The following is a 72,089-nucleotide window of genomic DNA, read 5'->3' as shown; positions in this document are numbered from 1 at the left end:
TCTTTGTTCCAAGTGCTGTTTGAATGTATTCTTCTTCCCCTCCCTGCTTTTCCCTGCTTTGATTTCTTTCCCATTTTTATTCCATCTCTCCATTCTTTTTTGGTCACTTCATTTTCCCTCCTCTTCTCTGTCCCCTGCTTTTGACTGCTTGGAGTTCTCTCTTCTTGTATGTTTCTGGACATGCATCCCATCCCTCTTACATTGTTTTCATTTCACTATTCTGACTTATTTTCACAGGTCTCATTTCTTTTTCCACCTTCTCTTGTTTTCGTAGCATCATAGAATCACAGAATGATTCGGGTTAGAAGGGACCATAAATATCATCTAGTTCCAGCCCTCTGCCATGGGCAGTGCACCTTCCACTAGACCAGATTGCTCAAAGTCTTGCCTGCAACACCTCCAGGGATCCACAGTCTCTCTGGGCAACCTCACCACTTTCACAGTAAAGAACTTGTTTTACCTTCTTATTCCTGCTTTGACATCCTCTCCCATCTTTTCCCTCTTTTGACTTGTTTTCACTACTTTTGTGGTCTTTGGCCTGTTTCCTGCTTTTAAAGTCTCTTCCTTGCTTGGAATTGATTTCTCTCTTCCTCAGTTCTCCCTTCTTACCTTTACCCTTCCTTTCCCCTTTTTTCCTGTTTTTCAGGGATTTTAATCTTTGCCCCTCCTGCCCCATTTCATTTCCTTTCACTGTTTTGATACTCTTTTCATGGCTTTTTCCTTGTTTGGTTCTGCCCCCTCTCACCCACTCACCCCCTGACCTCATCTCCTTGCTTTTCAGAAACTTTCCCTGCTTTTCATTACCTTGACTTTTTCCCTCTGCTTTTCCTTCCTTGTCTTCTCCTTGCTTGTCCATCCTCATATTTTTCTTCCTTTTTATGCTCTTATTGCCATCTCCTCCCTGCTTTTGAGTACTTACAGCCTTTTCAGGTCTCTTCCCTTCTTTTTCTGCTTGTCACTGCTTTGGCATGGTTTTGCTGCTTGTCAGGTTTTTTTGTCACAGCTTTTTAGTGCTTTTCTTGTGACTGCTTTTCAGGTCTTCTGTTTCCCACCCTGCCACCCCCAGGATTTTGCCTTCCTCTTCCCTGCTGTTTACTGCTTTGACTTTTTGCAACGACTTGTCTGATCATTTCCTTTCTTTTCATTATTTTTTACTGCTTTGACTTCTTTCCATTGCTTTTTGGGCTGTGGAGAAAACAGCCTTCTTTTATTCTGTGACATACACTGCTCCCCCACCTTGACCTTTTGGCTGTTTTTTAGATCTTTTTTTTCTTTTCCCTCCTTTTTTTTTACTTCCCTTTCCAGCTTGCACCTTCCCTGTTTTTTACTGCTTTTATCTGCTTTTGGCTGCCTTTGACTTCTTTTTCTTCCTTTCCCTTTACTTTCCCTTGCACTCCTTTTTTGCTACTTTTCAGGTGGTTTTTTTGGTTTTGTTTTGGGGTTTTTCCCCCCCTCTTGTTACACCCCCCTCCCTCTCCCTCTTTTTAGTGTCTTGTGGGGGTTTTCTCTCTCATCTCACTCCTCTGTTTTTCCTTACTTGCTCTGCCTTTTCTCCCCATATGCTTTACAGTATCTTCAATGATTTTGGCGGCTTTTTTTCAGGTCTTCCCCCCTACCTCCTTTTCCTACCATTATTTTGCCTTCCCTTGCTTTTTTCCCCCGACTCCCCTTTGGTTTCTTATCACTGCTTTTCAGGCCTTTTACACACACTCCCTTCTTTTCCTCTTCCCTGTTTTTCTCCTGTTCCCCTTCTTCTCCATCACCCTCTTCCTCCTCCTTCCGCTTCCTCTTTCCCTTCCTCCTTTCTACTGCTTTGACTTCATGCTGCTAATTCTTATATGTTGTCTTTTCCCCATTGTTTACCTGCTTCTTCCTGCTCTCCCGTGCTTTTCATGGCTTTGGCTTATTTTCCCTGCTCGACTTCTTTCATCTCTTCCTTCCTGCATTTCCATCTTGCTCCCCATTTCTTCCAGCCTTTTTTGCCGTTTTCCTCAGCTTTTCAACACTTTTCTGAGATGCACAATGCTTTGATTTTTTTTTTCCTTGTCTTTGAAGTCTCTTGTTTTTCCCCTTTCCACTACTTTTTAATTATCTTCCCTTCTTTTTGCTTCTTTCCTCTTTTTTTCCTTCTTTTTTTCCTCCTCCCTCCCTTTCTTCCTCCCCACCTCCCCTCTCCTCCTTTTCCCATCTCTCCACATCAGCATTCTAGTCAACCTCTCCAATTGACTTCAGTACATGGAAAGGGAAAAAAGAAACCCACATAGAAGTATATGTGCAAAAAGAAAGTGCTGATAATCGTGAAAACATCTACTTTGTCACTTTGATACCTCAAACGTATGGCCACGTTTTTCTCTTAAGTTAAATCCATCCCAATCCTTTGACTGTAGTAAGGAGTTGATCCTGTCAAGAGTCAGGATGCATACTATGGTTTGCTGATAAAATATAATATTAGTGTTTGTACTTACAAGTGGAGACACAGGAGAAAAGATCTGATAGAACTGAGCTGTTTCATCCTCTAAAATAGCATTCAGCCAAGATTTGAGAGATGTGGGATTCTAACCTTGCCTGGCCGTAGGGATTCAAAGAGATACTGTCATACCACCTCAGGGGTATCACTTCTTTCGTGTGGTTTCAAAATAGAGGTGAAAGAAAAGGAATAAGAGCCACTGTGCATCTCACCTCTTAAAATTACCTTATTGAGCTAAGAGTTTGAGATAAATATGAACAGAAAGAGAATCTAAAAGGAGAAAGATGTAACCTTGCGGTTTTGAAGCATTTCCTGGACAAGGAGAGGGATTAGGATTAAGACCAATTGTACAAAAGAATTATGTGAGTGTAAAGTATGTTCTCTTAAACTGAAAACAACTGAAGACTCACACAAGGGTAGGGAAGGCACAGAGATAAAAATGCAAGTGAGGAGTTAAAGCAGGGGTCTATGTCATTGTGAAGGAAGGGAAAATGTCCGGATGTTTTCTCTATAGTAGCACTTCTTGCTTTTGTGTGTCTAGGTTGCAGGCAAATTGTGCAAATGACTGGAGACAACTCTACAGAGTTGATGTTCATCCTGCAGATTCATCTCTCTGGGGACCATGGACACCTACTATTTTGTCAGTGTGGGTTCCTTTCAGATAGACTTTCCAGCAACTTTCCATTCCACTGCTTTTTTCTGTCACTGCATTAGGCATGGAGAAAAATTAATCTCATGCTCTTTGTCATCACAAGATCATCATGAACTGTATATTACTGCTGTATTTTTCTAGGGTCCGTGTTATTACAGTATTTGAGTGTACACAATATTTATAATACTCCTAATAACATGTTCTCAGATTTATATCAACCAGAATCAGTGTATTTTAAAAACATTTTGAGACATGCTGCAGATCAGATAGACAATGGTTACTCCTCCAAGTAAATACCAGGCAGAAACTGAGCATCTTTCCTGTCCTCTGAGGCCTTGGGAATTGAGTGCTTCCTTAAGACTTTTACCTCCCTCCTCTTGGATAGACAATGACCTCAGAATGTTTCTGTAAAGTCTACATTTATCTTGCTTGATTCTTGAATCCACCACCAAGCCCCTCTGTCCTTTGTTTTTTCTTGCCTGCTCTGAGATTTCCCAGAAGCAGATCTATATGTATGTGTGTATCTGTGTAGTGTATAGATAGATGATGAGGTGTGTAGCAGTGTTACAACATCTTTTATCTGCTCCTTTGACTTTCAAGTATATTAAATCATTTTATATGAGCTGGGGCTCTTTAGCTTGGAGAAGAGGAGACTGAGGGGTGACCTCATTATATGTTTACAAATACATAAAGGGCAGGTGTCAGGAGGATGGAGCCAGGCTGTTCTCAGTGTTGTCCAATGATAGGACAATAAGTACAAGCCGGAACATAGGAAGTTCTAAAGAAATACAAGGAAGAATTTCTTCACTGTGAGGGTGAGTGAGCACTGCCACAGGCTGCCCAGGTGGGTTGTGGAGTCTTCTCACATTCAAAACCCATCTGAACAAGTTCCTGTGTGACCTACTCTAGGTGGTCCTGCTTTGGCAGGGGTTTGGACTAGATGATTTTTCAAGGCCTCTTCCAGCCCTTAACATTCTGTGGTTCTGTGATTTTTAAAAATTATTAGGAATCAGAGTATCAATAGGAGCATGATCTAGGCCTTTAATGACATTACAGTTTGAAAGCAAACACTTCAAAATAAACCAAATAGTTAAAGGAAGATGAATGAGAGAGATGGAATAAAGAAAACTAAATGTAGCACAAAGACATAAAGAAGCAACATGAAATGAATAAAAAGTATATATCTATATATTTTTAAATAGAAAACTATTGAGGAAGCAATAAATCACATACAGCAGCACAACAAAATGAGAATTTGAGACAGGATGCAGCAGAAAAGGCAAAGACTTTCAGAGGAGAGAATTACACATAAAGGAACATTTATGGTAAAGTACGTAGGAGAATGAGAGAGTCTGTTTCCATACAAATTCCTGAAGCTTCTTGATTTTTTTAAAAATTTCTTTATAAATCCAGTCTTTTAAAAAAGAGGCAAACCATAAAAGGAAAAGGGCAGAGTTATATGAGTTTATTCCACCTTCTTCCATTATTTGTCTTCTTTTTTTTGTCACCTAAAGCAAGGCAAAAGGAGTGAAAGAGGCTTGTCAGTTGGGCTGATGCGTTTGTTTAAAATAGGTTTTCAACCTGTGGATGCTTGGAAGTTGAACTGCTGATAAGTTTGTAAAATTAGCCATGGCAAGCAAATCTACTGTCAGTATGTTGAAATTTTCTTTTTCTACGCTTCGGAAAGTACCAGAAACTAGAGCAAAGTGTGAAGTGTGATAGGAGATGGTGATTTTTAGAACGTGAGATGGAAGCAGGAGATGATTTTGAGAACTGCAACTCTAGTTCTTGCAATAAAATAATTTGTTGATTAAATTCCACCATATTTGGTTTAATTGAAAGTGAACACTACCAAATGTTTGAATTATTACACTAACTTTTTACCATTGAAGTCCAGATTTATGATCTGAATTAGCAGTAAAGTAACTCTGGAGGCCCCTATTGCATTTCCAATCAACATTTATCAATATTACAACTTTATCCTGCTTTATTTTTTTTTTCATGTAGAATATCTCCCAATGGACTCAGAGAAGACTCAGAAAAAACCTATTATTTAGGTAGATTCGTAAGATTATTTTAAAGGTAGTTTTCATGTACACATTTTGATTTGACAGTGCAGGACAGTATTTCCTTGTGCTTTATGGTGTACGTCTGATTAATGCTCTCTCTGCCTTCCAGCATCCTCCCTTGCTACTAGTCTTTCAGTGACAAATGCAACTTCTAGTAAAACATGTAAAGGAGATACAGAGATCATGTAGAATTTTATGGCCTATAACCATTATAAAGAAGTCACCACAACTTATTTAACTTTGAAGACCTGAGGCAACCTATGAATTAATGATATTTAATATAGTGCCAGTCCTCTCTCTGCCCGTGTGTTTCTTCTCTCCGTGATGCAGCACAGAACTTCAGTCTTTTTCTGCTTGAAGTGCTTGAATGTGTTTACAATATACTTCTCAACACTTGAATAGATTTTTATTTAAACAAGATTGCTGTTCTTTTGAAAATTCTAATATTCTCATATGTGCCATGTAGAGGTTGCTTTACTGGAGTAGTCTAGAATATCTTCATAAGGCAATTCCTACCTTCTTTGAGCTGTACAATGAAAAACATGTTTGAAAACCAAACGTTTTGCTTTAACTATGATGCACAATGTATGCCTTTGTGTAGCTGTTTATAGTCACTTATGCTTTTCATGCATTGAGAATTGTGACAAAGAGAAAATGTAATCAACTGTATCGTGATCATTCTCAGAAAATTTTTGCTCTACTTGTATCATATTTCTGCACTTACAACTTCTTCTTCGTATTATAACATTAGAAGTCTTCCTGCACTGCCTGCCCACTGCTTTGTTCCCTTTTAGCAAATGATTGCTCTTTTTCTTAAGATTTTCTAGTTCTGGCAGAAGACAAGAAGTGGGTAGACACAATGACTCTACTTACTAGAGGGCTCCACTTCTGTTTTTGAGGAGAAGCCATCACAGAACCCAAATTCTGAGGAGCTAAGTGGAAAGCAGGAGCAGAGATAAAGGAGAAAGAAACCAAGCAGTTATTCAGTAATTATGTTCTATCCATCTACCTCCCCATGGTGCTACTACATTTGTCACACCGTCTGTGTTCCAAGATTATCAGCTCGTCTTAGAAATTGTGAAGAAACTGATGCACCTGCAGCTGATTATTATAGAAGGGAAAAAAGTTGGTCAGGTAGATATTAGTGTTCCTTAGGGTATTTTAGGGAGCCCTTCAACCCAGCGAATGCCTGTCACCATCTCTTCAATCCTCTGGACTCAATCTGTTGAATCATAGAATGGTAGGGGTTGGAAGGGACCTTTAGAGATCATCTAGTCCAACCCCCCTGCAGAAGCAGGTTCACCTAGATCAGGTTGCATAGGAACATGTCCAGGCAGGTCTTGAAGACCTCCAAGGAAGGAGACTCCACAGCCTCCCTGGGCAGCCTGTGCCAGGGCTCCCTCACCTGAACAGTAAAATAGGTTTTTCTTATATTTAAGTGGAACATTTTGTGTTCCAGCTTCATCCCATTACCCCTTGTCCTGTTGGTAGCTACAATAGAAAAAAGGGACGTCCCAACCTCCTGACACCAACCATTTAGATATTTGTAAATGTTAATAAGATCACCCCTCAGTCTCCTCCAGACTAAACAGCCCCAGCTCCCACAGCCTTTCCTCATATGAAAGATGATCAGGGGAGTGGAACATCTTGGTGGCCCTGTGCTGGACTCTCTCCAGAAGTCCTCTGTAACTCTTGAGCTGAGGAGCCCAGAACAGGACACAGAACTCCAGATGAGGCCTCACCAGGGCAGAGTAGAGGGGGAGAAGAACCTCCCATGACCTGCTGGCCACACTCTTCTTGATGCATCCCAGGATGCCATTGGCCTTCTTGGCTATGAGGGCACATTGCTGGCTTATGGTTAGTTTATTATCAACCAGGACTCCCAAGTAAACTGCCTTTTGTTTCCACTGTGAAGTGGGACTTCAGGAAAGTTGCACTTTCCTGTCTGGCAGGGTATTATTTGAAAGCAGATGGTAAAGATGTCATACTTAGAGAAGAACCTAATTCTACTAATGGATGATTGGGAGTGCTGAGACTCCAGTCCTCCATATGTTGTCAATTTTGCTAATGCAGGCACATTTCAGATCCATTTCTGAGCACTAATGCTCAGATACTTCATTAATACTTTTTCATTCTGTCAAATATTTCTCCATTTTCTGTTTGTTTTGTCTGTGTAGCATTTTGTTTTACAGGTATGAAAAAAGTTGACAGAACTTTGTTCCCTGAGAACTTCTCTGAGCAAAAGGCCAGTGTTGCCTAGGGAAAAACTTGGAATAATCTATTGTGGTCCAAAGTAGAGCTATCTGTAATTGTCTAACCTAGGAAGTGCTGAAGTCCAGACTTTTCCCACTTCCTTCTATGACCCTTCTCAGTTGAAATATATGTATGTTCAAGACAAAAAGAATACGATATGTCCTTAGCACTGATCTTGCAGTTAGTAACTTGAAACCAACATATTTCCATTGTGAGCTGACCAATTTTCATCTGTGATGTAAGTAGATTTTCAGCCTCTCCCTCAAAAACATTCTCTGTTCCTGCCTTCAGGTAATAAGCGGTGCCTTCTCTCTGATATGATACAAATTCTTGTTGAAGATTAAGCTAAGCCCATTTAAACTCATTTCATACATGGTTCAATCAGCATGTACCACGGAAAAGGAGGGGAAGATTAATGCTGTAAGTAATTTTACCAGATGTTTGCTTTACTGCTGTGTAAACCCAGACCAGAAACCATGAGCCCTTGTTTATTTGGATCAGATTGCTTCAAGAGCTATCAAAAGCTTGACATGTCCTCTTGACTTCCTTAGTAAAAGTGCAGTTGGTTGGGGAAAGAAGGCAGAGTGTGATACAAGTTAAAAAGAAACCCAGCAAACCAAACCACATAAAGTGGTTGTGGGGAGTTAAATGGCAAAGTACATAATAGATCAAATAATAATAAAAGTGCTAACTACATACTAGAACAAATAATAATAAAAGTGCTTTTCTCCAACTAGTAGAAAGTTGAGTCATACTCACCATCTTTTTTATTTAAATAAACAACAAGCAAGCATTCTTTTGAAAGCAGCATAGGTCCTTTATTGTACTCCACTGTCTGGATATGGTTTTATGACTCTATAAAAGCAAAGGGAACAGGATGATTCCTGCCATGTCTGTGTAGTTCTGGCTGTATACAGAAGGCTCAAAACCACCTGCATAAATGGTTTCTTCTCTTGAAGAGACACTCTATGGGAGCCTGGGGGCAGGGAGGGACAGCAGGACTTTGGTTTAGAAGGTAGAAGTTACCACAGTGCAAATGAAAGCAGTAGCAATATTTGAAGTGACAAACAAAAGGTCCTGGATTAGGACCTGTATCCTTACTAGACATTTGGAAAGAGAGTTAGGAACACAATGGCAAATCCTGTAAATGACACGGAGTACTAAACTTGGGCAAAGTTCATTAAAGCTGTGAGAAACTTGAGAAGCACCTCACCAAGCTGAGGAATTCACTGAACAGCACGCTGCCTGCAGTTGGATATCTGCAGCTCAGTGAAAAGGTCTGGGGGAAGGACTTGTAGATGAGCAAGAGGAAAGGATGAAAGGAATGGAAAAGCTCCCATGGAGGGAGAGTGCACAGTCAGACTGCTTATTTAGTGAGAAGAGACAAAAATATATGTAGAAGAATTAAAAAATATACTCCAGTATAGTATAATGAAGCCTTCTACTCCCCTTCTTATTTGTTGAGTGAAATATTGTGAAATTATTTTGCTTGAAATTGAATTGACAAAGTCAAAGCTTTTCTATGCTTTGCTCTGCTAATCCATTGTAACTCAGTCCTGTAACTCTTATTAGAACCAAGGACTGAAAATAAAACATTAGAGAGCGTATGGATAATGCTTAATTAAAATGACTAAGAGATACTGATGAGAGCAAGCGCCCTCAGTCTTAGGGGCATTAGTAAATTCCAATTATTGAAGTTTGGGAGAAAACTACCTTGCTAGTTCTTGGTACTAAAGCTGCAGTGCCACTTTCTACTGTTGCTTTCTACTGTAGTTACTCTCTTTGAAACTGGAGTACTTGACTGTATTTGAGGAGAAGATACTGAAGATCTTTTCTATGACCATGTAAGGGCTTTATCAAAGCCTGCCTGTCCTGCAGCCTTCTCCTTCATCACCAAATCCACATTCAGCTTCGGTTGTATTACATAAAAAGCTTCTTGTCCCTTTTTGTTGAATGTTGGCCAAACTCACACAGCTGTGAGTTCAAGAAGGCATGTTTTAAAATCCAAACAAGAGAGACACGGATTTAGGAGAGGTAATAGGAGAACCAGGAAAAAGTAGATCTAAGCACGCACATTTCTACTGACTTGTGTTTCCTCTAGTTTGGAAACAAAACTCTGACAAGGCAACTCTTCATCATTATCTGAAATAGATTTCAGTCCAACTCTGTAGAAGGGTGTACTTGAAAAACCTTAAACAACTTTGAACTACAGTGGGTTCTTAACACATCTGACATGGTTTCTTCATGTCTAATTATAGCTACTGCTCTGCGCGTGTTTGATTTTTGCAGCACGGCTGGAGTAGCTGTTTCACTTGGCAACGTATGCGCTGGCCTGCCACCCCTCTCTTCATTCACTGAATTCTCTCACTATGTTTAGAAGCACCAACCATCCAAATTATAATGGGCCTCATATTTTACATTTAGACTGTGGAAGTTAAAGGCAATTAAAACAAGTGCCTCAGCATTTGATTATTTATTTTTTTTAAACTTAGTTTTAAGATGTTCTTAAGGGAAATTTTGAATGAAATTTAGTTTGGTATGGTATGCTGAAGATGGATTTATTAAATGAGCCCATTAAAAAATATTTAGTACACTTTTCCCCTAAGTATTAATTTAGAAGACTACTATTTCTTAAATGTGAGCTTGAAAACAAGGAAAAGAAGTGTCTTCAAACACACACTGTCTTCATTTTCTCAATAACAGTGTCTAGAGAAGTACCTGCCTCCCTCCAGGCATGAGAGAGGAAAGTAAATTCATGTGTGTGCAATCCCCTTTCCCATCCACGCTGAAGTAATTTTTACCCCTGGTTATTCTTTGTGTCTGTGTGGGATAAGAGTGTTAAAGCACTAAGCTGATTCTTGGAAATAAAGCTCTGTGATGGGTTTTCAACGTGGCTTTAGACAAACTACTTCTGTCTCTGAGTTACATACTCTGCAAAAATCTGTAATAATGGAGCTTTTTATAAAAGGTTTTGTCAGTCTTGCATCTTTTTGGTTACGATTTCTTCATGAATTTTGAATAATTTATCTTATGGGCACAAATGGACACAGCCAATAAGGTAAAGTACTGAGCTTCTCCTGAATGGATATCTCGCTTTATTCACTCTAGAAAGGGAGGAAAAGCATTGTGTAGTTTGTGATTAGCATCAAGTAAAGAGAAAAAATGGAAGCTTAAAATACTTTCCTGAAGAAATGAGAAAACCAGTGAAAGTGCCTTTAAGTCCATCGGTTCTTGACTTTGTTTAGGTATGCTGTAAGCAAAAAAACCTCATGAGATTGAGGTTCCTCAGCTTGGGAAAACGAAAAGGATATATTGACATGCATTAAGGAATTTAAAAAGCCATTTGCTACAAAGTAGTGAAAGTGGAATTTACACTGTGCTTCTGTGGCAGAATGACAAAAGTGCTAACTCAGTCTATAACACTTTAGGAGAACAAAATTCAAGAAAGGGGAGACATACACGGAAGATTAGATAAAGTGCAGAGGCTGCAACTGTCAACACAGAAATAACTGAAAGTGAATTTGAGGTAAGAGATATGAAGGATGAGCAGCTATTAATAATAATGAGGCATTGAAAAAATCCCACAGCCGTTGATGGAAGAAATCTGAGAACGCATTGCTATTAGAAGGATTTATAAAAATAGTAAGATATGTTTGCAGAGGATGTTTCTCAGTCATGTCAGTGGAGTAATGGAATATAAAATGCAAATTTCTAGAGCTGTTGCATCGGACATCCATATAAGCAAGTTAGATTTCTGGAGCTGCCCAAAATCCAAGCCACAGGAAAAACCTTACAGAAATAGCTGAGCTGCTATATCGAATGACTGCAGCGAGACTACATTTGATATAGCATGCAAAGCAGAAACACTTGTACACATCACTCAAGAGTGGAATGTGACAGCAAGAAAGCAGAATAGATAAAGCCTAAAGAAAGTGAAGAATTGGAGTAGCCCCCCACCCCCCCCCCAAAAAAAAAGGAAAACCATCCACTCTTCCAGTGCAATTATAATTTTCAATGGGCAGGAACCATTTTTTTTTTCCAATCACTGAGTCTGGACAAGTATATGGAGGGGGGAAAAAGAAAATAGTGTAGGCTCAGTGGGAAAGGTACAGTGCCGGCTGGCTTGAGTGATAACAGGGTTTATTTCCACGAAGTACAACTGACGAAAGAGCTGTCTGGCTGATAGCTCCCTCTTTTCTTCATAGTGAAAGTTAAAGGAATCTGTTTGCATGCATTTGAGCAACTCTGACCTGATTTGTAGTTTATGGGAGAAATATAGGAAAAAAAAAATCCTCTCCTTTTCAATACTAATATAAAAATGCAGAATGTTGTTATGGGAAATGGTTAACCAGCAACAGCGTGACCGTTGAGCACAGAGTACCAAATTGTACAGAGGCCTTCAATGTTGCTTGGACCTTTGGCTTCCAAGTAACCTGAGTCTTAAGAGATGTAAAGAAAAGCTTCAGTTTCATGGATCATGACAAGAGCAAGGCAAAATTAAAAAAATCCACCAATAAAATGGATTTTTTTCACAAAATACTCCTTGTATTTGCTTCTGATCGCTGAGAACCAGGAGAGCCTTACCGAACCAGGAAGATATTTTATTTTTCAGTTGCAAATGAAGCCAACTGGCCTAGAAAACTTTCAGCTATTCTGATGGCTACTGGTCCTTGTTTATGAGCATCCCTGCATTGGAGGTAATTGTCTCCCCTTGTTGATCTCTTGGGTAGCAAACAGCTACACATGGGCAGATGGTTGAGCATGTCTCTGGAATTGTTCAGTCAGGAGTAGATACAACAACTTTGCAGACCACTGTGTTAAATGGAATTCAGTGATGTGTCATTTACAAAAACACATGGTTTTAAGATGATCCTACAATATGCTTAGTAGCTCTTACAACGTTCATAAGACTCTAAATTGGGAAAGGCATTTGTGCACACCCATGACCTTAAGTGTATAGCTTCATTCTTGTGCTTAAAGACAAAATTTCCTAAATTGGTATCACAATACCTTCCATTCCCATAGAAGAAATTACAGAACTAAAACAAGAATGTTGATGAAAATGTTGCTGTTTTGCTGTCTTCTCAGCACATTTTAGCAAAACACAAATGTTATTGCTGCGTGTTGCATTAATGATGGATGAGCAGCTATTAATAATAATGAGACATTGAAAAAAATCCCACAGTCGTTGATGGAAGAAATCTGAGAAGATAATGGTATTGGAAGGATTCATTTGGAGGGTGTAGGCTCATGATTAGTTTGTATAACAGCAAATATTTTCTTGGGTTTGTGCAACATAATTTTCTCTGAAGTGTTAACTAGTTTTTTTTTTTGCCATCCTTGGTCCTTTTACAGAAGTTATCTAACATGAGGTGAAATTTGGGATGAAGAGAGTAACAATCTATCAACATCTTATAAAACTGTATCTGAGTATACTCAATTCTTTAATATCAGCATGGGACTGAATGTAGTTAACTTTGTTCCTCCCTTTCCTTGTTTCCATAACAAAATGAAACAATAGAAACTGATTTTCAGTTATTTGCCAACTTCAGAAAGAAATTTGCATTATAAGTTGGGTGTGGGAGTTGGTATGCATTATAATGATTCATATTCCCAGGATTGTTGGGGATTTTTGGTTTGTGTATTGATTTTTGTTTTTCTTCTCTGTCCATTTGGGCACATTGAATTTGCTTAAATTCTTACCTAATTTTCATGATTTTTATTAGAAAATAGTTTGAATTCAATCAGAATATTCAGTTTACAGCACATATGATGCTAGCAAGTCCATTTTATAAATGTAGGCATACATACCAAGAGTCTTCTCATCTTCCTTGTGTTTGCATTTGAGAGTAACTGTCCATAGATAATAACACAATAGTTTTACATATAGCTTTAGTTTTGCTCGTTGTAGCTTCTATTTTTTTCTGGTGACAGTAAAAAATAAAAACCTGAATACTGGTTAGTCCACACGTTCACTGATACTAAAACTTTGCCCAACTTAATAATGCCGCATCGCTTCATTTTCTCTTCATACTTATCTCTAACTTTATAGCTGAGACTTGTCTACTTATAAAGTTAATCTAAATTACCTAATGGTATCATTTGAAGTAGATTAGGTTGATTGCACAGAATCAGTTTACAGCACCTACTAAAAGTGTAAATCGCTTTAATTTGATTTAGTTTGTTCCAGTCTCCAAATAATGATCAAATAAGATTGAGGTAGAGTTAACTCTTAAGGGCTTTTCAGAAGAAGCTCATTCCAAAGAGCCTGAGCAATGAGAAGCAGAAGCATTGTGCCTTGGGATGTGGCACAATGTGCGGTCAGGATTTAGTTTAGCAAGATGACTGATGAGACAAGGGCCAGGGTACAGAATAGAAAGCTGCATCATCATTGATTCATATAATCATAGAATCAGAGAGTGGTAGGCGTTGGAAGGGACCTTTAGAGATCATCTAGTCCAACCCTCCTGCAGAAGCAAGGTCACTTAGATCAGGTTGCATAGGAACACGTCCAGGCAGGTCTTGAAGACCTCCAAGGAAGGAGACTCCACAACCCCTCTGGGCAGCCTGTGCCAGGGCTCCCTCACCTGAACAGTGAAATAGTTTTTTCTCATGTTTAAGTGGAACTTTTTGTGTTCCAGCTTCATCCCATTATTCCTTGTCCTATTGCTGGCTACTATAGAAAAAAGAGATGTCCCAACCTCCTGACATCCACCCTTTAGATATTTATAAATGTTAATAAGATCTCCCCTCAATCTCCTGTTCTCCAGACTAAACAGCCCCAGTTCCCGCAGCTTTTCCTCATATGAAAGATGTTCCATTCCCCGATCATCTTGGTGGTCCTGCGCTGGACTCTCTCCAGCACTTCCCTGTCCCTCTTGAGCTGAGGAGCCCAGAACTGGACACAGGACTCCAGATGAGGCCTCACCAGGGCAGAGTAGAGGGAGAGCAGAACCTCCCATGACCTGCTGGCCTCACTCTTCTTGATGCATCCCAGGATGCCATTGGCTTTCTTGGCCATGAGGGCACATTGCTGGCTCCTACTTAGCTTGTTATCAATCAGGACTCACAGGTCTCTCTCTGCAGAGCTGCTCTTCAGCAGTTCGACCCCCAGCCTGTACTAGTGCACGGGGTTGTTCCTCCCCAGATGCAGGCCTCTGCGCTTGTCCTTGTTGAACCTCATGAGGTTCCTCTCTGCCCAACTCTCAAGCTGGTCGAGATCCCGCTGAATGGCAGCACAGCCTTCTGGGGAATCAGCCAGTCCTCCCAGTTTGGTATCACCAGCCAACTTGCTCAGGGTACACTCTGTCCCCTCATCCAGGTTGTTGATGAAGATGTGGAACAAGACTGGCCCCAGAACCCATCCCTGTGGAACTCCACTGACCACAGGCCTCCAACTGTGCCATTGATCACCACCCTCTGGACTCTGTCATTCAGCCAGCTCTTGATTGAGAAAACTGAGTTCTGGTAAATTAAAATTTACTTAATTATAAAGCACATTTAAAAAATTATCTGTTCATTTGAAACCTAGTTATAGTATGTTACATAATAATCTAGTGTTGTTACATTTAGGGAAAGTGTAAAGGAAAATCTACTTTGATGCAATATGAGAAAGTGCTACCAGAAACTTCAAAAGCAGTTTTGAAACACCTCAGAGACTGTGATCGTTACCCACCAAAATTCAACATTTAAAATTTGTATTCATGGTTTATTAGTTGTTTTCCTCATATAAATCAAAACAGAACTCCACAGACACATGGGTTGTAAAAAACACCTTCGCCCTATTAGTCTGTAACCTAGTGAAGCATTTTTAAGTTTCAAGTATCCTGGTAGCAATAATGAAGCTCTTACTAGGGCAGTGCATGGAGGCTGAGCTTTCATAGTCATCTTACCACTTTAGGAGCACAAGACCCATTGAAAAGTATCTTACTGTTTAAAATATTATGCTTGCTAAGATAATCTTGTAACTTTTTACCTTTTTAAACACTGGAATTTGTGGAGTTGGACAATTGAAAAGGCACCAATCAAAAGAGATTGTATTTCATCTACTAGAAGGTTATGTGAGTGTTAGAGGGAGAGTGACACAGTGATTGATGTAAGCCTACACGTGTTTACCAGCTTTGAACTGTCAAATCTCAGCAAAGTACCTGTGGGAAAAGACCCTTGGAGACCTCTGGGAGCCATGAAGCCTATGTCTAAGCCATGCATGCCACCAGCATTTGAGGGCCACGTGAAAGTGAGTTTTCAGGAAAAGCCAGCACATTAACTCAGGTAGTGTTTTGCTAATTTTCTGATAAAACAATTACCAAATCAGCCAAGAGCAGAACATGATGTACCGATGAGGAATGTAGCTTGCCTTTGGCTGAGGTGGGTAGAATGTGTCTAAGAAAAGTGTCCAGACGTAGCTCGTCTCCAGACCTAAGGCTGTAATGAGTTCCTTGTTCACCCTCACCTGCTACAACACCCATTGTTTCTCAGAATTCTCCACCTGTAGCTAAATGCAGGAAAACCAAAGATGCAAAAATGGACCCTGAACTCTAGGCTATGAACTAAGGGATACAGATCTTCATTTTTGGCTCCTGCCTATAGCTCTCTCTTCTGTTAATTGCACACTGATATTTCAGTGAATTAAAGAGAAGCAAATTAAATCAAGACAGTGTCAGAAAATATTATTGTTCTGGAAGAATGAATTTATTTATTTATTAGTATCTCTTTTTTAAACTGAGTAAAAAATTTTCCTAGAATGGTAGTTTCGTATAAGTTTTATTAAAAAATTATGTTATTTTCTTGTGCTTTCTTGATAAATATACTTTCTTCATTACCCAGTCACAGGTGTATCAAAATTGTTTCTAGGGAAAGACAAAAGCATGGATGAGTAGGTTAATAGCCAAACAATCACTTTTGTGTACCTACCTCATATCATCTCTTAACTGATAGAATAGTGATATAGACACTGCTGTGACAGCAAGTAGGTAACTGCATCTTCCACAGAAGTATGTTTTTCTGATTTCTGCTCATTTACTAAGATGATATGTACATGTGCAATATTATTAATTTATTCATAAACTGCTATATAAGTGTTTTAGGGTAGATACAATTTCTTAAAACTGCTAAACTAATCGTGTTAACAATCAATTTCTAAGATTTATGCAGAAATACAGACAAAATGTATTTGATATTAAATTATTACTACTTACTCTGCTGTAAACAATATAGCAGACCTTAAGCCTTGAAAAAATTTGGCATTTGTGACTACTGGTAAAGTAGTTTCTAAATGAAAGTAAAAATCTTCACTTGTGTTCACCTAAGATAATTGCTTTAGCTTCTGTATTGTCCATTTACTGGATTAAATGTAAGAACAGATGGTAGTAATTGCCTTTCAGGCTCTGACTCTAGCTATTAGTGATATTAAAATGTCATGTTACTTACAGGAAACTCTAAAGTACTGACCCAGACTTTTAAAATACTGTCATTTGGTGATCTGTTTAGTAGTTAAATTATTTGTCATTTTGATATTTAAAATTAACCATCATAGTTAATTTTTGTAAAATGTTCATTCTAAACAACTGAAAAATGATGGTAGGTGGAGGGATTTTTTTTGTCTCAATGGATATTGTTGATCTATACCATTAAGCTTTTGGGACATATTCTTTTGAAGATGTTTGCCTTTGTCCCTACTGTACCCATGTTAGGTTCATTCTGTGGCACACAGAAAACATTGAGAGGAAGGCAGTGTTGAGGACGGCTTGTTACCAACTGCAGCGCAAATTACCAAAGAGCCATCAGATTGAAAGGAAAATGTTCCACATTTTGAAGGCTCTACCCAGGACTTCTAAGAAAAGTACTGGTTATTTGCTGCCACTACTTCCTTGAATTGTCAAGAAAAAAACCCTTGATAACAAGTTTTAATGTATTGCTGCTGAAGGTATTCTAAGGTCATCGCGTTCACTATCAAACAGGTACTTTAGGAACAAACGGACTTTGCTTCTTACAATGTTTATAAAGAGCAACATGAAGAACACACTTATCTGGCTGTGGTGATAAAAAAAAATTCCAAACCAACAAAAAAACCTCATACAAACAATAAACCAACACCAAACTACATGTTAGTGAGATATTCAGAAGTGGGAGCAAGCACTTATTTAACTTTTTTTCCTCCCCTCTCCCCCCCTTTTATATTTTTTCTCCTTTCCCTCTTTTCCCTCCTTTTTCTCTCTCCCCCTCCCTTTTATTTTTCTCCTTATTTTCCTCCCCCCTTTTATTGTCCTGCAATGGAGTTTTTTCATCATGACACAGCCACAATGCAGAAAAAAAGACCAGTCAGTGCTTCCTCAGTGTTTCGGATGTGATTTGGAGGGGCCCTTGCTGGAACATGACAGCCTTAACATCCTGTGCTTCAGTAACCCTTCCCCTTTGCCCTGCTGCTTGCAAGCTGTCCACTATGATCAATTTTTGATCATTAATTTCTTAGATGGCTATTCACTTGTTTCAGGCTTTTAAGCTTTTAGAGGCACAGTTCAGTGTCAAGCAGTAACTTGAGGAAGTCTTTGTATCTCATTGTGAATTTTCTGATAGATCCACTCAGATTTTTTCTATTTAGACAATTTTTTTTCTGTTTTCCCCTCCCCCCAGGTAGCTCTTCAGAGATTACTATGAATTGACTGGCCTGAATTTGTAACCTGATGGGTAGAAATTGACAGAGGAGGAAGGAGATCTGTCTTGAGCTTCTGCAACTCCATGTTTAAGACAATCTAAGGTTAAAAATTTCCATCTGAGTCAATTACAGCAGGAGGTTGAGCCTACACTTCCAAAATCCCAGGTGAGTCCTTGACATTTTTGTCCAAACCCTTCACAAGTCCATTTTTTTTTTTTTTTTAATGTACAGAATGTCATGTTGGGAATAGTTTAATTTTAGCTGTAAACAGAGTCATGGCAATGACTGACTCATTTTGTAAGGGTGAGCATGGTGGTAGATTTTTTCACTGCTAGATGTCTCCAGCAGTGAATTTTATTAAAAAATAAATTAATACCTATTCATTTTTACAGTAGATTAACTGACATTAATTTGATAGTGTGAATTTGGTTGTTATCTGCAAAGATGAGAAAAAATGGATATTTCAACTTCTTTCAAGAAAGTCTCCAGATGAGCGAAACATTTTGTTCTAATGCCAAAATGCTTCATTACATTATTTTGAAAATGTGAAGAGAAAAAACATCATAGGAACAGTCCCTTCTGATTTGTAAAGCGATGTATTTTAATTTTTATGTGTTTGTTCTCTGAAGCAGTTCACTATATTGATCTTGTTTTATTTATCGGTACTGCTTGACAGATTACTCAACAATTAATAAAGACCTCAAATAAATTATATCTTTACATGACTATGATTACTTTTGAAAAGTCATATTTTTATGGCCATCCAGGTTTTTAGCAAATGAGAACATTAACACAAGGAGAGAATAAACAATGTCACTAAAAAAGGAAAAGGAAATTATTAACATTTTTGAAATAAAGCCACTTTCAATAAAATTTCTGTGTAGTTTTTCTGTCTCTGTTCTGCTGTTTCTTCTCTGGGAAATGAGGCTAAGCAGAAGCCTAACTTATTTCGTATTATTTACTAATATTTTGTATTAGTTTTGTATTAGTTGATCTTTCTGTGATTTCTTTTCAAGTTTATTTTGAATTTGAGTCTCTCAAGGAGTAAAAGATTTTTTACAATCAGTGCTGTAGGTACTAAATGGAATACACCTAATATCTTTCTTGTCATGTAGATGGTGGCAAAAGACCCTAATGATGAGGTCTTGAAGAAATACAGCAAGGTTCTTTAGCATTGAACACTTTCCCCCTTTCTTTTGAATACATTGAGTTTAAAAACAATACTGCCTCTAATTGATATTACTTTAATGCATTTCATAGAGTGAAAAAAAATAGTGCTGAATGGTCTTTAAGTGCTGAATTCTTTCCCTTTTCTCACTGTACAGATTTTGTGTTGATGATTTGGCTAGACAACTTTTTTGAGCAATAGTGTTGGTCGTACTTCACTGTATTTATTAATAGTGATTTTGTGCATCTCAAAAAAATTATATTCGTGTTTAAAAAGTAAAAAGTGGACAGTAGCACTGCTTAGGTCTGAACTCTTGATTCCAATGGCCTTGCCATTTGGCCAAGACTCTTGCTATGATTCATCTGTAGACTTTGCACTTGTTTGTATTATCTTTCCCTTTCTGGTGATCTTTTGTATTTGCTATGAACCATTTTACCTTTTTATTAGGAAGTACATGATCTTGTTTTCCTATGTTTTAAGTACTGAGCTTATTAGAAATGAGGATCCCTGTTTTCTCTTTAAGTGATGGCATCTATTTTTTCCTACAGAAGCTAGAGCACAAGTACAAGCTGTGCAGCCTCCTCTTCTTGCCCTACTGATGTACCTTAACCTGATTTCAATAAAATTCCATTAAGAGAGTCAAATAATTTTTCAGTCTTGTTTGGTAGCATCTTTAACACATTTGGCAGTGCCTTTAGTGATCCCTAGGGTGCCTAAAAACAAGCGCCTAAACCTGACTGCAACATGCGTGGGTTTTTCAGGACTTTGGCATGTATTTGAAGAGGATGGCATTTCAGTGAGGTGGAGACCTCTCCTGACTCTCTCATCTCCCAGGGAGCGTAAAAGCAGGAGCAAAAGGCATCACAAAGTTCTTCCACAGTCATCTGAGCAGATGGTCTCTCTTTGCAGAAATGCGTCCTAATTCCTACCAATCTTGGTAAGAGCTGATAAATGTTCAGCATTTCTGAAAACTACAAGCAGAGATTTAGGAGGTTAGCTCTAGCATTCCATCCATCTCAACAGAAATGTTGCCATGAAAAGCAAGTGACTTTTATCACCATCTGAATGACATGCATTATAACAACTTCAAAGTGTAACAGTTTGGCATTCTCATCCCCAATCCTACTGATATTTTCAGATAAGAGATTTCTCATTAAGACATCATAATCTTTTTTAGTAAAGATTCTTTTTGCTTTCAGTTTAATTAGATTAGAGTTACACTCTTGGGAAGATTTCTTAGGCATGGTGGTGTGATGCTCCAGCTCTGTTTCCCCAGCTCAGCAGAAGGCTGTGTATGATGTACTGTGCATGTGAAGTGCATTGAACACTACGTCACATTGTCATCCTTTCTGGACTGAAAAGGTGCCATCTCAAGCACCACATCACACATCCTTTAGTACAGATATTTCAGTGAGGAATTTGGGTCTTCCTGGTCACAGTGATGGGGAATGATTTGTGTTTGCATGCCAGGAGCTCTGCTTTCCTTAACTGGAAGAAGTCCTGAGGACTGCAGGCTGTGAAAAGCATGTGGTGGAAAGTGTAGTGGGGTAACAGTTCTCTACTAGTTCTCCCAGTTTAAACCTTACAGAAAAGTTAGTGTCACTGTATATAATCATTTGAGAGAAATTTGAAGAGTGCTGATATAGACTTCAAAGCAAGCTGGTAGCAGGACGGTGTCCATAGCTTCCAGAAGACTGCCCATGAGCTGCAGCTCTGAGTTTAGACCTGTGGCATTTGATTTGGAAAGAAAAAAAAACAGAAAAGAAAAAAGTGGAGAGGAGTCTCCCCAGTCCTGCCCTCTGAGAAAAAAAAGGCTCAAAGCAGTTAGTATTATTTGAAACTCATAAGATTTTATTCTGTGTGGATGACACACAAGTTAAGGAGGATGAGGGAAGAACTGTGGTTGATACTTGTGAATTTGCCTAGAATAGAAAACAGATTTTCACACTTGAGATAAAATAGCAAGATATTCGTGTCTCTTTAGAACGCTATCTTTGGATATGGTGCCTGTGCACTGTGTGGAACTGTATTAGAGCGTCAGAATATGGACAACAAACAGGAGAATGGCATGTGGTAAAAGAAACATGCCATTATACTGAAGTTGTGACTAGATTGGAATTTCTGAAAATCCAGAGGAACTAAAAAAATTGGTAATCATTAGAAGCAAACTTCAACTAAATGCACAAAATGAAGTGTGCCTTGGAATGCCTCACACCACTCCTCTCCTCCAAAAAGCCAAGTCCTAGAAGTTTAAAATTCACTCAGGAGGCATAAAAGAGCATAATTTAATGTGAATAATATATAACAGCTTTTGGGTCTTGTCTTTAAGAATTATTTACAGCACAAAGCCCAGATTTATGCCTGCTTTCTAAGTGTGTGTTTCCAAATAGCATGTTTATGAGCTGAAGGAACAAGAGTGTTCTTGTTTTATTACGTCTGATTTATAGCCTAAAAACTGTCTGAGTGAGGTATCATGACAGTTAAGGAGGTTGATATTCTGAGAAGAAAAATATTTTGATGGATAGAGAACACCAGAGTAGTAAAAAAGTTTTTTTGTTTCACACTCAAACACTGGTGGTAGATGCCTGAGGTGCCCAACCCTTCCATTGCCAAGTAGACAAATAGCATTTGCAGTGTTGAGTCTCTAATTCATCCCTACTTTAAAAAAATGGAGGAAATGGTAGAAACTCACCACTTGCTTAAATTCCAATCTGCAAAAGACAGGAGTCATAGATACCCCTTCTTCCAACTGGCCAGGATTTCTGGGCAAAAATAACATTGTGCCTCTTCTCAGGGCTGTGTGCTGCTGTACCTGTCTTGAGGGAGATAAAATAAGTTGATTTCCCTCATCCTCAATCTCCCAGCAAGGCTCATCATGGGTGGTGTTTAGAGTACATCAAACCCAAGCCTTTTGTGATTTACCCTCCAAGGAGACATGGTAGCTGTTTGTGTTCAGAAATATTGGCAAAGACCATGGTGCTGCACCTCTGCATATAGCAGCTCACTGCTGGCCACACTGGCTCAGGAGGTGAGAACCTTGAGCAGTGTGCTTTTCCCAGCCTGAGATCTGTCCTTTAGCCAGTCTGCCCTGATGGATAGGACAAAGGCTGCTATGGATCCAGAGAGTGAGGACTGAACTGTGTCCAGTTCTGGACTCCTCAGCTGAAGAGGGACAAGGAACTTCTGGAGACAGTCCAGCACAGGGCCACCAAGATGATCAGGGGAATGAAACATCTTTCATATGAGGAAAGGCTGTGGGAACTGGGGCTGTTTAGTCTAGAAAAGAGCAGACTGAGGGGGAATCTCGTTAATATTTATAAGTATATGAATGGTGGATGTCAAGAGTTTGGGGCATCCGTTTTTTTTCTATCATATCTAGCAACAGGACAAGGAGTAATGGGATGAAGCTGGAACACAAAAAAATCCATTTGAACATAAGAAAAAATTATTTCACCATGAGGATGAGGGAGCCATGGTACAGGCTGCCCAGGGAGGTTGTGGAGTCTCCTTCCTTGGAAGACTTCAAGACCCACCTGGACATGTTCCTGTCTGACTTGATGTAGGTGGACCTGCTTCTGCAGAGACTAGATGATCTCTAAAGGTCCCTTCCAACCCCTACTGTTCTATGATTCTGTGACTTTTCCATTCTTCTATTGAAAACAAGGATTTAAAGTTTTTTTGGATTAGCGGGACAATTCAAGAGCCAGTCAGCTCTTGGCATAGGGCCTGGATCTCTGTTGCTGTTGTGGAAAGGTTAGTTTCTTGGGAGAAGTGGGATGTGGCTTTGAATCTCCTGTGCTTCTGAAGAGAGTACTGAAATCCAGGTCTTCCCTCTCCTTAGTAGTTCAGTGAGCGAAATGGAAACATCTGCCCTGTGGCTGAAAGAGAAGAGAGGCTTCTTCCTTGGTTTTGAAAGGATCAAGTTTGCTCTTTAACCCATCAGAGGAGCATGGGCAACCCCAGATCTGCATACCTCTGTACACCACGGTTAAATCCAGAACCTGTCTTGAAATTGTCTTCAAACTATATCTGTCAAGCATTTTCCTCTTTAATTTACCAGCATCTTGTCCCACTTGGTTTGACAACTGCCTGATAGGGATCCTTCTCTAGCACACCACCTCCTTTTTCTGCTTTGCAAGGGATGCCCAGAGCTCTGACTCAGAGCTGTGCAATCCTCTCTACCTGCACGCTTGCAGCAAGGCTATTTGATTACAGAAGTTAAATTTGTTGTGATGGCTAACACCAGTGCCAATGACTATGGTTTTGTAGGGCAAAGATCTAGATCGCTAAGAGAGCATTTGCTTGTTTTGATACATATTTTGAAATAACTTCTGAACGTTATTTGAATGCTGGTAAGATGTCATTTATTGCTAAATAGTAAGTTAGATCTTCCAAATCTTTGCTGAAGATTAAAATCTCCCCTGGTAGAAGTTTGTGTTGCTACCCCAAAAGCAGTACGTCTGCACCTATTTCCAAGACCTGAAAGATGTGGTTTGGAGCCAGAGAGGAGTGTGCAACACTGAGTAAAATGTCTGTATATTTTATCTGTACAAAGCATCTCTGAGGCATTTCTGTTCCCTCTGAGGAACCGAGGGCTGCAGTACTCAATGTACTGCAGCTGCTCATGTTTATCTCTGTAATTCTTTTGCTCCTGGAAATCACAAGATACTCTGAGAAAAAGACATCAAATTAGTGAAGTATATAGAGATGTAATGGGTCTTGATTAATTAGGTAGTCAGTTGTATTAAAGTCTTGCGTCCATGTTTCTTAAATGTGATTTGACAAAAATATTCCCATAGGGCACTGATAATTCATAGAATGTTCTTTGGGATTAGGAGATGAAGTTCCCAGGTTAAATGATTTACCATTAATGAAAACACCACTCGGTATATACGGCTTGAAAATCCATTGTTAATTAACAGCATTCAGTTCTTAATTGTCTTTACCAGTTCAGTTGAAATCATTGACACAAAATACATTGTTAAACTGCTTAATCAATCATTGTAGAAAAATAGAGGTGTTTGATAGGGACATTCTAGTACAAAGTTTACGTGAAGCTTCCCTGTTGAAAGCTTTGGAGGCTTCTATTTGTTTTTTTAAGCTTATGTTACAAAAATGAGATTTCATAAACTTTACAATCCGTACTACATGAATACCAAAGACAATAAAATACAGGGGGGAGAGAGAGAAAGAGACAAACATACACACCTTAAGCTTTAAGTGCCCTATTCACAAAAATATAGCTTACACATGCGCATGCCCCAGTGGCAGAAAGTCTATTTTTTGTGCTAAAGGACACAAAAAAAGGTTTTGATTTGGGCCCTGAGCTGCTGTTCTAATTAGCGCGAACTTGCGTTAAACTGCAGCAATGGATTATAGGGTGGCCCAGTAAATTACAAGAGCAAAAAGCAGGTTTATCCTCAGAGGAATGGTTTGCTTTCAGCTCATGCACCTTTTTCTAGGACTCACACATGCGGGCAGCTCATTGCTACTGATGGCTGCACGCCCCACTGCGCCTCCAGCTCCTCTGCTATAAGACTTCTGTCTTCTGGTGGAACTACTCTTCCTTAAAAATGCTCTGTATCTCTTGTGAGTAGCCTTACAGGTGGGTTGTAATTGATGAACTAGAGCACTCGGAAGCTGCTGATGCTGTGGGGCAGAAGCACAAGCTTTGAAAGGTCTGTGGCAAAACGAGTGTTATTTCACAAAAGTTAAGTGTAAGTAAACCTTTACCGAGTCAGTGGAGTCAGTCATCCTGGATGGAGGGAACAAAAAGCCATATTGTGCACCATTCCTTGCATCACGCTGTTTTGTGAAAGCCTTCTAAGGGAAAACTTTTTGGAGAGGAAAGAAAAAAAACTTCCTTCCATCCAGATTGATCTGCCAGTCCCTGGTGCGCAACCCTTTCCCCTCACCCTATTCTGCCCGCCTCAGCCTGAAGCACAGCTAGAGGACCTGCAGAAACCCCACTGATTAGCCACACACTGTGAAAATGAGCAAGGGGTTGTTATTTCAGCAGAAGAATTGAAAATAGGTGTAAAATTAATGTGAAAGCTATATCACAGTGCAAAATTTCCACCTGCCCACTAGGTTTCTCCTGAGGTTGTGGGTTTTTTTCTCTTCTATTGTAACATAAATGTTTCTGTAAAAAAAACATGCTTCAGATTCTCTTCAATGTATTCTTCCTCTCTAGAGTAGGCAGGTATAAAAAGCAAAATTAAGGCTGCAGCTTCTTCTCCTTCACTGACAGAAATGCTCTTCTTGATGGGCCTGAGCAAAAGCCCACTGAAAGCAATGCAACAGGTAGTATTTTATGCACGCTGGGCCTGACTGAGCAGTCTTTAGCACTGGGCAAATGCTGTACCATGTGAGGAGCCCCTTAATGTAGCACGTCTGAGACCGTGGTCGTACACATCAGCTCCTCAGCTTGTGTAAGCTACGCAAATTATCACTGCCCTGTTAACTTCAAAGTTGTCAAGTCAGAATGTACAGAATTTACACTGATTTACAACTGACAAAGAGCTACCTTAAGGTGAAGAAAGTCGTTAGGGAACCAGTCTCCTGAGCACAGGGTATCAGGAACCGTGTGTTTGCTTAGCTGAGAAGCCCTGTTGAAGCATATATCCAGGGTTGTTGCACCATCCATGACTCAGCAGGACCAACCAAGCACCAGCGATGTCAACAAACGACTTTCATAGGCTATGACTTCAGATGAACTTCAGCTGCATCTTTCCTAGCTGAGCAGATAAAATCTGTTTGCTGAAGTGCAACATTCATTTTTCAATGGCTTATGCTGTTTGTGTAGCAAACTGCTCCTCTGAAATCCTGTGATTTGAGTGGGGAGAAGGGAGAAGATTCCCTAGATATTGCACATAAAGGATCATACCTCCATATGAAACATGCTCGCTATCGTTAGGAGTATACAGGAAATTCTGTTTTGCTGTGAGTTTGCCACAGCCTAAATTTTAGGTTGAACTGCCAAAAATATAACCAGGAATGGTTTGCCTTATTTGTAAACATTTTCACAGTATATCAGTAATTGTGTTACAATTTCTCTACCCTGCCCTTTCCCAGACTTATGGCTTTTTAGAGTCAGTAAAACGATCTGTTTGTCAAACAGTGAGGTACTCTAAATAGCTGCCAGTCTGGTGCACTGAAGAAAATGCCATGCATGAGAAGAACCATATAGGGGAAAACCAAAAAAATCAATATTACAATCCAAATATTAGAAGAGAAATGCCTACTTGATGGGTAGTTAGTTTTTGCATCCCAATATCTCTAGAAATCTGTTCCTAAACCTACATTAATTACACATCTATGTACATTATTTAGAAGTTCTTTACTACAGTACTTTTGTACATGCAGTGTTTATTACTAAATGTAAAGTAAAAGTAATTACATAAGGCATATGTACAGTATTGTGTTGGATTGCAGATCCTTCTGCTCACTTTCATCTTAAAGCTGCAAGGCCCATTTCATAGAGGTTTGTCACGCTGTATACAAAACTGTTTTGAAATACATAAAAACTGGAGCCGAGGCCCATTACTTACTGATGAGCATTAATTAGTCTTTCCTTTTAAATCTCTTGTATGTACTCCCATTGCATTTGGTTTTGGGTTTTTTTTGTTGATGTGCATAAACCTGGAGGTCTGAATTCGGAGCAGTGCCAAAGAAACCAGCAGTTGTTGTCAGGATGGGGACTGAGATTCCACCATTGATAATGGGTATTGCAGCTTTAACCCACACCTTTGTTTAGTCTAAGAATCTCATGAGTTTAAATTGGGCAGGTAGATATTCCGCATCTTAAGTATTTATTTTCCCAGAATTAAGAGTAACAAAGAGGGGAGAAAAGATGTGTTGAAGAAAGAAAAGGGGAGCTAACAAAGAGGGAGAATATAAAGGAAGTGGTGTGGCCCTTAACTCCTCCAGTGGTTCTACACTTTGGACTCATTCTCCAAGTTGGCCACATCACCATTTCTTTCATTTTGGTCTTCCTGATTCTTTTCTTCCTCCTCAGTTTCCAGCTCAGCATGTTGGTCCAGCTTGCTGGAAACAGACCACGTCAGAGGCAGTTCTGCTCGGCTGGCCATCTCTGCCAGCTCTTTGGCACTGTAAACTGGTGTGTTGGTCTCATACGTTTCATGAAAACTGTTGTAGTCAACTTCATAAAATCCATCCTCCAGAGTGAGAACGGGAGTGAAACGATAACCCCACAGGATCTCACTCGTAATATATGAACTTCGAGCTTGGCAGGTCATTCCTGTAACAGAGAGGGAAAAAGTGCTGTAATAAGGACCCACTTACTAGTCTATTAAATCCTAATTGTTTGTTCATACAGATAGAAATGTGTTTGTAAAAAGGCATATTCCAGTAAAGAAATAGGCTTGATAGCATATGAGATTGAGCTTAGAATGCAATTTTATGTGATGCGTAACCTATGTGATGCTCTTTCCTTCTGTGTGTGTAGTATAATAACAAGTAGTGAGTGTATGAACAAAGATTAACATTTCTGTATTAAATGCAGTTCTTCTTCCTATATTTCATCAACAAGGAACTCACCTGCTGAAGAGTCTCAGGTGGCTTATTGAGAGCATCTATGACTTGCACTGTTCCATCCTTTGGTTCCCTGGCGTGTAACAAACCCACACTACTGTGTCCAGTAGTTTCCCAGGCTATGTGAGGAATTTATGCAAAAATTTTTCTCTTCTGGAGCTAACCCCTGAACTTGTGATCCATGGACTGACTTGGTCCCCTAAAGTTGGAGCCTTCAGCTATGCTACTTTGGGGTTTGGTCGGACGAACAACGCACAAACAGCAAAACTCATGAAGGACACTGTGACAATGTGTGATGTTGAATTCAAATAACCTGGACTAACATCTTTGATACTTTGCATTCACAGCTCTACTGAAATATGGAAGCTGCTAAAGGAGAAAAAAATCTGCAAGATTTTTATTCAGAGGTATGAAGAGAGGTGACTGTTCCAAGCTCAAAGTGTAGTCCAGAGTGTCCTCCAGGTGAAGAAAAACCTGGCCATGGCAGGGACCTGTGACTTGGAGAATGTGCCCCATCTCAGAGAGACAGCTCAAGGGAATATTACAGTAAAATATTAATGCTTAATAGTGGAAGGAAAAACCCAGCTGACCAGCAAAAAGGGCTGGGAGAAATGAATTAAAGAGTCAAAAACATGCTGGCAGCAAAATGGGAGTATACAAAGAGAATGGGATGATTTTAATTTAATTTCTTGCACATTATTAAGTATGTATTATCAAGCAAATGTCCGATAAAGGGCTTATGTCAAATACTTAGTAGGTTATGATACACAGCCTCTGGATGAGCCTGTCACACATCAGTTATTTAGAAGGTAATCATAAGTAACTACAATTGTTTAATTTGAGGGGCATAAATGGCATCTGTAGAAATGAACATAATTTCTCTGTGCTGTTGGCATCATATAAAGTCACATGGAGAGTCTCAGGAAGAGCAAACATTGGTAGTTTAATGTCTCTAATCTTTTTCAGGGCTGTACTAACTGCTCTGAGACAATTCTGCACACATTCTCTTGAGCCTCCTCTTCAAGCTCAGATAACTTGTTTCCAATGTGTGAAAATTGCTGTTCCTTGGTACTCAGATCTACTCAATCCTTTTTGTAGAGAACATTATGTTTATAAAGACATTTACCAACTGTTACAACACTGTGGTCCTTCAGCACTTCTTCATCATTTCCCTCTGCTTACTGCAGCACCTCAGACCCTGTAGAGAGGAGACTGTCAGGGACAGCTCTACCATGAAAGCTGCTGCACTGTACCTACCTGCTGCAGCCATGCAGAATTGGGATCATACTTCTACCATTCTTACTGATCTTAATGTCTTTTTCCTAAGAGAAATACTTTAGCCCTCCTTCTTCCCAGTTTTGCAAGACAACACCCGTTTGAACTTAATTCTCCACCAACATACAAATAGAAATATAAAGATCTTACCAATTTTTCTCCTCTTTCTGTAGGTGGAAAGGGCAGAAGGATGCAAAACCATACAATAAAATCATCTCTCATGAGATATCTTGTGTGAATTTCAGTCTAAAGGAGACCTTCTTTCCCACAAAATGACAGAGAGGGAGGAACTTGGCAGCTCACAGAGCACTGTATGTGTGAGAAATGTACTAATTATGCAGCAGTATCTTCCCCAGAGAGTCATTTAGGTTTTTTGCAGTGATGTTTGGGATTGATCCAGAAGCATGGGTACAGTATTTGATAGGATCTCCCTGACCCAGGAGGGAGAGGTTGGCAGGCTGGGTGCAAATGCGGCTGGTGGAAACCAGCACTGGTTGCAATGTCTCCTCTGATGTCTCAGGCCCTCTAGGCTGGTATCCTACCAATTCCTTTGCTGCTCCTTGGTGGTGCATCAAAACCAGTGACCCCTGGATGGGTTTTCCTAAAGAATTGTGCTGTGTTGTTTCTAGTGCCTTTCTCTGCTGCTGAAACTGACTTCAAAGTGAGTGGGACATTTGGAGTTTTCATTGCAAGAGCAACAAGATTAAATTGGAATAAAAATATATGAATTAGGTCCCATTGAAACAGAATTACCTTCCTGTAAGTTCCTGTACTTTCCTTCAATTACTCTGTGATCCTGCTGCTTTGGTTAGGAAAAAAATTGTTTGACTGGTAGGAAAGAGGGGAGTAATTTTATGCAGAAGTCAAGAAGATTAATTGAATTACATTAGAGTTACAGTTCATTAAAAAACAAACCCTCATTTGAAATTTTGAACTGTTCTCGGTTTCAAATTTAGTTTCCTATCCAGTAATGATTTAATACCTATTCCTTTTCCACAGCTAGACAAAATACTTTCAGAGCAAGAATGGAAAAGTTAGGATTTTTCAAGCAAGGAACTTCAAATCAAGAAAAAGACTCACATGTGTGTGAAAGATTGTATATGCTCTCTAAAGGTCTGACAAAGCTAATACAGAAAAAACTGTAAGCTGGTCAGAAGGATTCCAGATTAAAGTGTACAAAAGTTGTGGAGGCCTGTGAAATGGTTACCAGCGTGTCTGCTTAGGTCTTGAAGAAGAACAGAGAGATTTCTGCAGTTCTATGTGGTGTAGCTTTACCACCTTATTCAACATTTTCATCAGCGATCTGGATGAGGGGACAGAGTGTACCCTCAGCAAGTTTGCTGATGACACTAAACTGGGAGGACTGGCTAATTCACCAGAAGGCTGAAGAACTTCTTTCCTGTGAAGGTGAGGGAGCCCTGGTACAGGCTTCCCAGGGAGGGTGTGGAGTCTCCTTCTCTGGGGGTTTTCAAAACTTGCTTGGGCACGTTCCTGTGTGACCTGATTGAGATGAACCTGCTTTAGCAGGGGGGTTGGACTAGATGATCTCTAGAGGTCCCTTCCAACCCCAGCCATTCTGGGATTCTGTGATCCTGTGATCTTCTGCTTGTGCTGTCTCAGAGGTCCCTCAGCTCTAGTTATTAGAGCTTCTGGACTGTCTTCTGCATTTAAACTCTTATCATGGATTATGGTCCAACCTACATGTTTCATTATACTCCATGGTTTTAATTGTCCTGTAAAATGAAGTGTGACCTTTATTCTTTGTTGTACATTCTGAACATGCTCTTGATTGACAGTGGGTCTACATCTTGAATGAGGGTGTTTTATGCTTCAGATTTCCCTCTGTTGCATGATTTATTCAGTAATTGAGTGGTTTACAGGTAGCCATAGATCTGTTGCACAATAGCTTTAAAAATGATTGTGGTTTGACATTTTGACTAGTGTCTCATTTTAATTGGATCCCTTCAGGATAGATGAGAGCTGGGGAGCCTTTGGAGCTACTTAGCTGAGCATTAATTGGACTTTTTCAAAATAAGCTGGGAAATTAAGAGATACAAATAATTCATTCTAAATTAATTAAAACTGTAACTGGAAGGATGGGTCTATTTGAGAAGAAGCATTGGATCTCAAGGGAAAGCTTGAGGCTGGACTCCCAGGCCCTGCTCTGAGGGGTGTGAAGTGGGACTGGGGCAGTGGATGGTGATGGAGGAGCCTTCTTGCTGGGCTGGGCAACCACTTGCCCCCGCCTGCACTGCTCTGCAGGTTCCTGCACCATCTGTCCCTGCTTCTTGGCACGGGGCGGGTAGAGGGAGGAGGACAGGGAGCAGCAGGATTAGGTTGCAGTGGGCTTGCCCTTGCACCTGTTCACCTTGCTGCATACTATATTTTAAGCTGTGAGGTGATGAGGCCTCTGATGGTTGCCCTTAACTGCCATTTCGCTCCCTTAATCTTGCAGCATTTTCAATGAGCCTTTGTATATGTTGCAACTTTCCGTTAGGTCTTAATGACAGCGTTTCGGTCTGTTTGGTTTATGTTTGCTCAGGCTAGGGAATCACGACCAAGTGTTGTGCAAATACTTGATCACTGGGCAAGTTACCTCAGTAGTAAAATTAATTGCTACCTTATTTAAATGTGTTTTTTAAAAATTATGTTTAATGTTTTAGAGCTTTGTGGGCTGGAACCAACATCATAAGTGTTGACGCTTCTTTGTGAAAGGCACACACCATGGTGTACACTGTTCCTATCACTCCCGTGTCCCCATTTCTGGGTCAGAAACTAGCAAGGCAAGTTGCAAGCTGAATTTTGGTCCTTATCATATCAGGGGAGGCAAACTAAATTATGGAGATTGGATGAAGGAGACTTTTTCTTCTTTGAGGCAGCCAGGCTAAAGCTGCAACATTTTCATTGTTTTCTTTCAAATGGGAACACTGCTGACAGTGCTGGGATTAGCTCCATGTATCTGAAATCAGCAATTAGTAACTACTTTGCATAGTCTTGTTACCATACAACCAACGTAATTGAAACTTTAATTTATCCTCTAGATGCTTATTGTTCTCATCCACCAGGTGAGGAGCTAAACTGCACAGAGACTTGAGCAACGCTGTGGATTCAAGAGTGGTTTGTGAGCAGGAGCCAGCCAGCTGAGCCACTTTCTGTCTGCATTGAATGTAACACACAGCTGGACTCCTGCCTCAAAGTACCTGTAATAGGGTGGGGATGCTGTACAGGGCTTGGTGACATCCATGACATCACGTGCTGTTTACTTCAGCAAGAAACTGGGACCATGCTCTTGTTCCTGTTAACATATGGGCTGTACCTCTCTAGAGTGCAGGCTGCAGTGGCTCTCTCTGCCAGACTGGAAGCATGGACACTATATCAGTGTACCCCATCAGCAATTTTCCTTGCAGAATGAAAGATTTTATCAAGCCTAATGTTTGCACCATACAGTCTAAGAAAATGACAGAATAATTCCCCTAAGCTGATGCTCATGTGGGTAAGGTTACAACCCCACTTTTGACTGATTAGAATTAATAACATAGTGTATGCCATCTCCAGATTAATTACTCTTGAAAAGTTGCCCTGTGCAGTTACTTTGAGTTTATTCATACTGTCTACTGCTATTTAAGCTTACGCTTTGCACTGTCTTACAGTGCTACAAGGGCTTGGTGTGGTAACCTAGAGTGACTTGATGCAGTTCCTTACAGCGCACTTAATTTAAGGTTTCATGGTAGCTTACACAATAGTATGTTGTGTCATGCACTTTTGCCTTATACTATTTCACTTTGCGATGGGAGTCATCAAAAAGAAAACACTATAAAAAAGTCAGGGGAAAAAGGAGTACTTCAGAATCATGGAATCAAATACATGTTTGGCTCAAAATACAGTGATTTTCCACTCTAGATCAGCCTACTGCAGATTACATGTAGTGACAACCTCATTCAACTTTTGTTTTACTTGAGACAATCTTTATTCCAACAGGACTTTTTCTTTTCAAATTTGACTCCTGTGAGGAAAAAAAAAAAGGACTAAACGAAATGAAGGAGGGAAAGGATTACAGCCCATTACAGGCTACATATTTTGGCTGACAGCTGCATGTCAAGCTGAACTTGATGCTCAGTAATTTCCAGCTGGCACTCAGCAGAACGAGAGACACTTTCTGCTGCACAAAATTGAATGGGATATCTCATAAGAACAAACCATGTTCAATCATAGCATGGGAACTTGGCTTCATAGTTCAGCCTGGAGTAAGACCTCAGCTGCAGAGGACTCAAGTGTGCACAGAAAACAGTGGTGTCCCCATCTCTAAGGAAAGTGGAGTTTCAGTCATGTACAGGGAGTACAGAATCTGGTCTGGCATCTCCAGCTGGGAGCTGAGACTTCTATGTGCATGTAGAATGCTCCTATTGTAGTGCTTTCACCCTGTCTTTATTTACAACACGCTTTGCTGAGATATCACTGTAGAGCTTTTGATCTTTGTCAAAAGGTTCATTTGAATCAAAAGAACCTTTTAAAAACAAACCCAAACATATAGGAAATTCCCTGTCTCTTGGGATTAATTCCTACAGCCCCTGTGATTGTGCACATGATGAAACTATTTTGCTGCAGAAGAAGGAGGAGGTGCTGACTCAAAGCTTTAGAGATGACTTTTGCACCTTGCCTAGGGTAAAGGTGAGAAGATGGGGGAGTTTTACTTAAACACTGTGATAGTGGCACAAATATTGAGGTAACTAGATGAATGTACACTTAGTGTCTGAAAGTCTAGTATGGTGCTCAAAAAAGCTACAGTCACTTTTTAGGTATCTAAGTTCCTGTGGTTGTTAAGTATCAGCAAGTAGCATGCTACAACAGAGAAAAATGGTCTCTGCTTGGATGACCTTTTGGACTCAAATATATTTGGTGCAAGATTTGTCAAGCTGCTATTTTTAGGTGTTAAGGGGAATGGGAAAGCAATGTGTGTTATTGAAAACATGCAAAAGGATAAGAGTCAAGAACTCCTGATTGGTACCTTGGTTCTCCTGCAGACATTGTGTGGGCTTTGGCAAATTACCTAGCTTTGCTGGGTCTGTTTTATTGGTATGCCACAAGGGACATGCTGAGATTTAAAGGCAGTAGATGTGCGTACAGTATATTGTCTTCCTCATCTAGACTTTCACTGTCAAATTTGTACTAAACAATTCTCCCTAGTGTGAAAATTATTGCCTCAAAAAAGAACAGAGATTTAGAATAAAATTTCCATAGTGCCACCAACCAATTGTCAGAAAAAGTCCACAATAGTTCTTTTTAATCAAGCTAAAAAAAAAGGCTAAAAGAGAAAAGTCATGTTATACCCTGAATTCATCACTTTTTCTAAAGCCCAAAGCATCAGTTGTCACTGTTAGAAAGTGCTGCAAATACCATGCTGTGGTAAGACATTTTCCTCCTCCTTTTTGTATTTCCACACATCTGACAAGAAATCAATGGGTTTTCTTTGGTTTTGAGTAAAAAAAACCAAAACATCAATCTCATTGAGAGGTAGCAATGGGAAATTCCCAGGGGTTCCAATAACTTGATTCTGAGCACACCTGAAAATCATAAAATCATAGAATCATTTTGGTTGGAAAAGATCTTTAAGATTATCAAGTTCAACCACTAACCTCACACTGCCAGGCCCACCACTAAACCATGTCCCTCGACATGTCACCTACACAGCTTTTAAATATCTCCAGGATGGGGACTCCACCACCTCCCTGGGCACCTCATTCCAATGCTTAATAACCTTTTTAGTGAAAAATCTCTTCCTACTATGCGACCTAAACCTTCCCTGGTGCAACTTGAGCACATTTTCTCTTGTCCTGTCATTCGTTACTTGGGAAAAGAGACTAACCCATACCTTGCTACAACTTCCTCTTTCAGATACTTGTAGAAAGTGAGAACGTCTCCTTGCCCTCATTTGGATGCTTATTGCATCTCCAGCAATGTCTAAAGCTCTTGAAAGAGGTAAAAACGGGGACGATGTCAGTAAGCATGTCAGTATATCTGTATTTCAATGTGTGTGAGAATCTGTGCACAAGGTCCTCAGGTTGTGGGTTATGAACACTGTGTGTGGCTGGGTCACTGCTCACTCTCCTGGTGCAGTGACTGCAGAGAGGAGTATGTGTGTGAGTGGGAGAGGAAGAGAGAGGGGACAGATTTGTTTTCCTATGAGAGTATAATCAAGTTTCATTGGCTTTTCTTGATTTATTTATTTTTCCTTTTTAAAAAAATTTCAAAATGCTGCCTTTTTTTTTCACTGTGAATTATTTGAGTGATTTGATATTTTAATTTTCATATTTATTGCCTAATCAAACCAAGAAGCTGATCACTATACCTGAAATTTTATGATTTTAATCTAATGCTATCAGTGAATTCTGATCAGAGGTCTTTATGGTAGCTGCTGTCTTTGGCTCACAGCTGATGACAGGATCAGGGAGAAGCTCCACATCAGAAAATGCAAGTTGCCATGGAGTGGGCTGGAGCAGCTGGCATGACCAGCACCAACCGTAATAATGTGACATCCCCCATGGGAAAATATTATTCTATTAGGTCACATTTGCAAGAGAGGTGGATATGGATAGGAAATTGAGCTGGCTAGAGGCCGTAATTTTGAGTCAGTGGGACTTTCTGACTCTCTAAAATCTATTTCTTTCTAAACAAGATGAAAACAATTCACAAGTGTAAAAAAATGGAGTTGATGTTAAGTTAAATTCTAACCAAGGTCTAACTTGGCTGAGTCAAAGCATCCTGTTTTCATTCTGGCTTGATGGTTAAGGGAGTGGAACACTCTTATGATGAAAGGCTGAGGGAGCTGGGGCTCTTTAGCTTGTAGAAGAGGAAACTGAGGGGTGACCTTGTTAATGTTTACAAATATGAAAAGAGTGGATGTCAGGAAGATGGAGCCAGGCTCTTCTCAGTGATGGCCAGTGATAGGACAAGGGGCAACGGATACAAGATGGAACATAAGAGGTTCCAAAGAAATACAAGAGGAAACTTCACTGTGAGGGTGAGGGAGCACTGGAACAGGCTGCCCAGGTGGGTTGTGGAGTCTCCTTCTCTGGGGACATTCAAAACCCAGCTGGACAAGTTCCTGTGTGACCTATTCTAGGCGGTGCTGCTCTGGTCAGGCGGGTTGAACTAGTTTATCTTTCAAGATCCCTTCCAACCCTTAAGATTCTGTGGTTCTCTGATTCTTCATATGTGACATGTTGTAGAATGCAGCATCTAAACTAGAAAAAGTTGACTCTGTTTTGCTCTTATTCAAAATATTTTAAAAATGTACATTTTCTTTTCCCCCAGCAGATTTGTCAGTGAAATATTTTCCTATAGAAAAAAATGCTGAATTTCAAACATTTGAGCTACTTACTTAATACTTCTCCTATCAGGCATTAAATATACTTACTGAGTATTTTGTGTCTGATTTCTTGCTTTCTAACTGCATATAGCTTAGTCTGAGAAATGGTACATATATAAGGCAGAAAAGCTTGTCTGATCAGTCTCAAATGTGCCGCTACTTGGCTAACTACCATATACATTCTCAATAAACAGCTTCTCAAAGAGATGCTCCAATTGCTATCTAGCCAATATTTAACCTAATATTTAAGCTGTGTCCAGAAAATCAAGCTGTCTGAAGTGTATGAATTTTAATAAATTTTTTAAGCTGTGCTTTTTAAAATGGGCAATAACTACATTTTTTTTTTTCTGTCTATCAGTTCTGTGGAAATTTAATATATCAAATAACATAACATCAGACCAGAGAGAGAAACTTGTTCTACAATTGGCACTCGGAGTCCTTGGAGACGGGAGACTTGATTTGGTGGAGCTGGAACATGAAGTACTAGGATTTTGTTCTCTACCCTGTGCTTGACTGTTGGGATACATTTATAGATTTGGTGGTTTCTCAGACATCAAATCAGCACCACGCAAGTGCTTTATTTCTCCTAGCAGATACCCACACAGGAGGATAGGGGAGTTGTGTTTTAAAGAAGCTGCAGCACACTGTCGTTTCTTCAAGCGGCTCTGCTTTCAAACGCCAAGCGCTGAGTAAACAGAAGACCTGTCCTGACCTTTTAAAAATGCATTGCCGTTAATCTGCAGGCTTCCTCCTGAATTCTGGCCTGCAGATGGGATACTCCCCTCCGTCGCAGTGCGCAGGCAGCCTGCTCTGCAATTCCCTGACAAACAGCCGGGAGCAGGCAGCAAAGGCACAGGGCTCCAGCTGAGCTGCCTGCTGCTGCCTGGATGCAGAAGGGTCCTGTCAGGACTTTTTTGTGGAGCAGCACAGCCTGGCCCAGCAGGGTGGAAGCACGGCATGAAGCAGAGGATCCTAGTGGTAGAGGATATGGAGAAGACCCCTGGCAGTATGTTAAGGCTAATAGTCCTGTTTATGGTTTTTGGATAAAGACTAGCTATCTTGCTAGGTTTCTTCAGAGCATGACCTTCAGAGCATGAGGTTTTCAACAGAGAGCATGACCCTCCAATAAGAATTACAGCCTTTGTATGAGTTCCTGTTGGCTCTCTATTTCTTTTCCACAGTCATAAGCAACATCTTTAATTCTTAGACAAGAGCACCTCAGGAAATACATAGTTGACACAAATACTACAATTTAGTTACCATGGCATGTGAAAGCACTTTGGACTCAGTCTGTTTTACAGTCTTTCTCCAATCACTGGATTCACTGCTGCTGGGGAAAAATATCCCATAAAAGCACCAGGAGAGGAGAGGAGCAGACAGGGGCCACCCAGCTGCACACCAGTGTGCAGGAATGTTGTGCCACAGCCGGCTTCCTGCAGCATCATCTCAGGCTGAGAAAAACTAAAGGGACTCGTTTTCCCTCCAGGGACTCTGAGTCCCCTGCACTTTCTGTCACATTTATGAAGGGGTAGAGCGCCACAGAAGAATCTGGGTTTGGATAAAAGAAGGTCCAAGAAAGAGCTGCCTGAGCTGCTGCATTACTTGCCTTGGGGAAGAAAGCAATAGAATTGTTTCTGTTCTCTTTTCTGCATAAACTCAAATGCTAAATGAGATGAGCACCTCAGAAGCAGTTTCTCCCTTCTCCACTCCTTGCTAGGGAAGTAGAAGATGGCAATGGGACAGATAAAAACTGCAGCTGGGTAGTGAAGGAACGAAAATGCTTCCTCTAACACTTCTAAGCTTCACAGTTTGAAAAAGCCCTCTATTTTTTTTAAAACTCCAGCTTTGATGTGCAGATTGTACGGGTGCTGCTGTTTCCCCAAAATGTTCAGGCTAATGTTGCAGGATGCAATTGCTCAGATGCAGCTACAGCAAACTTCCACGTTTGGCGTTAGTAAGTGACCTATTCAGCTGATAGGAATGTAGACCCTAAATGCATTTGGCCTTGGAAAGAGGTGGAAGCACTGTTTATGTGAGAGCTCTTCCAAGATGGCATCCTTTAAGACATATACACAGAGAGACAATCTTTTGTGGAAAAATAGATCTGACTGCTATATTTGGTCTATGCTACATATATGCATACCATATGCAATTGAGGAGCTCACATTTAGCACACAGTGGTAAGACTGAGACTAGAACAAGGTATGTTTAGGCATTGCTGAAATCCCATAGTCACGTTAATGCCAAGGAATGTCTGGGAGAAAACTTCCTTTAGTTGGAATGATACTTTCAGTGAGAGAAGCATTTTCTGTAACAGCTTGTACCTACTGCAGATTCACACTGTCATGACTGTGGGATAAACGTTTAATTAAAATAGATACATGATCTATTTTAGCTTTTGCTGTGCAGACTTCTGAAATGCACAATTTGAGTCTGCATGTTTGGATGTCTTTTGTTTCTCTTCTTAAAAATGCTACTTACAAAGAGAACAGAACATCTAAGGGTTTGCTCTATCTCGAACTTTACTGACTTGGAGCTTTTAATAAAAATGTCACATTTTACTGTGGGAATGTTTATGAACCCAGGATTAAAGACAAAACAGTGTGAACACACAGCTTGGCATGCTGTAAAATTCAGAAAACAGGGAAGATCATTAGCTTTTTGACAACAAAATCTGTGAATCACCCACAAAGTATTCTAGTGGCTGTTTCTGGATTTGTGGCTAATGGCATGGCTGAGGCCTGGTTTAGCTGTTGTGAAATCAGAAGAGGAGATGAAAGAGAGTTACAGATAAAGCACTTGTTTCTGCCAGGCAGATATTGGTGAGAAGAGATGTTTGGAAATGCATCACAAAAAAAGAGAAAATATATTTCTATCCAAAATCACTTGGATTTTTTTGTAAGTAACAAAATATTTCAGTGGGGTTGCCTGGACAGTTTCATAACAGTGCATCCTTTTAAGTGGGATGGAAAACAAGCTAAACATGGGTAGGTGGCACTTGCTTTTGGAAAAGACAGCTTGAAGAAAACAGCTTTTTTAAAGATATTTAGTTTCAGGGGTTGTATTTTTGGTTTATATTTCACCTGAAAGAGTACCAAGGGGACTGGTGTAGAGGTGCTCTGTGAATATCAGAAGAAAGCTCTAAATCCTGACAGCATTGCTGTAACTGTGTTAGTTACCATTTGAGAAGGCCAGTTATTATCACACATCAGCCTTAAAAAAGCAGCTGGGCATGGGGATGTGTGAGAGCTGGATGAGTCCAGCTCTGTAGCACTGGCTAATGATGGCACAGCTGCTTTCTGGTTCTTAACCAAGCAAACAAGCAGCCCTATCTCTGAGTATTTTGGATGAAGCTCTGCTCCTTGGAGGTATTGCCCTTTGGTGATGGTGGTTGGACCTGTGCTTAGTTCAGCTGGCAGCACCTCCTCTCTCCTCTCTGATGGCTTAAGCACTGACTGGCCTCTGTAACAGTTCCCTTTCCTATGAATTATTGGCAGTATAGCCCTTGGCAGGTGGAGGGATTTTGCCCAGATACTTTAAAGCACTCCCCTGGCTTTACAAGTCTTCAGTGTAAGAGCTGAAGAGTCTCTGTGCTGTGATCCTACCTGAGAGACTCCTGTACTGTACTTGGCCCAAACCTAACTCACCTGCTCTGGGAGGAGGAGGAGGTATAGCTGGGCTAGTATTTCAAAGGATGGATTTGAACTCATCCATGCAATTATTTTATGCGATTGGTTAAGTCCTTTGTAAAAATATTTTTAAGGGAAACTGTTAAACACACTGAGCTTAAAATTTCAACTGTTGTAATAATAATATTTAATTAAAATTTGACTTAGGTTTGTTGATTCAGGTATTGTTATCTTTGTCATAACAAAAGAATCAGCCAGTTTCAGACTCCATGCAGCTCTGATTTTTTTATGAACTTTTCCAGGCCTTCTAGCAGTTATGCAAAGAAAATCATCTGTGCTGTTAAAATCCTCCCTCTGAATAGCAAGTGGATTTTGATTTTTTTTTTCAGTTCGTAGGATGAGACTTATTAAGTTGATGCTTTCAGGTTAATACTATTGGCTGTCAACTTTAGCAGCATATTTTTGAAATGGAGGACTGAGCAAAAACTGTCTGCCTCAGGGAATGAGATGCAAAATCTTTCACTTCTGAAACACTATTTAATATTCAAGTTGTGTCAAAATTTGTATCCATATTTTAGCTGCTTGGCATCCTGTTTGATCATAGGTGCTATTAATACACCTGCTCGTAGATCAATGGCCATTTTAGGAAAATTAATACTTTACTTGGCTTTACTTGACTTAAGTTTTATTTGAGGTGGTGAGGAAGAAGCTGATTCTGATCTTTAATTACTTCCTAGCATTTAGCAATGATTTCAATAAAGGAGAACAGCAGTAGTAGAACTGGGATTTTATAAAGCTTCAGTACTACTCTCCTGATATTTCTATTCTGGGAAAAAAAAGGAACAACACACTTCAAGCTCTAGCCTTTTCAACCTGGCACTTTCCTCAATATCTGAATTCATTTAAAAGAAAAAAAAAAGAAAGAAGTAAAAACTCATCAAAAAATTGTTTTGCTATATTCCTTGTTCATGTGTTGTAAATGTTTAAACTAACTGTTTCTGGAAGAAGCATGGACAAAAGCAATCTGCAAGAATATGTGTCTGATTTTGCCATGAATGTTTCCAACTGATGATGGAGCAGGTAAATTCTGTGTTTCTTCGACACATACACTTCATTTATGGACACAACAAAGAGTGATTAGGCTTTTTAATACCCCCAAATTCTCCTTAGTTTAGCAAGATTTATCTCTGCTGGTGAGCAAAGTTTGTTTTAGTAAGGAAAAAATAATGAACTTGAGATGGCTACGTATGGGAAAGCTATCTGAGAAAGCAAGAGGAAGAAGCTGCTCACACTCAAAATTGCACAGTTCCCAGAGCAGAGATGTCTGAGACAGTGCAGAGGAGCCTGAAACAAAATGACTGGGCTTTTGAAGCGGGAAACACCTTGTACAGAAGCCTGCAAAATATCTGTTTCTCCTGAGTAATTTATTTCTGTTCAATGCTGAGGATGGATTTGGTGTTCAGCAAAACGAAACACTGGAAAACAAAGCATTTGTCTGGCAAATATCTCGTAGTGCTGGGTGAAAGCTGGTTGAGTGCACTGAGCTGTTCCTGTCCTCCCTGGCCATGAGCACTTGGGTGCTTTCTGCTCCACTGCTGTATGTTATTTCATTCCTCAGTATCAGTCATGAGGTGGCACTCTTCTACCAGAAGAGATAGCTTACAAAGCTTTTGAAGTATGCATATATCCAAACTAAGAAAAAAGAAACAATACCCAGAAAATACTGTCGAGGGATTATTGCAAAAGTTACTTACAAAATGTCTGGTCAGGAAGGAAAATAAGACACCACCAGGATGTGTTTGTAACAGGAATGTAGTATTGGAAGGAGAGAACTCGCTGAACTCTCTGAGCTGGAGATTAGTAGCTTACTTTTCTTCTGACTCTTGACAGATTTAAGGCATTTCTGTACACCAGCTGCAGACTATATTCTTGTTCATGACAAATACAATTACACAGTCTCTTTCTTGCAGCTTTTATTACTGCTGCCAGACCACTGCTAATTTGGAGCACTTTATTATGTGCTTTGTGCAATGAACTCTTGGCTAAAACTGGACATCCTTCACTTGGCGGTATCCTGCCTCTCAGAAAAAAAACGACAGGGCTCACAGTTTCAGAGGTAAATGAGTGGAAAAGATATTCAACCCAGGCATTTCAGGGTAAAGACATCCATCTCCAAGACTGCATACAAGTGTTCAATGTGAGGTTTTTAAAAAATGTATGCATAGCAAATGGAAAACACAGCACCAGATTCTAATCTCAGTCAACAGCAGTTCAAAGCAGTAGCATCTTCTGTCAAGATACAGCTCTTCCAGACTGTGGACCTGACTCAGATCTCCACAGTTTTACACCTCCGTGGGATCCTTGCTAAGTCCCAAGCAATCTAACAGATGTCTGCTTGTGAGGCAGCATCCTCTGGCTCCTGCTGTGTTCTTAAGGCATGCTTAACCTCCAGGATGGGAAAGAGAAAATAAAGCTTGGCATGCTCTCTTTGAAAGCTTGTTGATCTCTCCTCTCCTACATGCTTGCAGTAGACCAGACTTGGTTAGTAGAGGACTTCAGGGATGGCTTTAAAGCTAGTCTTGCTTCCTTCAAACAGTGTAAATCATTACACCTGGGAGGAATAATGCAAGAGTTTGGAGAGAAGGCAGACTGATGAAGAGGATGTAAGTTTGGGAGGAGTTGAGAAAGGCATTGGAAGAATGCTGAATCCAATCAGCCCCATGTAATACTGTGTGTCCTCCTCTCTCCTCTCACCATGATAAAAGTTTTCACTGGCTGCCAAATGAAACACCACCACTGCCTTCACTTTGTACTTACTCCAGGCAGAGCTTTTTTAAACAGAAAGATAAAAGAAGCAAAAATTCTGCAGATGGGACTTTCTTATCTAACCAAACTGGGAACTGCTCCTGGTACAGGTGACAGATCGATAGCGCCACCTTGGCTTCTTCCCCTTGGTTCTCCTGAAAGTATAGCTGAGGATCTGAGGATGGGGCAGAGCTGTCTCAAAGAATGAAGACTTTTTTTTTTTTCCTTTTTAATCCTACCTTTCTAAAGAAAAAAGGGGGAAAAAAAGTGCTTGTTCCCAACATCGATGTGAGTACTGGATATGATTTGAAAAATGTAGCTACACCTCAAAAAGCCCAAACGCTGGTATTACATATTGCTTTAAGAAGCAACTACAGAGTTGGCAAATGCTGGGTCTTATGGGCATAGAGCGTTAGCTACTACTCATTTGGTACAACTCAGATTATTTGCTTCTTGTGTTTCCTATCAGGTTTTAAAGTAAATTTCATTCTAATTTTGATGGAAGTGGAGGTCAATGCAAATACAACAATATAAGCACATATATTACATCAACAAGTTTCCATCAGAATCCATAGGCCCAGCAGGGAAGAAATTACTGATGCTCAGAAAGGATGCTTCTAGTCACGTTAGGCTTTTATTTCCTGTGACCTTTTATCTGAAAGTCTCAAAGGAAAGGAAAAATTATTATTTTTGTTTTACCAATGGGGAAATTAAGGCAGAGAACAGTGGCTTGCCTTAAGGCCTCATAGAAGGTGTGTAGCAAAGAGGGCTACTCTGGTGAGGATACATAGATTTGGATAGTCATTTGAGAGCAGACTGGCTGTCATCTGTCCTTTGATGTGAACCAGTAGGATTTTTTGACCTAAAGCGCCGATTTGGTTTTCACAAGAGCTAAGGCTTTGGAAAAGGGCTTTTTTTTTTCCTCCCAGATCCTGTTATTTCAACATAAGGCAAGCTTCTGCTCGTTACCTGAGCTCTTCTGTCTCAGCAGAACTTGAAATCTTTCCTAAAACCTTTGCTTTAAACAGAGCAGGATATGGATGAGAAAACTGAAGAGCTTGTTTTGGGAACAGAAGGCGGACGAGATGAATCACGCCATGGAATGTGAACGTGTTTTCCTGGAGTTGCAATTGTGCTTCCTCAGCCTTTTCCTGTTCTCTGAGCAGTGGAGCTCTCCCCTTCTTTTAATTGTGATTGAATAATTTCTGCTATCAGAATAATGGAGATTTTGCCTGCGGGTGCTGTGGTGACACGAGGCTGTGTCACGCACACACACATGCACGCTCATACAGATATAGAGAGGTATAGAGATACGGATGTTAGTGATTTTATGATTCTCCTATACCCAAAATAGCAAATCCTTGATAAAAAGCCTTGGAAATCCTCAGTTCCTTCAAATACTTAATAAGATAAGTTGATTATCATAAAATGAAAATTACTTCTGTTGTATAAAAGGAGGAGAAGAGAATTTAACTGGCAGCAGTGAGAAGACAATGAACAGACTTCAGAGAGGCACTGGGACAGCTAAGAGATTGTCACAAGAAAATAACTGGGTAATGGTGGATAGATCAGGCTATTATGAGCATATGGTGAAACTGAGCAACATCACACCACAAAATACCGTGGTATGATGGATTAAACTAGCCAACACCATGAATAAGCGAAGCTCTCTTACACCATCACAGTTCAGAAATGCTTGAGATTTACATTTTTTGGAAAATTTAATGGCATTTCCTCCCTCTCCCCACACAGCATTTGTTGTGCAGAAAGCTTTACTTGATTTCTAATTTGAGAAAATACTATACCAAAACTCATAGTTCTTTTTTCCTACACAGTTTAGCAGGGTAGTATTACACCTCTTGGCTGCAAGAAAGCCCTGTAATAAGTGGTAGCTCTTTCAGCCTATTGGTAGTGTACAGTCCAGCCATAGGTCTTGTAAGAGTTCTCATAATCATTGAAAAGTTGAAATAATTTGGAACTGTGGCTTAATACATTATTAATCACAGAGCAAAGGGTTTGCTCTGATTTCACCAGGCATACTAACCAGGCATAGGGTGTAAAAATCCTATGATCTTATCACATGCCAGCAAGGGATAAAAGCACAGCTAATCATACACTGGTCCCAAGATTGAATATTCCTCAAAGTTCAGTTAAGTAGGAAGGGTTTCATTTAACAAATCGCTTTGTGAAATTGTCCAGGTGTTTTGTGTGTCAATGTGTACATGTGTCTGTGAGTAAAGGAGAAGCTGTTCAATATCTTGTTCACTTTCTCGACTGATAATGAGAAAGACAAATACGATAGAGTCTCATTGTGAGCTGACTGCTCTAGATGTTGTGATGTGTACCTTTTGAGCTGACTGACAGTCCCATTTCACAGGCTTTCCACCAGTCAGCTGGTAGGTCCAAAGCCAATGACAAGGTGATGGCCCAACCCAAGCCTCACAAAGTCAAAAGTATCTTCTTGCTGCATTTCTTGGCTTTTGGGAGTGGTTTAATTCAGGAAGACAATGTGTTGCAAAAGTCTCAGTAGGAAAGCAATTTCTCTTTGGGATCCTTTACCTTTGGGAATTTTTTTCCAATTTTTCATTTGACTGCTGAATCACATGAATATCTTGGAATCCAAGTGTGGTAATACACATGGAGTGACAATAAAAGAACTCATGGAAAGCAAATCATCCCATGGTAGTGAGGATGCCATGACTTGCATTATTCCTATTTAAAAGGTAAAATTCAGGCTCACAAACTCTGCAATACCTAGCAACAGTACCACAACAGCTTTCTGCTTCATAGAGTGACATGTTCAAGCCAGACCAGGCTGGTCTGCTGCTGTCTGGGGCATTGTTGTACCTGGAACTAAATTGCTGTGAACAAATATCTCAAAAGAAGAAGCACAATCAGAGCCCTGACACTGCAAAACTCCTGAATAATGCTGGAGCTTGAGGCTCTGTTGCTAACAGGGGAAAGACGGAGATTAAAATGGCAGATGCAGAAGAAAATGTACTTTGCAGCCTTTTTACACTGTCATATTTTAGAGAGAAATCTGCAAGTATAACTGATGAGGTATGATGTTTTGAAGGAGCAGAGTTTGGATGTGCAAGAAGCTTTGAATGCCTTGTTTTCCCACAAGTGATACCATCTCCCTTGATACGCTAATTTTGAAAGTTAATGGACTAGATCTTTCAATGTATTAATGCTGCATTATACTGCTTCAGTGGGGCAAAAGAGCACTAAAACAGTTTCCTTCTGTCACTAGAGGTTTTCCCCTGTTCCAAGGAACTGCCAGGCAATACGGGTCAACCAGAAGGTTTCCTCCATGAGCCTTGATATGTCTGAAGTAAAGACTTCTGGGGAGGAAGTGAGATGAGAGGTGTAAGTATACACCTGATTCTGAGTGACTGCTGCTTTAGGGCTGTAGGCTGACAGTAAGAATAATTTTACAAGCTACTGATAAGCAAATATTTCCAAGGCTGGAAAAGTACTGGAAGACTCCAAGTAGTGCTTTGCATTGCCACTGCATTTCCACCCAATTTGTAGATGTGAATCTACTTTTGACTTCATATTTGAAAGAAGGCATGAAAAACAGTGAGAGATAATTCCTTGCAACTGGTTTCCTCAGCTGTGCTGACAAAACAGCCAATTCCCCATTTTTCTTTGAGTGTGTTATGCCTACAGGCATGTGACTGTGGTCAATGCACATTGTACTGAGTTAGGCGCTGCCTGTTTGGGATCTGAAGGGGATGCTAACCCAGTGAGGCACTGACATATCTACTGTGCAGTCAAAAGGGAGGGATCTAAACTAAAGGTTAGTGCTGTGGGTTGCACCATTTTCTCAAATCCTGCAAGGAACCACTTACTTACTTCATGCTTACATGACCCAAAACAGGAATTTTGGACGTTTTTTGTAAATACCTTGGAAAATCACAAGGTGCAGCAGCAATGGTATCCATTAAAACAGCACCAACTGTGCCAACACTGGTCAGAAAGAGGAGAACGCTGGCAGGGAGTGATAATAATTTTAGCCACCAAGTTTGAATCTGCTGTTTTAAGTCAGTCAGAGATGCTGAAAGAGGGACTGAGTAGAGCCCCGAGCCTTGTTCTCTGTTTACCTCTCTTCTGATGAGAATACAAGCCCATGGTAAGCCAACATATACAGGGCATCTCAAAAAGGAAACAGCAGTGAATAGGCAATCAGACTGGTCACTGTTACAATTTGATGCCATCGTATAACAATAGTTTAAATTTCTTGCAGCTTAATTCTGTCAGCATTAAGAGTCTAGACAGGCTCCCTGTCCAGTTCAGACTGGATGTTTTCCACAGAAGCTTAAGGTTATAGCTGTTTTTCTGTTGAAGGACTTACTTCACGTCTTAAGCACAAGTGATGATTCTCCTCCACTTCAGGTAAATGGATTGACTTTGGGTCTAAACAGTCCTTCTTCATCTCCTACCTGGGTAGTGCAACACAGTTTAGCAGGGCATAAAACTACAGGTCCAATCCATGTTGAATGCCAAAGCACTTTCAGAGATACATCTCAACTGTTATTTCATCTCTACAGCAAGAGTAAAAAACCTGTGCTTATTTTCAAGATATTCAGTACCTGAGATCAGAATAACTGTGGACTGTTTCCATCTTGGTAAGGATGGTCAAAATAAAACCAGGAACTTCCCTGTTTTTATAGAAGCAAGAGACCAAGGAATAAACTGCAATGACAACTAAAATTCAGTAGTTTACATCTGAAGCGCCAGACAGTCCTTTTGACCTTGTCTTTTCAATACAAACACAGAAAAGCACAAATCAAAGATAAAAAAGAACTATCCATCACATCTAACACACACTTCTCCTGATGCAGGGAGGCTGCGGACCACTTCTGATACATTTCAGTTGTGCTGTATTAAGTCTTTAGACATCTCAGCAGCAGAGATCTGTCTCAGAATGGGACATAAAAGAGCTCACTGGGTACACAGTAATTAGACCAACAGGGAATATCTCTTCCTGGGAAAAGCTTCACAAAGGAATCTTCTCTTCTGGAGCAGTCAGGAAGGACTGGCTGCAAAGGATGGAGCACTGAGAAATCAGAAGGATGGAATAGCAACTGGAGTGGTCAAGAGCACCTTTTCCTCTTCCCTGGGGTACATGAACTGCTGCAGACAAGACAAAAGGACAGGTCTGAATTTTCTGTTCCTATTGTGCAAAGGGCAAGGAAGCAGAACGTCAATCAATTGGACCACCCATGAGCAGAATGGATGGCTCAGTGGAACAAAGCCTCAGGGGTCAGGACCATCTAGGGAGGTGGGCTTAAGGGCTGAGTCTTTGTTTTGCATTAGGCTTTGGTACTCTAGAGGGGACAAAATCTCTAGGCTAACCCAAAGACAGCTGCTATCGCACTCCTATGCTTCACTTCTTTGAAGGACTGTCAGGAGCAGCACAGGCTGAGCAAAAATACCATGTAATGGAAAACTGAAGCTGTAGAGAAGTGGTTGACATAGGAGCAGACATACCCCTTCTACCTTGCAGCGCTTCACAATGTCATGGAGAACTTGAGAGACATTTTGATTCCAGAAAACATTAGTCATAAATCTCAGTGTTTTATGGCAATGTGGAGAAGCATAACTCTCAGGGTGTATCTGTAAGTTGTTGGCACCAGAACACAATCTAGAATGTGAATAACAATGCCTGGAGAAGTTTTGAAGTGTGTACATAAATTTGGGCTACAAGAACAGAGGAAGTTTAACATGTTCAAGAAGGATGTCCATATGTTTTCTGTGTCCTAGTCATTCTGATTCTAGTCCGTGTAACACTTCTGCTACTGTTGGTGAAATTCAGCATCTTGACGTGATAAATGCAGGTAAATCTGATTTGAGTGTAAATCTGGCCTCTATGAGACAGATTTGTTTTAAGGAAGAGAAATGGGGAAGAGGAGAAAACTTTATTTTTCCCTTTTGTCTATTCGTTTCTCTTTTCTTGTCAAAGAGTAACAGATGCCTGCGTGTCAAATTATCACACCATCAGGTATAACCTTGAGCTGAATGAAGGCTGTAATTTGATTAAGGGACTCTGAGAGGTTTCAAAACAGTGGCAGTGTTTTAGGAATGAACTTGGAGGATTTCTTTCATTAATAGTGTAGTGCTGCAGTTTTCATAAACCTTTCCTACTGTAGCAGCTAGAACATTCCTCCATCTACTCATCCTGCTGAATTTAGAGGGTTTGAACAGAGCTGAAAGATTTTGTGAAAGGACAGCTAATGAAGTGAAACTTCAAGAAGGTCAGATTCAGCAAATGAAGACCTGCAGTGATATGACAGACGCTGAGATCTGTGTGGAAAAGAAGCTGCAACTCTTACAAAACACAGAACAGGTTTGAGATTAATTTATCATCTCTCCATTCAGATAAGTGCCACAAAATTAATAAACCACTGTCATTTGACAAAGTCTATACTTACACTTGGGAGGAGTATAAAACTAGTTGAAACTCAGTAAAATTGATTGAAGTCCATGATGCTGTCAGCACATAGACAAAACTTGAGGTGAAAAGCTGTAGGTAAGAACTTAGCAGCTGGGTGAGAATCAAGCATATGGATCAGATCTAATTGCTATGAATTCTAACAGATCAGGTTCATTTGGATTCTGGTTTGCTGACAGGTAGACAGGATGGACTTATGGAGCCTCCAGGAGAAAGCTGGATTCATACATTGCCCGTCATCTTTAATGTTTTGGCTAGAAGACATTGAATGTAAGCAAGCTTATAATAACTGTGTACTTTTCTGTTCATCCAGCACCATTAATGACACACAGAGGAAAGGTCTTCACTTTCTTTCTGATGTAGCCAGGGTTAGATCACTGTGCTCACTGTGGGACAGAGGCTTCACCTCTTTGGAGACAGCCAGAACACCGTAATAAACAAAATTGTATCCTAGCCCCAGACAGAAGGAAGACCCAATTCTCTGGTAGAAGGGAGGGAATCTCTTTTTCACTCCTGAGACTCTGCCTCTGTGACACCCACGCACTGCTCCTTGTATTGGAAACTTAATAACTTCACTTGAAAATCATGCCTTTTTGATGGCAGTGAAAATAACATGACTTTTAAACAAGTAGAGGAGACTGTCATTGAAGTCGAGCCAGTTATGTGGGAGTCAGATGATTAAGGTAGATATGATGTAGGAGGGAAAAAATACTATCATTTGGAAAAAAATACCGTGTTTTGAACAGGTTTAATGTTCTCTTCCATGAAGGTGAGGTTGTTATTATTACGTGCATTACCAACACTAGATGCAGTGTCTGATTCTCTGTTGATGTGCCTTCTCTGTAATTGTCCATATCTATGCAAATTGCCTGCAAAATGAGCCCAAGTTGTTACTGAGATGTACAGTTTAGGGGAACTGTGTGCTCACTTTTTTAGATGTAGAAACAAAGAAACAGAGGGTGAGGTGAGAAGGAATTACTCTCTCATCTGGGTCATGTCTTTGTCTGTAATGTACCAGTCAAGGAATCTATTTTCTGATCCAATCATAAGGTGTATTTTATTCTCATTGACCTGACCTGAGTCCTAGTTTAAGGCTCTGTGATGCTGTTCCCTTTCTTGGAGGACATTGCTACTCCAGGACAGGGTTGTCAGGCTTTGAGGTCTCAAACTGGTGTCTGGGTCCTACAGCCTTAGAAAAGCTGCTGTGTTGGTGTATGCAAACAGCTCCTTAATTTATGGCTTACCTTAAGGCAGGTGCTCAGCACATGCCTCAAGCTGGAGGCAGCCATGTGCAGCAAGAGGACAGAGGCAGCATCAGGAGGTTCTTGTTCTGAAGTTAATTTTGCCTCTGAAGCTTCAGGCCCTCCACTCCTCTCTCTGCTGCCCACTGAAGACATCTCTCTTTTGGAGCATGGCTTCTTTACCTGATCTGTTCTCACTTTCTCTCTGTGGGACCAACCCAAAGCCAAATGAGGCCAAAAGACTGGATCTGAGCATATTCTTTTTCATCCCACACGTCGTTCTAATGTGGTAGCAGAAAGTATTGTTTCAGAATTTGGCTGTTCAAATTTAAAGCTTGACATATTCATGTTTAGGCTTGAAGTATTGACTTAGCACCATTTTTTTTTTTAACCAGATGGTCTTACATTCAATTACTCTAGCATGAGAAAGAGGGAAGGCAGTAGAAAATCTGCACTGAAAACCTAATAAATACAGCAGCTGAGAGAGTTTTAGTGTAATATCTTGTGGTGTGGATGTAATAAAATCTCAGTGTAGCGATTCTGCAAATGTAATAAGCTCTTGTGATGATGTGGTTAGACTTGACTCAAAGTGACAAAAGTCTTTCTGTTGATTTCAGTATACTCAGGGTGTTTTCACACACACCAGCAACTGCTGCATCTTAGGGTCTCACCATTTTAATATGAGTGCCCCCTGGGTAACAGCCCCTAGGAATACCTTTCAAAATCTCGTGTTTTACTCTCAAAATGATGTTGTGCTTGAAACAATACTCCATGAGCAAGACTTTTTTTCTCCTCCTTCAAAAACTTGTACACCTTTCAAACTGCTAGAAAAATAAGTTGAACCATAATCTGCGCTTTAAATACTTTATGCCAGGTTGTAGAAAAGTGACTACTTACTTAGCACACTTACTGGACCCTGAATTTTCAGTGGAGGGATTAATTGACCCTGAAGTATAACCAGAATGACAACCAACCATTGTGTAACAGCCTCTGAGCATGCAAGATGTTTGGCATTACCAAATATGTTGTGATTTGTACCAATTTCTCTGCTTTTCTCTGTCCTTTCTGTCCATGTATGTAAACACCCCATCCACAAAATGAGTTGGAGGACTCTGTTACTCATTTTTTACTTTGCCCAAGATTTGAGTAATCATGTGTATTTGAGTGCCTTCTGCCCAAAATCTTTCCATGCTAGAGTCTTATAAACTTGGTGTTTTTTAACCATCTATGGTTAGAAATTCAATGAGAAAGTTAATTTTCTTCCTTGATAGATTACAACTGTTTTCAGGGTCCCTTTAGCACCAGGCCTTAAGAATCATGATAACAAAAGTTCAAGATTTTACAGTCTGATGAAAAGAAGGGTACTACCCCTGTACAAATATTACTTTTATAGGTTTTTCCAGACTCAATTACTGTAATTGCATGACTTATGTGGAAAATAAAATTGCTACATATTATCACCACCTGCTTGGAATATCCTCTTTATGTCGTCATGGATCATCATTCAGTTGTAGCACGATGCTACAGGGCCTCATGATAAAGACATGATAACATGATACTATAAATGCCAGTATAGATTTATGAGACAACTTACTTTTTTTTTTTTTTTGCTTTCATATCACCAATTTCTAAATTGCTGCCAGCATACCTGTTTCTTCTCTGTGCTATTTTTTATCTTGTTTAAACAGCCTATAGGTATGTTATATGTTTTGTTCATTTAAGTAAGTTATGTTCATCATCAAATATTATATTTCTTTAAAATGAATCTTTCCTTATCTTTGCAAGCCCTGCAGAGCTGTAATAGTAGACATAAGGCATTCTGTACTGTGCTGTGGTGGTTTTAACTGGAAGCTTATCTGACTGAAATGTACTGCTTTCCCAGTGGCCAGTTATAGCTCTGTGCTGACTTTTTTGAGGAAAGGAGGCTACCCAAGAGTGGACTACAGCTGCCTCAGGACTATCTGGACCTCCATGAGGTCCCACAGGTGTGATACCTCCTGCATTCCTGCAAGACAATCACAGAATCACAGAATGTTAAGGGTTCATGTTTCTGGTGTTCTCATGTCCTTCCAGGTGCCTGGGGGAAAATGCAGTGTGCTGCCAAGGGTCTGGGTTGTGAGGAGGAAGCTGGCTGCCTGACACAGAAGGTATGTGTAAAAATTGGGCAGCATCACTCTCAGTATTTGATGAATAGATTGCTGTGAGTTAAACTAGGCCTGGAAAGTTAGTCTTGGAGAGGATGACAATGTGAGCCTTCATTCTCGTGTTGGGGCTGCTTTTCTCAGTTACCCAGGCTCCCTCCCATCAGGTGCCAAGCCATCAGCCTTTGTATGACCACAGTGCGGGAAGGAAACAGGTATCCTGTGTGCTGGGTGTTTTGGTACTATGTGCCGAACAATCTCTTCACATTTCCATCACACACTTGGAACATTGGTTCTTGTTCTGTGCAAAGAGCAATAGATATTTATAAATTTGATTTTTAGATGTTATGTTTTACTCTGTTTTCCTATTTTTTTCCAAAGGCTAGGCATAAATAATTTCTGAGATGGAAGAAGAAACAAATCACAACAAAAGCCAGTTTACCTGAGCAGCTTGCTCACATCCTCAGAGACAGACACAATGACTTAACTTACATGTTTTGCTTATATTTTCATACAATTGTTTTATACACACACACACAGAGACACATACACACACACACATACTTTACCCATGCTAATGTATAAGATATTGTATTGCCATAGTAAGCTAAAGACATCACTTCTAACCCATGCTTAAGTGCCTCTTAAGTGTGATGAGCTATCCCTCCACTCTGCTGCAATTCCTCAATATCAGTCTTCCTCAGTCACACAAATCTCCTTTTAGTTTGGTGCAAATCAGCCTATAATTTTTTCACCTCTAGCTTGGCTGCTGATATTGCATCACTAGAGATTGACATTACTGTTTTGGCCCTCAAAATAAGAATGTGAGTAAATTTTGTGTTCCCTCCATGTGTTTCCATGTCACAGTGGAATATCCTATGAATCTGGAAATCAAAACTAGTTGAAGAATATGGGAATGGAGACTCACAGTACTAGCAATCATGACCTGGCTGTTCTGCAGCCCTCAGATGGAAGTTGCTGTATAGAAATTACTGTAATTATTTATTATTTTGTGTGCATTTTATTTGGTTGTTTTGTAGACATCAGTAAAATTTGGCTAATATCTTTTCAGCATTGCAGGTCAGGCTGTTGGGCTCTTCAGAAGACTACCTTGAAATATTAATATTGTCTACCTATTGCATCCTATTGAAGTGAGAATACAAAACATGGGGAGCAAGTGAGCATGGCAATGCTAGAACGGCAGTGTCCAGACCTGATATTAGAAACAGGATTTCATGCTCAAAAAACCTCCTTCCTTTTGAAGGGAGAAGAGCTTAATCTGGAAAATCTTTCCAGGGGAACTCCTGGATATATATTTTAACTTTTTTACTTTCAGTATTCTTCTGTTCTGCTTGATGAGATACTTACATAGCATAATGAAAAGAGTTTTGTGAGAGGTCTGATCTCTCAGCCACTATAAAGAGGATCAGCCTTGAGATCTCTGTGTGTTTACAAGAGCCTCTAGCTCTCTACTCTAGTTCTGTTATCTTTTAAATGAAATCATTAGCACATATTTGTAATGGTCCTGCTATACCTGGTGAAGTTTTAGCGTTTGGTTCCTTTCTGTGTAACTATTTATGCACTAAACCACACATGACAGATGGAAAGTGTGATAAAAGGCAGTGAATTGAATACATAAGAAGGGGAGGTAAGGTGTATTTTCATTAACTGAGCATTTTTGTACATAGCAGTGTTTGCATCTGCCGTGAACAGTTTGCATGATGAAATATTCAAGACTTTTTGGGGTTATCTTTGTGAAATGGCTTGTTCCATCCATACTCAGAGGGAATAGAGGCTGTGGAGAACAGAAGGACTTCGGACTGTTGCAATACGGCATACCTGAGGGAAAGATACCCTGTCTGATACCACTGTTCATCCCAAAGATATAGTCTCAAATGTTTTGAAGTTCTCTTTTAATAGCTAAAACTTCCAGTATGAGTACTTTTTCTTGATTATATGCATTTATCTGTTTAAAATCTTCTATTTACATTTTAATTAGAGCCTGAACTGCTCCTTCTCTGAAGCCATTACAGAGCTGACAGGTATTGTGCAGCTCAATTAATTCCTTCAGGGTCCTAATTCAAAGGCCACCAGAGACTGAGACCTACTCCACAGGTTTGGGAGAGCTTTGGATCAGGATGAAAGTTGCATACTAAACATTTGATAAATATGAGTAGGGGATGTTTCAGTACTGGACTTCTGTCACTGTTGGCTGTTGAATACTTGAACAGCATTTTATATCCCTTTGGAGGGTTAAGGAAGGCAGATATAACAAGTTTAAGATTCATATTTTGTTTCTTAAACCTTGGATCTTTACTAATTTAACAGAATTTTAAAACTCTGAGGTAATAATGTTCAAGCCTTTAGCAGAAAGTCTTAAAGAGGAGTTTGAACACAGTTGTAGAATAAGCTATTCATACAAGCAACTTTCATTCAACTATTTCTATTTCGTCTGTAAGTTGAAAAAAATGAGTATTGGATCTGTTTTGAAAGATACATATTTTGAAAGGAGTTAGATCTTTACCTCATTATTGTTGTGTACAGAAAGGAAAAAGGAAAGGCAATTTAACTGTAAAATTGGAAACGGAACAAAGGAATAGCTATTCTTCAGGGCAATAGTTGGAGGAGGACGGTTGTGAAGAGTGGGCTTGTGTTCATTCTGCATTAGCTGCTGTGAGGCTTCCCTTGAGCTATCGTCCATCCCTCTCTTTAGGTGTCAACTTCCTGCCCCACACTGCAGATCACGGTGGAGTGACTGTTCTGCTGTGGAATTGACAGACAGCTCTAATGGTACTTACAGCCTGTGTTTATAAAATGAATGCTCTTCAAAAAATGCTCTGGAAAGGCTTGGGTTGCTGTAATAAGGGAACACAACATGAGGGCAGATAAGTCACTCATAAAGCACCAAACTTGATTAGTCAGGTGCTGGCAAACTGTGCGGCAGTTGTATTGTGAAGGCAGCTGCTGGCCTCTATCTTCCCAAGAGCGCCTGCCCTTGAGTTGTGGTGCTAGAAGGACATTTTTCTGCAAAGCTCGTCTTCCTCCACTTTTCAGCTGTGTAGACATGACTATTGCCTTTGAAGCAATTTTTTGGCCAGGCAAGAATCCTTGACTGACTTGAAACCTTTGGCATTGGGCTCCTCTACACTTTTCATGTAATTTGTCATGGTTGTATTGGCAGTTAGAAACTCATTGCTGCACTTATTAGCTGAAATAGTAGCTCATTTGTTGTCTTCTCATTGTAAAAGGAGGCTAATGGAAAAAAATTCTGAAAATTATGACAAAGGGAAGGAGTATTTTCCATCCTGGAGATATAAGTGTAATAAAAGAATACTTGTTATGCAAGGGTGAAAAAAATTGAACCTAATGACTGGTTAAAAAAAGTGCTAGCACAATTTAATTGGACTCGCTGAGTCATTAATCTTTTTTGCTGTGGTAGTGCTTGGCATCTCTGCCATAGTCAGATTGATTTTTCTTGTAGTGGTAAACCTCTGTCTCTTCAGTTCACATTAGTCTGCATTGGTCAGAAATGTGGAATAAAAATTGTCAACCCTGATGCGCCTTAGGCTTCCCCCTGCAAAGACAAGTCTTAAATGTCTTGACTTTGTTACTAGTTACAAGGCTACCAGTAGTGGTGATAATGATGATGAGAATCATGATGATAACGATAATGATAAATGAGTAACTGCTTGTAGTTGGATTTTGTGTTGGCAGCTTGAGTCATGCAAAGCCTGTCCAACGCAGAAGGTACCAATGCTGGATGCTCGTCTCAATTACCCTCACCATCTACAGAAGCAGAGATACACAAAAAAGTTGATTGTGGCCAAGGGAGTGGGACAAAATCCATTACAAGTAGGGTATGCAGTGCATTAGTGCAGTCTTTGGATCACTCTTCAAAGCCTGGTTGTCTGATGGAATACAGTCTCACAAGTTTAAGATTTCCTCTTCTATCAGACTTCCTGGAGCAAAGCTTAGTTGCACCGGCTGCCTGCTTGCTCACGGTAATGGACTCCTGTTCCTCACCCAGTTCTGCCTCCCCTCTCTGAGACACTACTGTCTCCAATTGTTCAACAGTGGGCAGCTTTCAAGTATATTAAACACAATTTCTTAATTGGTGACATGGGAGAACAATGAAAAATGCTAGTTGGCCTATTCATTTTTCAAAGACATTTAATTCTTCACAGCTATAAAATATTAGGAGGAGTTGTCTTTGAGTTTCATAATCATAGACTGATTTAGGCTGGAAGGGATCTAAGGAATCATCTGAGCCTATCCACTGCACAAGGCACAGCCAAACGGTTTGAGTTGCTCAGGGTTTATGCAGTCAAATTATGGATATCTCAGGAATGGTGGTTCCCTTATCCCCGTGGACCTGTGTTCTAGGATTTTAAGGAAAAAAAACACCCAACATTTCTTAGTGTCTAATCAGAATTACCTGCATTGTGACTTGTATGTGCTGCCTCTGAGGTGTGCCTGCCTTCATCTTCTTGGTAGGTTTAGACAGAGGTAAGATCTTCCTGCACTGTCTCTTCTGCGGGCCAAACAGTCCTGGTTCCCTCTGCTTCTCCTTGTGTCTGTCCTGGCCTCCAGCACCTACCATCTTTCTGGCCCTTCTGGACTTGCTCTAGTAGGTCCACATCTCTCTTGTACTGTGGAGCATCAAACTGAACACAGCACACAAGAGCCTCACAAATGGTAAGTAGAGAGGAACAGTCACTTCCCTTTAGCTGATGGGTATACTTTTGCTAACACAGTTGGGCATTCAGTTGTCCTGATTCACCAAAAGGAATTATTTTGGTGCATATCATTTACTTGCTGAGTAGCTTGTGCTAAGAGTTGTAGATTTACTTAGAATGGTGTTCACAAAGACTTAAACTCATTTTACTCCAATGAGTTTATTGTGGGCAGCAATGTTCATTGTACCCGTCAACCTGAGCCCATTCACCTTCTTAGAAAGCCTGTACCTGAGGGCAGAGGTAGGCAGTAGTGATCAACTTCCTTCATCTTGTCTTTTTCCTCTTTTTTTCTTACTGTCTTTTTGGTGAAATCAGAGACATGCTGGCCTCTTTGAACTCCATTTTACTATAATATAAATTCAGTGACAAATCCCCAGGGTTTCATCTCCCCTATCAGTGCCATGAACCATCCTGAAGCAGATGTCTTGGCTGTCCTCTTCTCTTCCCTTGCTATGACAGCAGCCTGCATTCACATTGATCTAACTATATGACATTGTCCTCCTCTAGTGCTCAGTGGTGTGAGACCAGGTCCTGATCTCTTCTAACTGGGGAAGATATTTGTACAGTTCATGGCTTTGTAAAATTAAGTTGCTGTCAGTAGCCTGGGACTTGACAACCTGCTGTCCTTTGCAGATTGGAAAATAGTCTAGAGTGGTGTGTGTTACCCTTCCCACTTTTTATTTCTGAGAAGTAATGGAGCTGATCCAAATATTCTCTCTGAATTGACTTTCTAAGAAAATCTTGTCATTCCTCAAATCTAAAACAGGTTTCTCATAACCTCTCAAAACTTGGTGAGCTCTTTCATTTTTGCTTTCTTTTCATGTTTTGAATATTTCTTTAAATAAAGTTTCTTTATTGGTTAAGTTGTAAGGATGGAATATATAAAATTAGACCTATATTTATCAAAATCCTAGGTTTTTAAACAAAAATGTTGTTCCATTCCACAGAAATCCCAACAAATTAAAATTCCCACAACCAAGGAGAACAAGCGTCTTGGAAAGCATCGTGACTCACTTTTTTCTCTGATTTTCTTAGGAGTAGTGTGAATGAAGGAGAGAGAGTTAGCATGAGCACAAGGCTGATCACATGAGCTCATTGTGCCTTTTACATTCGTTGTCACAGCAGCTTCCTCATCACTTCCAGGATATCCTCTCTCTTTCTACCTTTTCTGTCAATACAACAGGTTTGGAGAAGTGAGGAATGGAGTACAACCAGAAAAATGAGAAGTGTGTTTCTTGGCAGTTGTGCAGGTTATCACACAAGGAAATCTTTTTTATATCAAAATGAACTTTGTAATAATAAACCACAGATGTTCAGCATCACTTACTGGGACAGACTGGCTCAGACTCGCCAGAGTAGTTTGCTCCTCTTCAGTGACACAGGTGAGCAGCAATCTGAACCTGCTTCGGCTACATGGATAAACCAGAGCTCAGCTGCTTTGTAGCATGAGGGTGGTGAAAATCAGGCAGAGCATGTCAATGACTCCAAACCTGTGTTTGATTTTCCCTGAAATACCATTGACTGAGACCATTGTAAATCCTTGTGATTTGTTTTTGCTGGAATGGCTTGAGGACTTTTTTTTAGTGGCCTTCTGAAACCCAGAAGCTATGCCATAGCAGAAGTTTTTAGTGCTGGTGGCAACTTCCTAGGATAGAAAGCACATACTTGTGAGTCTTCTGTGCCTTTTTCATTTGCTTTACGTAGCCAGTGGGGTTAGTTGCAGTCCATAGCTGTGTTATTTTTAATCTATCAAATGTTGGTTTTGAACCTCTGATTTACTTAATAGCTTTGCCTGCACATTCTTCAAAATTTTAAGTCACTTTTGATGTTACAGTTACTTCTCTGTTCAATTTTGTGAAGACTTTCTGCTGAAGGTAGATCATCTATCTGCTTATATTAACTAGAAACTAATGTAAATATATGTAGATATGTAACTTTAGAGAGGCCTTACTTTTACCAAGCAGGGTAATGTAATGTGTTTATCCTTCATTACAATTCAGTGAGAACAGGAGGAAACAATATTATACAGCTGTAAGTAAATAAGCACCAAGGGGAGGAGCAAAAAGATCTTTTAGAAAAAAGCAGTTTGTAAAAAATATTTCCCATGGCTTTAACAAGTAGGTTAAGTATGCTTCATATCTGGAAATCGAATATGAATGAACAAGGTAACCAATAGGAAAGAATCAGTTTATTTTGGCAAAAGTTTCAAGGGTGAGACGCTGCCTTAATTCAAATCAGTGTATGCCTAGGACTTAATTGCAGGTACTCAGCAGCCTTCATCATCAAGTTGGTAACAACCTCAGATGACCAAAACCAAAAGTCTAAAATTAAAAATGATATATTTTTTTTCCCTCTTCAAATCAATGTTTTCAGTGCTGACTATTAATTTTCACTGTTCCTAGAGCAAATGTACACAGAGAGTATTCTCAGGTTAATAGCCATTGTTTTGAAAAGTGCTCAGAAATGTAAAAGGCATTTCATTGTCCTAAAGCACTTCTCAGGAGGGTTCAGAAATCATATCTGCACTTAGTAAGCAGGTGAAAAAATGTTCAGTGGGTTAATTCTGCCTGGGGAATCCTTTGACCTGGATAAGCTTCTGTGCCCTTTGCAGAGAATCGTCCCTTTGGTTTTGCAAAGTGGAGATCTTTGTGATGGAGACTGTGTGGGCACAGGGTACTTAAGAAGTGCTCAATGCAGATCAACCTTTACTTTCTTGATCCCTTCAGTAATACTTAGTCATTCCTTGTTGTCTGTGCTGCGTCTGGAGACTCAGGTTCTTTACATTATCACCTTCTCAGATGTCTTGCTTCTGTGTTAAAACTGTTGGAAAACATAGTCTCTTGAAGCTCTGCTGCAGGCAGTTGAAGTATCTGACAATGCAGGGTTTTAGGGAGAGTCTACCAGTGGTGGCTGATGAGATCAGGGCTGGTCATAGAGAAGGCTACCAGCACAGCTTCCCGTTGTGCCCTTCTGTTAGGGAAATAGCAGGAAGGCCACTGTTAAAGCACAGCTTTGCGATCCTGTCATTCCTCTGACTGATTATGAGCCTTGCAATGGACAGTGTGTGTAGGCTCACAAATGAAAAGCAGTGGTGAGCAAAGACAAAATTTTGAGTACCTCTGCTTGCCATTGTGTTAGGAAAAGAGTGATGCTGACAATGGAGGTCAACAGGAGTGTCCCAAGAACTGAAGACCACCTGTTTAATTTGTCCAAAGAGACCTAATGTGATTTACAAGGATATGATGTGCACAATGAAGCTCTTCTGCAAGTTTGAATTGTGTTCAGAACAGAATTATTTAATAATATCTAACTATACAGAAGTTTTTTTTTTTTTTTAACACAGAGAGATCTCAAGTCTGTATTTTAGGACTCTTGCTTTTTAACATATGAGTTACTGCTTGAATCTAAGTATTTTATCTGACCATTTGGTGTTGAGGTAGCAGCTACAGTTGTGAAGAGCTGAGCAACTAATTGGTGAGAAAGGTATGAAAGATGTACAAAAGACTCATATCAAGCACTTGGTAATGTGTTTGTATAGTACAGCATAGTTCAGAGAATAAAGCTGTTAAAAAAAAGTGTAATCCCTTTCCCTGCCTTCCTTGAAAATGATATATATGCTTTTACCAAATTCTTGTTTGAAATAAACAGCATATCTCTTTTCTCATGAACTTTGCTCTCTGACTTCTTGCCATTTTACATATTGTTTTGACTATCGTGAAATTGTGATTGCCTCATTTAAGCTTTAGAGTCTCTTCCACCAGATAGACTAATCTTTTCCACCTGTAGAGAAAGCTTCCTGAAAGAAACATCACAATGAAATTGGAGTACCTTTCTTTGCTGACATTCAGAACTCCAACTCACGACTGCAATCACTCATGCTGACATCCCTAATTTTCTGTGTTAGAACTAATAACAGAGAAACATGTGAGCAAGGAATGTAAGTGAAGGGGATTGCTGGCTAGTATTAGGGAAATCAAGATATATGAGAAAGTGAACCTAGATGTCTAAGTCTAGCACCTAGCATGAAGGTTATTAAAACTTCTAAAACAGAAAGAAAGGAAAACTATAGACTGGATATCCATTATATTCTGACCATTCCTGAAATGATGATGATCTAGCTTTGAGCAGAAGTAACTTATTCTTAACCCCATTTAAATTGTTTTTTCAGTCAATGTATGCTGGTCACATCCTGGAGCACAACAATTCAGTCTACTTTCACCAGTTGCCTTGCAGAAACACTTGGGTGTGAGAAATCCTGATTCTCTTCTTCCTGTCATCTATATCCCCTTAAAAAAAATACCAGAGGATAAACATCTCTTCTTTGAAGAGCAATTAAAAAAATCTAGTAAAAAACTGTAACCCGAGCAATGATTATTTGGAGAGAGAGCAAAGTCTGCTGAGATGTTTTGAAAGGTTGGAACAGCTAACATACATATCAAAGGGAGATATTTGTTAGGATTGGGCAAGGATAATGGGTAAATATGGCAAATCATCCGGGACAAATAAAAGAGACAATAAATCAGTTAGTCAAAGGGGCTGTACTGAAGGGTAGGAACAGCTTTATACAATGTTTGCCTAGTCGATAGCATCATTTGCTATATAAATAGCCATCTATGTGAACATTTTATTGCTTTCCATATGCATTTTCCACAGCTGGTAAGTATGTTTGTTTACGTATCTATAAACCACTCTGCAAATACTGCTCTCAAGCTGCCTGTATCTCAGAATTATTCATGCACACTATTACAAATTTATTTGTAAAATTATCCATATGAACCTAAAGTTATCTGTCTTATGTTGTTGCTTATTTTTTGACAGTTATAAATGTGTAGATAATTTTCTTTCCCTGGTACGGTTTCAATTTTCACGTTATTATTTTTAGGCAGAGGGAACTGCCAGATTGTCATCTAGTGCACCCTGCTGTTCAGATACAACTTCACAAACTCTGAGGGTCTTGCTGGCTTAAGAAGGTTCAAAGACTTCACATTCTTCTCCTGTGTTAGAAAACGCTGTTTTCTGTAAATGCAGGCTTAGAGGAGGCTGAGCCTTGGATCAGGCTGCTTATGATTCAGGAACTGCAGTGCCAACAAGGCTGCAGGCTGTTCAGGATACTCCTCCTTCTCTCCTCTGTCTGAGTTTCTCAGTTTCTTTCTCTCAGTTTCTCTAGTTATTTTATCAAACCTCATATTTCAATTCACCTCCTCAAAAAGACTTTCCTTTTCTTGATCTTGGTTTATTTCCTACATCAGATCTATACATTTAGAAGTCTCGTTTAATTTTTGAAATGACTAGTTAGCTTGCAATTATAAGACTTCCCTTAAAAATAGATTTCACTAGGTAAAAAAGGATGAAAAAATTCCAGACATTGCAAGGAAGAGTCTATTAAACTATAACAAAAAATTCTTAATTATGTGGGTTTTTTTTAATTTAAAGCAAATAAAGAAGTTCTTCAAATCCAAGCTTTTGTGCCTACTGTTTATGGGAGACAGGGTTCAGGATCTTGGAACCTTCTTTTTTTCTGTTGGTCCAAGTTAAAAAAAACCCTAACATTCCATTAGCATAAATATTCGTGCTCTAACAAATCTCTTAATTGATCTCTGACAAACTCTTAAAAAGTCATCTCCAGAAAAGAATATGAAAGCAGTGGTGGCACTGAACTATTTTGAATGGTAAATATCAAATACTGTTGAACTGAGAGAATTGTGTTAGTCATGTACTTTCCAATTAGTAAATTTGCATCTAATGTTCCAGCTCTCCCATAAGCAGCAGAGGAATGACAGAATCCTGTTTTTTTAGTGCTGAGTAAGTGTGGGACCAGAGCCTTTGCTGCTATGGGCTATGTGAATGTTACTTTAGTTTTGACAGAGTTAGCATTGATCCTTACACCACAGTGGCATTTCTTGCTGTTAACATGGTGGTAAATCAAATGGGGGCCTGCAAAATATGGAAATAACAGATGTGTCCTTCAGATGATATGATGACGCTTGGTTGGACTTTTGTCCCCTGTTCCTGAAGTCTCGTTGGTTTCTTCATAGCAGCCTAATGTACTTCATACCATGACTGTTTGGTTTTTTTTTCTGACACTTGAGGGATGGGCATCACTACCAGGAAAACCACAGAAGTATATCTACTCAAGAGTGTTGTCCTTTGAACCCAAAAGGATATTTTTGAATGGAATAAATAAATACAGAAAATTGCAGTTTAAAAGGATCCATAACAAACATTTTTAAAAACAGACTTATTTTCAGTTTTTACTGATGCTGTATGATGTAGTCAGATTAACTTCATGTCTTGTTGAAAGTGTCTTGTTGAAGATTGTGCCCTTAAAGTAATCTTCATGGTAAAATGAACGTGAAGAATCAAGGTGTACTGATAGTCCCTTGACTAGTATTTTGATATCTGCCTTGGTAAAGATATAGCTACTTTTTTTGCATCGCAGAAAGATACAGTGATGCTTCCAAGGGGAATTAAGGGGTCCTCGATTTGATCTTTCCAATGAATTTTAATTTGGTTAAGTTTTTCAGTTTCCTTTAATTAAAGTCATTATTTCTTATTTCCTATCCTAATGTGCAATGCAGAGTTCACATGACACTGCAGAAACTGTTGTGTTTCATAGTACAGGTGGATGTGGTTTTGGAGCCCATAAGATGGAAAATATTATATATATATGAAATGATGTGAACTGCTCAGTAAAAATTCAAGAATAATAATGTAAATAATTAAAAAATAATAGCAAATGCTTATACTTAGTATTTTCTACTGATTTACTTCTCATTAGAGGTATAAATGCTGTCAGAGTGAGGAAGTTCTGACAACAGAGAAAGGATTGTTTTCACTGGTCAAATTTGCATGATCTTTCTGATGAATAATGAGTGATCATCTCAGCATGTTTTTAACCCATGAGCAATGATACTGAAGGATGATGTTACTACAGCTGAGGTCACAATTTCTTAGCTTCAGCTGTAGTATTTTTGTATCCCCTGACTTTGCCCAGTGTTGGCAAGTATAATGGGTAGTGTATTGCTTACCCTCCAGGGCTGGAGATGGTCTAAATTTCCTTTCAATATATTATCACCTAAATTTGCTTTCAGCGTTTGCCATGATGGAACTGGAAAACCTTTGTAAATTAAAATGGGGAAAATATCTAGTTTTGGTTGAAAAGCTGGCCTGATTGTATCTTCAACAAAAATAACTCAAGGCATGTAAGCAAAGCACAGAACAAGTGACTGCTTCTGTAACAACACGTTTTAGAAATTGTAGTGGTTATTATGCCAATAATATTTCTGGTGCTTCATTTAATCTGCATCATTCAGTGCCCTGCCCTCGTATCTCATGGAGCTAGAGAGCTGACCCAAACAGAATAAAATGGAGCAGTTTAAAATGGTAAATGTAGATACCCATTCACCACCAGGGTAACATCTTAATCCTGGATGTCTTCAGTGGGTTTTCAGATCACTGCATCCAGTTTCTTTTTTAATATGGATGCTTCTAGCAGCTTAACTTAAACTTTGCCAGGCTGAGCAGTCTAAGAGACAACCCCCTCTGCTGAAGCCTGATAATGGCTGAGTGGAAGATGTGGTCAGTATCAGAACAGCAAAGGAGAGCCCAGAGAGCTGTGTCAGCTTGCAGGAGTGAAGATGAGGTAAGGGAGGAAGGGTTAAACAACAGAGTGTCAAGGCTTAAGACAACAAAGCTACATTTGATGCACTGTAGAAGTATACTGTCTTTTGATTTTATAGGTATATTTGGTGAGTTGTTTTTTCATACTTTTATTACTTGCCAATCATTTTTCTGGAAAACATGATATTCAGTAAACCTGAACACACCCAGTTCTCTTTGGGATGTTAAGCTTGTTTAGTTGCAACTCAGAAATTTAAAAATGGTCTCAGCGAACAAACAGCAATTTCAGCTTCCTCATTGTCTCACCTGAAGGTGATGCAGATGTTTGAAGCCTCTGTGCCTACTGCATATATCAGAAACAATAAACATTTCAACTTGATTTCTCTTCAGTACCACCTACTTCCCGGAAAATTTGGAAGCCTTGCATTTACCACTTCAAATTCTCTGCCAAGTTCCTTTCATTTCTTTCTTTTTTTTTTCTCTTTTGCTCCATTTTTGTCTCACACGTTTATTATATGGTGACAAATGCAGTTTTCTTCTGACACCACATAATAGATGTGTGAAACACACACACATGTTCTAGTAAGAGACTGCTCTTTATTTCCTGGCTCCAGTTGCAAAACATGAGTCAGGGATAGAAAGGTTACACCTCTGTCAGAGATCTATAATCCGCATCCTCAAACTTTCCTAGCTTTTGCTACAGTAGTGAGGGAAAATGGCAAATCCAGTTCTTCTCTTTCTATAGTCAGTATTTTCTCTCCCCCAAACACATTTTTTCTTCATTTTCTAATCACCATTCCCTTGTAATGATTGCATTTACTCACTTCAGAGATTGATGTTGTCATTAACAAGAGAAAAAGTACTTCCAGCTCTTAAAACAAATATACCAACACTCTGACTGTGGGAAATATGGGAGTTTTAGAGAAAGCATCCTCCTACTCTTCTGGCTTTAATGCAAAGAAGAAATGTCACTAGTCCATTTGCTGTGAATTCCAAACACTATTTTCTCCATATCAAGTGATATCTGATGTTCTGCTGTGAAATTGTAGGTAATGACCACATAGCTTCTCAACGAGACTGGTGACAGAATATACCTTATTGATATATACTAGCTGAAGTGTTCTGTACACTTCTGCAGTGTGTAGGGAGCCTCAGTGAAATACAAAATCAGACAGATCTTTTTGTGAGCTAAAGTGGAACAAGTCCCATGTTACAAGGTAAAACAAAACCAAGCAAACAAGTAAGTAAAAGAGAAAATTGAACACATTATCACTTCCTGCTGGATCCAAACAGGTTAGAAATTTCACATGGCAGGCAGTTATTCTGCAGTTACCCATGGGTGACTGGAAGCAGCAGGAACTATGGTGCTTCCGTGTTAATCATAAACAGACTTTTGTATTACATGTTTTTTTTTTCTAAATCATTTTATCCTGCAAGTGGTTGAGTTGCTCCTGCAATAGAATGACAAATAACTGGGTGACATGCTGTGAAAAATTTAGAAAACGAGAAATACTATCCCATTTTCCAAACAGAAATAACACTAATTCCATTAGGCAAGGTGGAACAGACAATTAAACTGGGCATGCTTTTACGTTTTATGCTAATCAGATAACTGATGCCTTTTTCAAATGTAATGACTATTGAAGTGATTCCTTTAAACTGAAGCAAAACCACTGATTTTCCTTTCTAATATTAAAGCATTTACCTTATACAAAGTATAAGAAATGTTACCTGTTGCCTCCACCATTCCTTCTAGGATTACAACAATTTCTAGCTCCTCTTTGGGCAACTGTGCTTTGGAAATCTCCCAGAAAGGACTCTGCTGGTTAATTTCATGGCTGATGATCAGTGGTGAAACCAAAAAGAGACGATCATCCCCTGTGTAATAACCTACGTTGATATCTGTCTGGTTGAGTGGTATAAATTCCCCCTCCTTTGTCTGTTTGGATTTGATCAACTTGGCTCGTATTGATGCCTCTACAATGTGTGAATTCCTAAGGTCTCCTACTCGGAACATCAGACACAGCTTTCCATCCCGCATGGAAATAACTGCATTTGTAGAAAAAACCAAGGTTTCTGCCCTCTTCTTAGGTTGGGATATTTTCACAAACATGCAGCCAACCATGAAAGCGTTGACGATAGAACCTAAAACAGACTGCACTAAAAGCAGAATAATTCCCTCGGGACACTTGTCCGTGATGACCCGGTAACCATACCCAATGGTGGTTTCTGTCTCGATTGAGAATAAAAAGGCTGAAACAAACCCATTGAGGTTGCTGACGCATGGGGTCCATGTGCTGTCCCCTATATGATCCATATCTCCTCGCATGTAGGCAATTAACCACCATATCATTCCAAAGAAGAGCCAGGTCACAGTGTAAACCATGACAAAAATCAACAGGTTGAACCTCCACTTGAGATCGACTAAGGTAGTGAAGATGTCAGTCAAGTAACGGTAAGTCTCTCTGACATTCCCATGGTGGACGTTGCATTTCCCATCTTTCCTAACATACCTCTGGATTTTTCTCTTGGCACATTCTTTGTTTATGTTTTTTGGCAGATCCTCTCTAGCTTGTTTGGGCAACTTTGGCTGATGAATAGTGACAGGGCTCTCTATGTCCTGCTCCATTGAGTCTTCTTCCAGTACGTTAGCTGCCATTAAAAACAAACAAACAAGAAAATGTAAGCATTATTTTTTTTATTATTTCTCTAAGTCAACACACAACTTCTTCCTGTATTACTGGCATGAAATTGCTATTAATGGATAAAATTATCATCCTTGTCTTTTTCTCACCTATTAGATGCACAATACAAAAGTCAAATGATATCAAACATCCTCAATTTATTGCTAAATAGAAATATTTTGAAGGGAAACTCTTTTCCTGTCTACCAGGTCATTCTATCTACACCCATGTTTAGATTCTATAAGATGTGTTTAAGAACATCTTTCTTTTTCCCATCCTCCTCTGAAATTTAAAAAAATGAGATTTCTTATTCACCAAGAAAAATCTTCTAGGACACAGTAGATATAAATGAGGAAATAAATTCACTTGGAGGTTTCAGTCAACAAAATGAACAGGAAAAAAGAGCAATTGTTGAGCTATTTTTTTCTAGCAGTTGTATTACTATGGGGAAAGAATTACAAAAGTATAAGAGGTTTTAAAACAACCAATAGTTTTGAGAAAGAAACAGTGCGACTCTTGTTGAAGGAAAATCTGGCTACAGTGTAATAAATAACAAGAGCAATTCAAGCCCATTTCCATGGAAAGTCAATCTCTTGCTGATGCTGAGACAGGGAATTGTGTGTTCTCCCAGTAATGTAAAACATGCAGTACTTCAGAACATGATTGAATTTTAATTCAAGTGTACCTTTTTCTTTGATGGTACAGATCGAAACAGCATTCCTCTGTAGGTGTCTTACAAGAATGTAAACCCCAGAAATAACTGTAACTGGCTTTTTTCCCCCCTTTCTTTAGTTTCACAGCCTTTTGAGATAAATAGCTTCATTATTCTTAAGTGCAAGAAAAAAAGTATTTACTGAGGAGGAGAGTGGTTTAATTGAAAGTGTTTTCCGTGAAACCAAGGACACAAGGAGGTCTTGGGTAACGTTTTCTACTGGTAACCCTTCTGCATTCTAGGGCTGGTTCCTGCAGGAATTTCAGCTCTTAAACTCCTAATTTTTTCCCTTCTGGATAACCGTTATCGTTCTGCTGCTGTGAAAGCAAAAGGCTTTTACTGGCTCTGCCTAGACGTAGACATAGTAGCACTGATGTGATGTACAATGGGTTCACAGAGACACTCTTCCTGAAAAGTCATGATATTAACCTGCATGTTGTGGGTGCACCCTGCAATGGCCACAGTTTATCCTAACACTCTGAAGTCACCATGTTGCTGCCCCAGGTGTGAACTGCCCAGGCCTGCTCTGTGTGTTGATCTTCAAACAGAGAGCTGTGGGCAAGAAACTTGGGTTGGGAAGCACTTCATATTGCTGAGCTCCAGTTGACTACGACTACCTCTTGCCTGGTTGGAAAAAGGGGGCATGAACCCACCAAAGCTCCTGCTATACACAGCAGTTCTGTCTCTGACACACCAGTGTCTTGAGCATCTCTTCCTAGCACTGCCCTGGCACTAGACTCAAACACTTTCATGTTGAGGAGCTACCAGGAAAGCCTGAGCTCTTGTTCAGAGAGAGTTGTGCAAGTAGCTGCTCTTGGAGAGCCAGTATGGCTCAAAGAGCATTTTAGTCTCCCAGTCTCAGAAACATGTGCTACGTAACAGATCACCTGTGGAATCACAAAGTACTTGTTGCTTTTTCAAGATGTGCAGATTCATCCCTGTGGAGAAAGATCACAAACTCTTGTAAAGTTTTAGGAGTGACAGAAATAGCCAAGAAAGAAATACAGGTTGTAGACTGTCTCCTTGTTGCCTGCTCCGCTGCCAGCCAAGCCTCTGTTCAGTCCTATAGCCTTTTCTGTGTTAAAAGACTCAAAAGCCAATGGCAGCATGGAAATTTTACAGCAATTCTGTGTTTGAAGACCATACAGTCCATCCTATGTCACTTTTTGAGTTTGCTGTGGTGTCTATGGTGAGCATTATTCAGGCTGATGGTAGTGGCTACACTGAAAGTCATGTCACAAGGCAGTCAGTTCTGAATGTACTTACCCCAGTTGGCAACAGTGTGCCTACTTGCATTATCTCTAATGCTCCATAATGTATGACAAAATAAACACAATAAAAAACCATAGCAGGAACCTTGGGAGACAGATTTAACCCAAAGCCAGAAAATTTGAAGTTAAGGCTTGACACTTTATGCTTAACTCCCTATTGTTGCCTAAGGAAATTTCAGTCCACAGGAGCTATCACATCTCTGCAGTAATAGCCCCCCTCAAATACTTCTGAACAGCCTATGAAGGCTCTGGTTTTTGAGGCTTTAATGGATTGTATGTTAGACTCATAGTGTTGGTTTAATGTGGTTCATTATATTTAAGACAAGAATATTTTTCTCTCCCCTCCTAGTTAGAGGCTGACATAAACACAGAGACAGAGTACAGGCATACCCTGTTGCTGTTGAGAATTTACATTACTTCTGACCTTGCTATTAAAGGTCCTAGACATCTCTGTCTGAGCATCTCTCACCAGAAACGACAAAGTGTACTAAAAACCATAGCAAGGCTGGGAGGGGACACAGGTACTGAGTTTATTACTGGCATAAGGAGAAATCCAAAGGGATAACACCATCCAAAGACAACTAGCACATATAATAGAATCATAGAATGGTAGGGGTTGGAAGGGACCTTAGAGATCATCTAGTCCAACCCCCCTGCAGAAGCAGGTTCATCTAGATCAGGTCACATAGGAACATGTCCAGGCGGGTCTTGAAGACCTCCAAGGAAGGAGACTCCACAACCCCTCTGGGCAGCCTGTTCCAGTGCTAGGACTCCCTCACAGTAAAATACCCTTTTCTTATATTTAAGTGGAACTTTTTGTGTTCCAGCTTCATTCCCTTACCCCTTGTCCTGTTGCTAGATACAATAGTAAAAAGGGATGTCCCAACCTCCTGACATCCACCATTTAGATACTTGTAAATATTAATGAGATCCCCCCTCAATCTCCTCTTCTATAGACTAAACAGTCCCAGTTCCCACAGCCTTTCCTCATAAGGAAGATGCTCCAGTCCCCTGATCATCTTGGTGGCCCTGCGCTGGACTCTCTCCAGAAGTTCTCTGTAACTCTTGAGCTGAGGAGCCCAGGATGCCATTGGCCTTCTTGGCCATGAGGGCACATTGCTGACTCATGGTTAGCTTATTATCCATCAGGACTCCCAGGTCTCTCCCTGCAGAGCTGCTCTCCAGCAGGTCAATCCCAAGCCTGTATTAGTGCATGGGGTTGTTCCTCCCCAGATGCAGGTCTCTGTACTTGTCCTTGTTGAACCTCATGAGGTTCCTCTCTGCCCAACTCTCAAGCCGGTGGAGATCCCGCTGAATGGCAGCACAGCCTTCTGGGGAATCAGCCAGTCCTCCCAGTTTGGTGTCATCAGCCAACTAGTTGAGGGTACACTCTGTCCCCTCATCCAAGTCGGTGGAGAAAATGTTGGACAAGACTGGCCCCAGAGCCGATCTCTGTGGAACTCCACTGGCCACAGGCCTCCAACTCGATTCTGTGCCATTGATCACCACCCTCTGGGCTCTGTCATTCAGCCAGCTCTCGATCCACCTCACTGTCCACTCACTCATCCAAGCCACACTGCCTGAGCTTTCTGATGAGGATGTTGTGGGAGACAGTGTCAAAAGTCTTGCTGACGTCAAGGTAGATGATATCTGCTGCTCTCTCCTTTTGTCTTCCACAGTACACAAGCTGACCCACAAAGAGAGGTGAGGGCCACATTTTCTCAATCAGCTGTAGGTTTTGTAGTGGTAGCAAAGAGCCATTGGGCTTCCCAGCACATGGTTGTGGGTGGTCACTGTCATCATAAGTGGGCTGCAGAGACCTGCCCCTTCCAATGTGGGAGGATTTTTCTTAACCCTGAGAGGTCACACCATAGCTGATTCCCATCTGGATATGTGATAGGGCAGCTTTGGGGAAATAAACCCAACAATTGTGTTTAATTTAAGTCTCTCAGTATAGCATCTCACTAACTCTCTTGAGGACATTTTAATCTCCCTGGGGGCATCTGGCCATTTTGAAAATTCTTCAGACTCTTTCCAGTGCTGTCGTTTCTCCACTCTTAGGTAGTCTCTGAGAGGAAAAAAATGTGTTTTCAGTCTTTTCTCTTTATGCAAGATGCTATTTTACTCTTTCATCCAAATTCTCCTACTGCGTGACCCAACAGGTACCTGTGTGGGGAGGTTTCTAGATCAGAATCACAGACCATCACCCTGTCCTGATCTGAGTTCTTACTCCAGAGTGAACCTTGGGAGCAGTAATTGCTGAAATAAATGATCCAAGGACTGTACATCTGTGTGTTTCCATGGAAATGCTTGATGAATAAGCTTTAAACATATGG

General features: G+C 40.0%; 1 protein-coding gene across 1 annotated transcript; it reads right to left on the bottom strand.

Moving 5' to 3' along the window:
- Positions 1 to 27,197: 27,197 nt before the first annotated feature.
- On the bottom strand, positions 27,198 to 67,745 carry KCNJ6 (potassium inwardly rectifying channel subfamily J member 6). The gene is made up of 2 exons (XM_061988633.1): positions 66,818 to 67,745; positions 27,198 to 27,523 (listed from the first exon to the last, which is right to left on the bottom strand). Exons 1-2 carry the CDS (start codon positions 67,743 to 67,745, stop codon positions 27,198 to 27,200), a joined length of 1,254 nt encoding a protein of 417 aa, XP_061844617.1.
- Positions 67,746 to 72,089: the final 4,344 nt, after the last annotated feature.

Source organism: Colius striatus, chromosome 1 (assembly GCF_028858725.1).
Source record: "Colius striatus isolate bColStr4 chromosome 1, bColStr4.1.hap1, whole genome shotgun sequence".
NCBI lineage: Eukaryota > Metazoa > Chordata > Aves > Coliiformes > Coliidae > Colius > Colius striatus.
This window is presented reverse-complemented; position numbering and strand designations above follow the sequence as displayed.

Bases quoted from the DNA above. Each gene is read 5' to 3' on its own strand.
- KCNJ6 (XM_061988633.1), bottom strand. From the start codon at position 67,745: ATGGCAGCTAACGTACTGGAAGAAGACTCAATGGAGCAGGACATAGAG. The intron at 27,524-66,817 runs GTAACATTTCTT...TCTCTGTTACAG, and splicing joins AGGAATGGTGGAGGCAACAG to GAATGACCTGCCAAGCTCGA.